The sequence below is a fragment of the Poromitra crassiceps genome (genome assembly GCF_964638095.1).
Source record: "Poromitra crassiceps genome assembly, chromosome: 2".
NCBI classification, from domain to species: Eukaryota; Metazoa; Chordata; class Actinopteri; order Beryciformes; family Melamphaidae; genus Poromitra; species Poromitra crassiceps.
Window position 1 is genome coordinate 50,658,851 of NC_139624.1, and position 60,948 is coordinate 50,719,798.

The 60,948-nt window shown below is 43.6% G+C and overlaps 2 protein-coding genes across 5 annotated transcripts in view; both read left to right on the plus strand.

Annotated features, from left to right (window-relative positions):
- The window catches only part of slc25a3a (solute carrier family 25 member 3a), a 36,483-nt gene extending 35,869 nt beyond the window's left edge, over positions 1-614 (plus strand). For all 4 annotated transcript variants that reach the window (XM_083632269.1, XM_083632267.1, XM_083632268.1 and 1 more), the window contains exon 8: positions 111-614. In XM_083632269.1, the coding sequence (XP_083488395.1) occupies positions 111-271 (161 nt within the window). In that variant the 3' untranslated portion in view covers positions 272-614. The remainder of the gene's footprint in view (positions 1-110) is intronic.
- Positions 615-18,980: 18,366 nt separating this feature from the next.
- ldhba (lactate dehydrogenase Ba) lies at positions 18,981-58,195 on the plus strand. The gene is made up of 8 exons (XM_083654537.1): positions 18,981-19,137; positions 30,947-31,083; positions 33,025-33,142; positions 34,106-34,279; positions 36,261-36,434; positions 41,935-42,052; positions 53,672-53,795; positions 57,114-58,195. Exons 2-8 carry the CDS (start codon positions 30,955-30,957, stop codon positions 57,279-57,281), a joined length of 1,005 nt encoding a protein of 334 aa, XP_083510663.1. The 5' UTR covers positions 18,981-19,137; positions 30,947-30,954; the 3' UTR covers positions 57,282-58,195.
- The last annotated feature ends 2,753 nt before the right edge of the window (positions 58,196-60,948 follow it).

A 60,948-nucleotide genomic window follows, 5' to 3' on the forward strand; every position in this document is an offset into this window, starting at 1 on the left:
AATGCTACAAAGCAGGTTGAAAATTGGCGGAGTGTCCCTTAAGTGTGGATTGTATGATTTGGGTCAGTGAAAAGACGTGAGTGGCTAAGATGCATCTCTTTCCTCCTCAGGTGTGTGGAAAGGCCTGGTCGCCCGTATCATCATGATCGGTACCCTGACCGCCCTGCAGTGGTTCATCTACGACTCCGTCAAGGTCTACTTCCGTCTGCCCCGGCCCCCTCCCCCCGAGATGCCCGAGTCCCTCAAGAAGAAGCTGGGCCTGACGGAGTAACCCCGCCGCTCTGCCCCTGTACTCATCCACCTAGGGACCCCCCCACCCCTCACTGAGCAGCTTTAGTCTCCAATCAACACACCTGAACCCCCCTGACTTCTGCAGCACACACAGCTGCTTTCTATATTTATGTTCCAAATCCTGTGCTCTGTACAGAGCACAGGGCTGCTGCTCCATGTATATTTAAAAGAAACTAAAAAGCAAAGGAGAGAAGAGGGGCTGTCACTCTTGGCTTGCCAAGGGTCGGGCAGAAAATATTCCTATGTAGAAACGCAAGTCTGGTTTTATCAAATCCTGTCATTAGTTATGTGGAAATTCTAAATAAATAAACTATTCCGTGGAAAAACTCTTGGTTTGTGGATTGAATTTTCTTTGCCAATGCTGTAGTTATTTTGCTGTTTGGCAAAAGATAAATAGATTAACTGGCTTCTTTAGGATTATTCATCTGATGTAATCTGTTTTCCTCATAATTTACCGTAATTTCCGCACTATAAGCCGCACCGGAGTATAAGCCGCAGCAGCAAAATTGCCTGTTTGTTACATATATAAGCCACACCGGACTATAAGCCGCAGGTGTTTTAATGTTTTTTTTTGTTTTTTTTATTGTGTTTTAATGTTTAATTACCATATGTAAGGGTTCATGCACAGAGGGGATTGTCGGGAAAGAGATGGCTGTTTGAGGAAGCTCCCATTTATTAACATTTCAACAAAACAACATAACACAACACCACCTTTGTTTTTTTTACAGTGCACACAGTGTCCGCGGTGTGGTGAAAAGAGGGCAAGAGAGGAAATTAAAACAGAAGTGGATTTATAGTTAGAAAGAGTGCTAAAGAAGAGAGATTTTTTTTTTTTTTTTTTTTTTTTCTGAAAAAATCCATAGATAAGCCGCACCGTTATATAAGCCGCAGGGCCAAAAAACGGGGGAAAAGCCGCGGCTTATAGTCCGAAATTTACGGTAATCTTATGTTGTGATTGTGTATTTCAATAAAGACGAAAACTAATTTAGCAGCCACACTTCAGTTATTGCTTTCAATTTTGGTGTCTTCCTGTTTTCTGACACTAGAGAGCGCTCGGACTGTTTTACTGTTGAACATGAGTTGTGGTTGGTTTGGCTTGTCCGCACTGATGACCACAGGCTAAACAACCCTTGTGTAGGATGTTCGTTTTAGGTGGGTCCTTTAAGCTTTTATTTTGGTTTTAATATGGGCTAATATTTTTTTATTTGCATGCATCCACTGTGCCTTGCTATTGTCTAAACCAATTTCTCCCAATAACTTGTATACCCAAACTTGCTTTTGATGCTGGCAGCAACTGTGTATAGGGGCACCCTCACAAAATGACTGATGTGTGATGTATCCGATCCGTGACCTGAGATCTGCATCATCTAATGCACCCGAGCCTGGCACGGGTCACAGCAATCCCACAACCCCCGGTGAAATGTGTATGGTGGCGCTGTCATAATCCATTTGGTTGCTCATGAAAATGGGTAGTTTGCACCATGTGGAGGCTCTGCAGCTGTCTTGTTAGAAAGGATGCATTTCTGTGTGTCTAACGGCCCGGCTGACGGGTGGAAGGGTTGAAAGGGGTCATGGGAAATGGGGTCCATTTATCTGTGAACTTTTTGTGACCTTTCTAGACGGTGTGCATTTTGAAACAGTAATGGATCACAATGTCACTGCTATTTCATTGAATAAAACATACATGAATGATGAATACCTTCTAGGTATGCCAATACTCTGATATGGCTATTGTATGAGTAATAACTACATTCATTGCTAACAGAGGCTGGCGTACTGAAATCCCTCCTCTAAATAAAAGTAGCAATACCATGATGGGCATCCTGGATTCAAAATTTTATTTAATTAAAAGTATTGGCAGTAAAAATGACTTGTATCAAAGTAAAAGTACTAATTAAGGACGGCCCCCTCCAGAGTGTTAAATTATGGATGCATTAACCAGAAGTTGAAACAAACAATGCATTATTGGAGCATATCATATACTTTAATTGCATGCAAATCCTTTGTAACTGCAGCCATCAGATTAATGTAATCTAAAAAACATGGTAACGCTTTATATTAAGGTTATATTAATAAGCGTTAATAGGTAATAAGGTACTTATTAACACTATTATGTTAATACTATATAAGTGTTAATAATCACATTATAAACATATTTATTGGTAGCTTATAAGACATTTATAAGCACTTTATAACCACCTTTACTAGCTGGTTTTGTTACTTCATTAAGCCTAACTTATTAACGGTTAAATATGCTTTTTGCAGGTACCTCATGAGCCCATGCTCACTTCCTGGATAAGCGATGAAAATTTCAGAAAGATCCAAGCGTCGGTTCCAGTTATTCAAGAAAAACCTCTTATTGGCTGTTTAGAAGGCTCTGGGAGGCTTAATTTGCATTTTTGTCCCATCATGCAATTCTGCCCCTCTTAGAGACACAAAACCCTGAGTGAAACACACATCTCATCAGTGCATAATAAAGGATTTATTAACCTTAATAAGGGACTGTTCTCGCTTTAGATCTGGTACCTACAAAAAGCATAATAAGTGCATAATAAATGATTTATTAACCTTAATAAGGCACTGTTCTCGCTTTAGATCCGGTACCTGCAAAAAGCATAGTTAACTGTTAATAAGTGCATAGTTAACTGCTAATAAGGTAATGACTATTTATTAAGCTTAATTAAGTAACAAAACCAGCTAGTAAAGGTGGTTATAAAGTGCTTATAAATGTCTTATAAGCTACCAATAAATATGTTTATAATGCGATTATTAACACTTATATAGTATTAACATAATAGTGTTAATGAGCACCTTATAAGAGCCTTATTACTTATTAATTAACGCTTATTAATATAACCTTAATATAAAGCGTTACCGAAAACATTTCCCTGTAAAATTTACAGGGAAATGTTTTCGGTAACGCAGTGTAAATGTAATGGAGTAGACTAGTCTAAAAGTAGAATGTCTCACAAAATGGATTTTTTTTTTTTTTTTTTTTTTAAGTATACCAGTAGGCCTACATAATAATTAGTTGGCACTTTTCAAAACTGAGTTACAAAGTGCTTAGGCTACAACAAGAACAATTCTTAGATTTTTTTTGGCGCAAGGAAAAAAGTTCAAAACTGTTAAAAAGCGGGGGGGGGGGGGGGGGACTCAGACTTCTGAAATATAAAGTCAGAATTCAGAGAAATAAATTCAGAATTGCGAGACTTAAATGCAACTGTAGCCTAGGGCCTACCCCTCGCCTCTGTGACACTGTGTATCTGCACTGCCCTGTTTGGCTTGTTTGCTTAATGTGTTGCAGTGTGAAACCTATCAAGTCAGACATGATAGCCTATTTGTGGCCCACGTTAGCATTGTCCTTGTGCCTCAGTGCCTGACTTCCACAAGGCTGATAATGGCACAGTGTCTGCTTTCTATTTTCAGACCTGTCTCTACTGCGGCCAGCCTCTGGTGCAAGCAGCTGTGTGGCCTGCATCAGGGACAGTCAAGCTTCACAATCCGTGTTCAGCCCACTATTAACCATGTTTCCATCACGTGGTGCCAGCTGCCACAGCAGACAGGCAGACTGTCAGCTGATGGAAACATGTACCTATGTATACATATCATATGGCCCTGTTCACACCTGACAGCAGGTGTGCGTTTCTGTGTGTGTGGGTGTGCATGGGGGGGGGGGGGGGGGGGGGGTACATCCCTAGAACTTGCTTTACTTGCTACAGTTTTGCTTGCTGGTAGGGCTGAACAATGTATTTCTAAACTGATCATCTGTATTATTTATCAAGGTATTGTGATCATGATTTATTAGTCTTGATGATTTGGGTGATAAAAAATATTTGACTGCACTTTTGCGTCTTAACATCCTGGTTATTTCCAACTATAAACTGTTGAAAGTTTGCCAGTGATATACTTTGTGTTATTTAATTGTGGAAACAAAAATGTATATTTGTTGTATATTGGATCAAATAAAAGCCGACAAAAATATAGCAGCTAAATTCATCAAGCAGTGATTTCACCCAGATGTATTGGCTTGACATGATCATAGTTGACTGTTTTTATTATATTCAAGTGCTGCATTTATACGATGTCCAACTTTCATGTGTATTTAACAATGAATTAATGAACCAGTACACAATTATTTACTTATATAGGCCCGTACACAGGAGAATAGACCTATCTAACATTCATTCACAGCCATTAATTCATAGCAATACATTAGGCCTCTAAGATGTCTAATTTTACCCAATATCATGTCTTAGGCCAAAACAGAACAATGCTGTATTTATGCCATGAAGTCATTCATAATTAAAGTACTTTAACTTCTTGAGAAAGCACTATAAATAAAATTTATTTTTAATTTTATTCAAAAGTGCTTGAATTCAATGTCCAAGTGAGTGTGGGAGCCCTGCATGTTTCTCTCTGGTTAGATATCGCCTGTGGTAGGAAATAGTCTATGGTTTCCTCTGTTAGAGAGAGAGAGAGAGAATAAAGTCAAAGGAAGTTCCTGTGGCGCATGCGCGAATGCAAATTGCATTCATCCATGTGCTTGTGCGTTGGCCCATTGTTTTTTCCAGCCCTGTGCTGAGTTTTGGAGGTCACTCTGAAATAGTAGCCGCTGTTCCTGTTAGCTAGCTGGTCACATGAACATGAAGGGGGCATGGCTTAGCTCGGCCTGGGGGATTTGGGAGGAATCTTCTGGGAAGAGTTAGGAGTGGCTTTGCTGCTCTGTACAAGCTGTACTAGACTGAACAGGGTCATTGGGTACAAGTTTTCAATGTATTTTTCACACAAAAATAAAATAGAAATGCGATGTGATTTTTACTGGGGTATGTAACATACCCCAGTAAAAATCACATTGCAAAACAAGCATGTTCCCTAGTTACGTCTGGAGAATATAATGTGTTGAAGTGAGTGTGCCATGTTGTGACACATTTCTCCTTTATCAAATAATTGCAGGCTCCTGCAATTATTATTATATTATATTGCACTTAGCCATATTGAGATTTTGATTGCGATTGCGATTGGAGTAATTGTGCAGCCCTAACAACAAGCTAAGTACAGTATAGGCCTACAGCAGGGAAATGAGTGAAGTAACTGCTGAGTCAGTGTACTAAGAGTCAAGTCAAGGCAAGTTTAGTTGAACAGTTCAACAGCCACATTATGAGACAATAGATCAAATGGAAACTCCCCAACCATTGGAAGGAACTAGGACATGGCAGAGACTTGCGGGACAGCCAAAATGCAAATAAAGATGTTAGAACAAAATGTGACAGAAGAAAAAGAGACAGAAGGATCCGCCATAGGGATTTGGGAACAAGTCTCAGCATTTCACTCAGGGGCATAGCCAGAAAGGAAATTGCAGGTGGGCCTGAATAAAAGTGGGCGGGCCACACAATTTTTTCCATAATTGATATAATTGACAATACTAAAGTCAAATGCACGTGTTCACATGATGACATTTTACATCCCTCCCTACCAGACACAGGGGATATTAGGGTGAGACAGCAGGTCAACAGTATATGCCACATAGAAGTGGTGAACAGCATCTGAAAGCTGGGAACCTGAAGATTAATTTGAGATGCAACTCAGCACTGTTATGTTTTTCTAGTCATAGTTTTATTTCTAGTGTATTTTATATAGTCATGTAATAAACGTGTTTTGGTTTTTCCCTCGCCAACTTTAGCCTAAATTTGAGGTGTTATTTAGCTTGACAAGCTAGCATGATGGCATGGTTGGTGCCAATGGATGCCTAGGTCTTCTAGTTTCATATGATACTAGAACCTTGACTCTAGCTGAGCCTGCTACAGCTCTGAAAGCCGTTTAAGAGCTTTTACAGTCTCCTGATTGGATGGGCCTAGGCAAGAAGTGAGTGGGCCTAGGCCCAGCCAGGCCCACCCATAGCTATGCCCCTGATTTCTCTATAAAATGGCTATAGTTGAGAACTATCAGTCTGATTCTCTTTTCACCCTTAAATGAACTTGAAAACAAACAGAAATCACATTTTCTGTTTCACCTGTTGAGCCAGTCGTTTCTTTCTCTGTGATAGCATGAACTGATACAGCCTACTGCTTTACTTTATATCCCGAGCGTGAGTTACGCAAAGTCAATTTCGTTATCTATTGATGGAATTTCACTGGACACGGCCTGTCGAGCTTTAGAAACAATAGGTGCTTTTGTCTGGATGCTTTCGTATGATTGGTGGATCCCACTGTCCAGGAGTTCCATTGGCCCGAGGCTCTGACAGCAGCCTGTGACGTCAGGAGGTTGCCCTTGCACAATGTCAGCCAAGTGTAAAGTGTAAACACTGTCTGGCAGGTCACACAGACCATGTTACTTCCTTATTGACAGTCAAAACTGCACTGACAGCACTTTGTCTTATTCCATAAGGAGAAGCATGCATGCGGTTCTTTGCCTCACCACAAATGATTATGTAATCTTGCCCTTTATGTGGTTATTTTCCTACTTTTTTAAGGCGCAGCATTCAAGCTCTCCTTCCCCTGCTTGTAACCATTTCTTGGTCTTGCAGGTAAAAGTCAAAATGAGTTTAATGTGTGCATTGCAGTTTACATGAAAAAACAATATTATAAGTGCGGAAAAGAAAATAGAAATAAAGCTCCATCATAGAAGAAACTCGTCAAAGTATCTGAAACATTTGCTAACAGTTGAAGGGTGTTTTCTGTCATAAGCTTTTGGAAGATAAACCCTAACCCATTTTAAGTATTAAAATGCCTATAAAATCAGATGAATGCAAATAAAATATCATTATAAATTGAGATGGATTCACAGATGAAGCTCCTTATGGAAAAGCTATCACAGAAACTTGATCCTCTTGCTACAATGATTTCCAAAGCTTTCTTGGTTGGATACCAAAAAATACAGGCAGATTGAAGCGTTCAATCTCTTTCAGAGGGATGAAGCCACTGTTTACTTTGGTTTTGGACAGTCATATGGTAAAACTATTCTTATCATGGAATACAGATATTGATACATACGCCATATTTGATCAATTGATGCAGTAGCTAGAAAAAAATCTCAGTCATAGTAGGCTATGTGCCTAAATATGTGCCCTATAGAAGTAGTAATTTCCAGAAAACCTTTTAACCATTTCTTTTCCATCATCAGGGCAATGAGATTGAATGTATCAGAATGGCAATTTAGATACAAATACATAAGCCACTGTTATCTGCCTATATTTGTATACTGAGTCATATCTGAAAACAGATCATTGAATGTGTCCCTACAGCAGGGAAAAGTCGAAAGGGAGTCCTTGACCTTGTCCTAATGTGAATCTATTAGAGTTTGATGGAGAGTGTGTCAGCACGCACGCCTCATTACTGATGGAGATGGTCCTGGTGTGTAAACAGTGTGAAGAGGAGAGGGAGGTCTTTCTCTCACATGAGTGACCAGTGACCGAACGCCAAGCTCTGTCAGCTCACCTTCCTTAGGGCTTTTCACACTACACTTAGCTGGGGTTAAGTCAGTATCTAACCTGCGGCTAAGAGAGCTGTTAGCCCAGGGCTAAGAAAGCTTTCACAGTTGCACAATCCTGGCCCACTCCAAAGTGGGCTAACTCCGACTTCAGCCCCAGCTAGCTGGCCCTGCTCTGGAGTAGGGTTAGCCCCGACTTTCAATCTAAACACAGGGCTAAAAGTTGGCAGTGTGAAACCGGGCCAGAGACGGGGCCAAGGAAACAACCTGTGTTAACAATGCGTGTGTGAAACGGGGCTAAGTTAGGCTGGGGCTATCTTAGCCCTACTCTTAGCCCGGGGCTTAGATAGCCCCAGGCTAAGAGCATAGTGTGAAAAGCCCTCTTCTGATGCAGGAAGCACCCAACCCAGACAACCTCTTATCTATACCAACCAAAGGCTGCAGTTAAACTGACATGTTTTGTCAGATGAACTGAAGCATAATCCTACAATATCATCTCAAGAGGCTGTCGAACCATGTGGTGCCATATGCTTTCCACAAACATGTTTTAGCGGCATAAGCCTTTTGTGTGTGAAACAGAGTCACATGTGCCTTCTCAGTGTGTGTGTGTGTGTGTGTGTGTGTGTGATAGGGCCTCGTGTTTAAATATGGTTTAAACAGATTTTGGACTGGGACTGCAAAATTTAAAACCCCAAACTGTTAGTGAACATGCCCAAGGCTGCAAACATCAGGACACTCAGTTTATGAACACACTAATGTTCGATCGATATCTCCACCACCACAGCTACATAAAAAACTGTTAGTTGTTTGTAAAAAGTCTGCAATTTATAATGAAATTTGATTTGCCAATTTTATTTATTCATTTAATTGTTCAAATATCCCATTTTAAGCTTCTCTCTCTTTTTTGTTTAGCTCTTTAAACATGTCTCATGGTTCTTTAAAACAGGGTTATGAATTATGTTGCAAAAAACGAACAAATGAAATCCAGCCTCTGTGGGAATTCTCTATCTGTCTTTCCACTCATTACCTATGTGCTGCTTTGAGGGGGCGCAACCTCTTATAAGATATTCTGATCTGATAGATCCATCTTTGGTGCAGTTGATAGTTTTTTAGACATTTTTCCATGCTATGCAGCTATGCTACAGACAAGGTTTGGTCTTATGCATTCAGTTGGCAGGGGCCAACTGCGGGCAAATGAAATTAGTGTTTGCGATGTCACAAAGTTACGGAAGTCAAAACAGCTTGTTTGGAGCCATTTCCCCCTTACATGTCTGTGGGGACCATCATGTGTTTTGAGACTGCCATGATGTTTATGAGTTCTTTATAATCAAAGAGCAATAATAATCATGTTTTAGTCTAAATAGGACCTTTCCTTAATGCCTTTTGTAACACAATTATTAGCAGTAATCTATGTGAGAAGTGATCTATCCCATGGGATTTCCATACTATTGAATAGGTATGGTGGGTCTGCCTATGTTAAAGAGCTGCTCACACTACGGTAAACTAATTTCCTCAGTTTGGGTTTCAGTGAAGGATTTCCCACCCTGACAAGAATGGCATTCTGGGAGAAACACTGGATGCTTTGCCATAATGATGCCATCAAGTTTGGTACGAAAATATACAAAAACTTCCATAGAAAATATCAATACAGTATATAATATTGGCCTTGACAAACCCATATCGGTAAAACATAGCCAAAACCTCAGGTGAGTGTTAGCTAAGGCCTGAAACTTGTGCAGTTTTGTCTGAGACGGCTTGTTCCATCCATGTCAAAGTCAAAGTGCAGCCTCAAGCTGCAGCTTGGTCTTTGCTGACAGAAACAACCATCAGATGTGTTGAGAATATTGTGTGTCTGATTGTAAACCATGCTGGATGTTGGTACTTGGGGAGATAGAGAGAGGGGGAAAGAATGAGCGAGGGGGGGGGGGGGGGGCAGACAGACAAAGGCAGAGCTAGGCAGCATGCTAGGGGTCTTTGTGTTATGTAGTCTCACGTCAGACCCACCGTCGACGTCATCAAGCTTCAAGCGACGGAGGCTGGCACTGCAGACATGTGTTATGTAACAGCCTAATAGCCACGCCCCTCTTCCAGCAGGCCAATCCAAGGCCTTCGTCACACACACACACAGACACTGACACACACACACACACACACACACACACACACACACACACACACACAGCTATTTCCCTGCACAAAGGCCCTTCTCACAGCTGACCGGGCACCTTTAAGGGATCCTTTAACGCAATTGGACAGAGAAGGAGGTGCAGCTGCAGCTTCCTACCAGCCAGCCTCCTCCTCAGCTTCCTATTGGCTACCAGCCTGCCTCCTCCGTCTCCTCCTCAGCTTCCTATTGGCTACCAGCCTGCCTCCTCAGCTTCCTATTGGGTACCAGCCTGCCTCCCCTTCCTCCTCCTCAGCTTCCTATTGGCTACCAGCCTGCCTCCTCCCCCTCAGCTTCATATTGGTTACCAGTGCTTCCTCCCCCTCCTCCTCCTCCTCAAGGTCGTGGTGTGTGTCATGCATGCAGCATCAGCGGAGGGATGCAGAGATCAGCATGTGCACATGCATGGTGGGCCGCCATTGGCTGTTCTTCCTTTTGGTGGAGGAACAATCCTGGAGAAATACTGGAGAATGCATCGATGATGTGGCATAACATGAATAGAAATGTCCATTACTGAATATTAAAATAGGTCATTCTCAACCTTGTTCATATCGACCCCTTATTTACCCCACATTTGATGATCTCTCGGATCCAAATCTGAGAATATTTTTTATTGTTAGATATGATTTTGTCAGAATCCCAATGATTATCTGTATTGTAGAGAGAAATCAGTGAAACTATGATCAAAATAATAATTATTCTACATTCGCTAACTGTGTATGAAATAATGGTGACGTTTAACAATTCATCAATTTGCTGGGGACCCCCTGGAACCCCCCTCAAGGACCCCTGGTGGTCCACGGGCCCCACATTGAGAGCCACTGCATTAAACAAATAGTTTTGAAAATAAATGAATGAAATCAAAGATGGGAAGTGTTTTGGGGACATTTTGTTCTCTCACCTATAAAATCACAGCACATCTCCTGCAGAGGATGATTTCTGAGTAAACAAAGGCAAACGATTTAGATTTAAATCTTCAACCTGTCTTTGTGGCTGCAGTGGTGTCTGAAACCTGGGAAGGAAGGAATAGGCTCATTGAAGGTGTAGTCTTTGAGCTCAAGTCCAAGTCAAGTCCCAAGTCTTTCGTCACGAGTCCAAGTCAAGTCTCTTATGGATGACAGTTCTATCATCTGCTGCATGCCATCCAGTCTGCTTAGAACACTGCATAGCTAAAACTAAGGAATTCAAACCATGTATTGTATTATCCTCACTCCTTTATCTATTAGCATACAGTATCAGCATTGATTAGATGACATTAATAAACATTTCCTTAAAGTTTATGCACCTAAAAAAATAAAAGATAAAGATTCAAAAGTCCAAAACCTCAAGTCTCAAGTCACTGTGTGTGAAGTGAGTGATGGATAGTGTTGTCATGGAGCAATTCATTAACCTGCCTGATAATGACAATACCCAACACGGTCTGGAGTCTGGACGCATAATTACAACACAAACAAGAAGTTGACCTGACATTCCCTTGTTGACCTGAAGGCCCCCTTTAGGGAAGCTGTGGCTTAGGATGATGATGCAGCATTCTTTCACTGTAATGTGTGTGTAGGGTGAACATGTATGTATACAGGTATATGAGGCTATTGCACTCACGTGCATCAGCTTGCATATCCATTCTTTTCTTATTCACAGCAAATTTTCCAGTGTGAATTATTGTTGACTTTTCAGTGACAATTAATTGGAGTTGACTGGACAGTGTGTCCACACACACACATCTGATGTGAACACATCTGTTCACATCTTACACATGTTACCGATCCCCCCAATCATATACTCAATATCCAATTCTGGCTTGTCTATTATTGTGTCTAGGGGTTGACTGGCATTATGATCAGATAACATCAGTAAAGAAACAATGATTAGCAAACAAGGCCGGTGTGTATTGAATTAGCCTCTCACCTGATAGCTTCTTTGGTGCAGCGTCAGGCAGGCGCATGACGCACATACCGACCCTGGGACCCTGGAACTGTTCCAGGGTCGGGACGCGCGTCATTCGTTCCAGTGGAACAGCACTGTCGGGTGGGTGTGTGAGGGTTCTGGCAGAAAACCCTCCACAGACGGGACAAAAAGAAAAAGACATAGATCCACCAAATAATACCTAAACTAACATAAGCTGCCCACAAGCTATGTTATCATCTTGGCGGCCATGTTCCCCGTGAATAGCCGCGGGCCGCGCTACCATATAAGGGCATGTAGCCTATACGTCACCTGTATGACTGCCCCGCAGGGGCGGTTCTAGGCCGTTTTTGGGTGGGCTTTAGCCCACCCAAAAATAGTCTCAGCCCACCCAAAAAAATAGAGGCAAAAAAAAAAAAAAAAATTCCCTCTCCAAATCCATGGTGGTCATTAGTAGCAGTTTCTGACTACACTCAATGCGCTGTGTGCGTGTTTCCCCCCCCCCCTCTATGTTCTTAGGGTGGGCTGAGACAAAAATTTAGGGGGGTTCAGCCCACCCGAAAAGTTTCTAGAACCGCGGCTGTGCAGGCGCTCCCTCCTCCATCTATCTGCCTAATCCCACATCACTTCACACAGGTCACACACACAGTACAGCAGCGAAGTGGTCCTCCACAGTCCACACAATCGTTCTCCCCACTCATGATCAATGAAACTGTGAGGTGAGCATTGAGCAGTCAGAGTCGTTAGTAGTTACTTAATTAGCGCATATTGATATGCAAATTAGCGCGTAACGTTGTTTCGTAGGCTAAACAAAAGAACTTGTCGCTGTGCCTGCCAGACAAACAGGTGGACTGGAGGAAGGTAGGTAGGCTACCATGGCACCAGCCAGCCATGTCATGCTAGCTCGCAGTAAAGTGGGTGTAAATGGATGCGATGTTTTTTGAGAAAATGTGACAAACATATAAGTGACAAACATATTTTCAAACGGGTCCCTTGTTATCTGAATGAAATTAAGCCCTTCAGAATCGCAAGTGGCTGCTTTACACAGCCTGTCTGATGTGATGATGATGATAGCTTAACATGCGTGCATGGCATGCTATTCCCTTTTCTTTCTTTCTTTCCCTATTTTTGCACGCTGTGGTGGTGGTAGCCTACCAACTTCCAACCAGTCAGATCTTGTTTTTTCCCACAATAATTTCATAATACCATTTGTAATGCCACCGTTGTAGTGCTGTTGTTCAAAATTAAAGTACATTTTCTCAGATTTATTGGTGTCTTTCTAGTCACACAATTTAATAGTCAGTGTTTCCCATACACTGATCTATTTGTGGTGGTACACCCTACATAGATTTTGACCCCCACAAATACTGCCACATATTAATTTCAACTAGTTGACTGCAAACTCCTGCTTTAGTGCTTACAGTATATTATTATCTTGTCGGAATATTATTCCAGCCAATAAGTTAGGAAGTTCCCTTTTGATTTAATTTTACTTTTGTTTTGCCTACAAAGCAAAATGTTACTTTACTTGAAACTCCCCTGAAGTGATTTTGGTATTATTTATGCAAGCATAATTCTACCATATAGAACCTGTATGCAGAATATATATAGTATATATAGGGAAACAATTATTTTTTCATCGCTGTAAAACCACAGAACGGTAAAGAAGATATTGATGTGTGTAGTTCTTCATAGATCTAGTCTCTTCATTTTGATCTCAAAGTGTGCCAGTTTGATCCATTTTTACTTGAAACTGTACAAAATTTTCTTCCGGGGGGGGCATGCCCCCGGACCCCCCTAGGGGTTCAGTGGTCCATGACCTTTGGGTGGGCTGAGCCCACCTTTGGGTGGGCTGAGCCCACCCAAAGCTCTGATGCTAAAACCGCCCCTGCTGCCCCGTCTCTGGACAAAATAGCTTTATAAATATGCGAGCCACATGGCTTCCTCAATATGAGAAGGCAAACTCAAATACACATGGCCAAAGAAAATAGACACAAATATGTATCATATCTAAGCTGGTGGGGAGATATGTGACACATACACATTAATGAGCAATGTATCTCATATCTCTGTTTACGTTTTCTTGGCCACCGTCGGCCTGACAGCATTCATAATTGGCACAGGTACCAGCAGAGGTCTCAAGCAGACGGTGACAGGGCCAGACTTTTTAATTAGGTAATTAGGGCCAACTAAATGCCCCAAAATGGCTAATTAGTGGCAAAAATGAGTGAACATTGGTTCAGCACCATGGAGACCTCCATACGTTAGCTACTAATGGAGCACACTTGAGCGGAGTTGGAACATTTAGAAGAAGAAGAAGAACTAGACAGACAAATCCATCTTTATTTGTCACACAACCACAACACATGCATGTAGCCAGCGAGCCACACACACACACACACACACACACACACACACACAGTGGCCAGTGAAATTAAATCCAATCCTGGCTCGTCCTTCCCTGAGCAGCCTCCGTCCAAATGAATGGGTGGGCGTGTCCCATTCACTATCCAGTTCTTTTAATACAGTACATCCATGGTCCTTCCTCCATGGGGCAGGCGAGGAGTGATGGGCAGCTGTAGTGAAGCGCTCGGGGACCAACTTCTTCACAGCCTTCACTGGTCAGGCAATGTCTTATTGCATGTTTTTAGTGGGGGCTCATATTGATGTTATGGAGGAACCCCCAGGTGAGCATGCAGAACATGCAAACTCCACACAGAAAGGGCTTTTTTCATGAGCTAACCGACCTGTGCACTAGGCACCTAAGGCATGTGGAGAAATACCTCCAGTGACCCATCAGGCAGGAATTGAACCCAGCTGGACCTTAGTTGTGAGGCGACAGTGCTACCACTGCCCCACCTATATCCTATTCCTGAGACCAGTGGTTCTCAAATCTTTTCACATGAAGGACCCCCATTTGATAGGATTTTGTCCCACGGCCCTCCATATAATAAGATTTATGCTTTTAGATGTTTTATTACAGAAAGTGTATAAAACCCATGAACAAAATAGTCATTGTGTTACTTATGAATGGAATTAGGAAGCAGCACTCCACCGAAACCGCACTTCTGAAGGTCTCTAATGATATTTTAATGTCCTCTGACGCATGTGACTGTTCTGTGCTGGTACTGCTCGACCTCAGTTCGGCATTTGATACTGTAGACCACCAGACCCTATTGAAGAGACTACATGACTGGGTGGGCTTATCTGGCACAGTACTAGAGTGGTTTGCTTTATATCTCGCCGACAGAAGTTTCACCGTCTCGTCTGGTGATTTTGTGTCGGCGTCCTCTCCACTGTTTTGCGGGGTTCCTCAAGGCTCGGTCCTGGGGCCCTTGCTGTTCGGTCTTTACTTGCTCCCACTGGGTCTGCTCATTAGTAGTTTTAATATTACTTACCATCTATACGCGGATGACATCCAGCTCCACTTCTCATTTAAACCCAAAGAGGCGAATCAATTATCCCGCCTCCTAGATTGCATAAGCGCATTAGTGCTTGGTTGGCAGATAACTTCTTACAGCTAAATGCTGACAAAACCAAGGTCCTGATCATTGCCCCAGATAACGCTGTCCCCATGATCCTTCAGAGTATTGGCACTCTCTCATCTTCAGTCCGCTCAAATCTGCATAATTTAGGTGTCATTTTTGATCAGTCTATTAGTCATTCGACCATCATATTAAACAACTCTCCAAATCATGTTTCTTCCATCTACGTATCATTGGTAAACTCAGATCTGTAGTCTCCACTACTGAACTGGAGATGTTTATTATTTCATCACGTTTAGACTATTGTAATGCACTGTTCCCCTCACTTAGTAAATCTGTCCTCGGCCGCCTGCAAGCAATTCAGAATGCTTCAGCAAGACTTCTCACAAGATCTAATAGATACATTCACATCACAACCCTTCTGAAATCACTCCACTGGCTCCCCTGTTCCATTTAGGTATCAGTTCAAAATTCTTACACTTACCTACAGAGCACTACATGGTCAGGCCCCGGCTTACCTTGCTGATCTACTCATCCCTCACTCATCAGTTCGCTCCCTCAGGTCAAATAATCTTCACCTCTTATCCGTCCCACGCACCCGCCTCAAAACCTACCTGTTTAAACAGGCCTTCCCCCGCCTCGTGACCTGTGGTGACAGAGCTTTTATGGCTGTTGCCCATAAATTGAGGAACTCTCTGCTCCCTGCTATTAGGTCTGCCGACTCTGTTGGCTCTTTTAAGACCCAGATCAAAACCTACCTGTTTAAACAGGCCTTCACCTGACTCCCTTGTGCACATTGTATTTGCATTTGTTTTGTCTTGCACGTACAGTATGGGTATTTCTGCCCCCTGCACTAAGCATTCATTGAATCTTGAATCTTACTGTCATTGCTTATTGTGTTTTTATTCTTTCAATATCTTGTTTGCATTATGCCTTGCTGTGTTTTGCTTTTCCATCTGTGTGGCTTAGTGCCTTTTCTATTGTCTTTTTTAATGTTTCTATCTATGCACATGTAAAGCACTTTGTGACTTCTGTCTGTGAAAAGCGCTGTATAAATAAAATGTACTTACTTACTTACTGACTTAATTATAGCGAAAATAAATTACCCTCCTTCTGGCTGGGGACCCTGGGGAAACCTCCTCAAGGACCCCTGAGGGTCCCCGGACCCCCATTTGAGAATCACTCCCTTAGACCCTCAATCAGCCAGGGAAGTAGACTATGAAAGGCCTCTGGGGAGAGAGAGGAGAGGCTGCATGCCAACTCTGTGAGTGCGGTCTGACAGTTTATCTAAAAGTGGAAAATTAACTCTGAGGGTGTGGACTTACATAAACACATGGCAAAGTGTTGACTTTTCTCTCAGAGTTCATATAACAGTGACGATTGAGCTGTTTTGTGTTGTTTTGATCTAACAACAATAGCATTATTGACCTAAAACAACTGCATGTAACATGATATTACAGCTAAATCACATCATGCGGATTGTTCAAAGTGCAGCTGAGTGTACAGTAGAAGCAACGATTTTATTGACTGGCAATAAAGCGCTATGAATGTTTAATCAACAGGTCAAAGTCAGTGGTGTGGTCTATGTGATATGCAGGTATTCACAGTATACCCACTAGGAAAGCTTCAGGATTTGAGTATACCCACTTACAATTGGGAAAAGATTTGTAAAAGTATAGTTTTGTGACAGTTTTAGGCCTATAGGCTACAGAGTATACCCACTCCAATAAACTAGACTACACCACTGCTCAAAGTCCATTCACATCTGGGTTGAGCCAGATAACATGTAAATACACCTCAAACCTGCTCCAGCAAGAAAACTGCATTCAAGAGCGTTACTGGCCATCAGAACCTGCTGCAGCTTAGCTCAAAGTGCTAAAAACAATGCATTAATGCTGCCAGCTGGATGTGACCAGTGGGAAAAGCATTGATTTGTGTTTTCAAAACCGATGAGAATTCATGGGTTTTAGTAAATGGGAGTTAATCTCACCCCATGCAGGGGTGGTGAAGAACATTTTCTGTCTTTGTTATAATTTCATCTTCATCTTTGCACATCTTCATAGTAGGCTACATCAGTATAGCCTATGATACAGTAGCCTATTTAAGCCTATGGATATAGGCTACTCAATGAATATTTTATCACCCTAAAAAAAGTTGGTCACACTCTATCCTGCAAATAGGCTAAACTAAATGTAGGTTAGTTTGTGCTTGTGACTGACTGAAAACTCTCTTGATGATGATGAAAGGTTTTATTGAACTAGGAATCTCGCGCGCTATGTGCACTCAATTCCTAGGCTCGCCCGCTATGCGGGCTCGCCCGTCCTGCAGCTCGGCGAGCAGGGCCAAGCTGGCCCTGCAGATATTAATAATTCTTACCAGTGTGTCATGATTGGGAATCAAATGAATGCTCCCTGATGACGTCACAGTGGGATTTATGACATCAGTGCGACTACTGTACGTTTACATGCAGACAATATTCCGGTTTTTGCCCATATTCTGAAAAATTACAATATTCCGACTAAATGAATAATGCACTAATATTCCCGTTTACATGCAACCGTAGCTCGCCCTCCCCGACACTTGAGGGAGGGGGACGGGGGGAGAGAGAGATGCACGTAGGCGGAGTTTTTCTGTTGAGAATAAACAGAGGATCACTTGGTCCATTTCAGGAGCTTGCTGCTGGAAAGTTTGGTGTTGCGATTATTTGCACATCAAAGTCTTTCATAAAAAGTAGGCTAGTAGCCTAAGCCTACGTTATTACATGTACCTCACAGGCTCGCAAGCACTGGACTTCCGTGGGCACCACTCGATGTTTCTCATCTCCTCCCGATCAGAAATGTGGGCTTTTCTTTTCGCATGCCAGAGATGACGGATATATATCGCCTCTTCTAGGCTAGCGCTTTCTAGCACACATCAGTTGACCACAAACAGGCAACATGCGTTGCAAACTGCGGTAAAAACCCTGATTGAGACGCATATTCCGAATGCGCTGTATACATGATCAAAGAATCCTCCTAAAACCCGAATAATAGTGGAATAATCCAGATGTCTTTAATATCGGAAAATGCTAAATTCTGAAAAAGGCCAAATTCGGAAAATGTAACTGGAATATGCTGTTTACATGACCCTTATCAAATTCAGAATATTGTCATTTTCCGAATAATAGTGGAATATTGTGTGCATGTAAACGTAGTCGTTGATGTCACAGTGGGATTTCATCAGTGGGATTTATGACATCACTGATGATGTCACAGTGGGATTTATGACATCACTGATGATGTCACAGTGGGATTTATGACTTATGACATCACTGATGATGTCACAGTGGGATTTATGACATCACAGTGGGACAATCACAGTGGGACAGAGAAACAAACAGACAGACAGACAGACAGACATATCTCCCATTTATATAGGTAACAGTCAGTGCGCTTTTAGCCTCTCTGGTCTCAACACTCTGGCAAATACCTGGTAGTACCAAAAAAGGACCTGAAAACCGGGTTTCTGAATTCGGGCAGCCGGGCAGGCACTACTTTGCAATTCCCCCCGGCACCGTGTTACACCAGAGAGGCTAAAAACGCTAGTAGCTATGATGATGCTGATGTAATCAGCAGCCAGTCTGCAGCTATCAATCAACATTTCCCAATCGGACAGTCACGGCTATATAACGGCCTGCAGACGGTCCCCGGGCCTCCTGTAGCTTACCCCTCCTCACATGTGAGCCTAGCGTGGTCACATAAACCCATCCTCCTCCTCCTCTTCCTCCCGTCTGCAGCCCGTTCAACAGTCTGCATACCCTGCCTGCCAGCACCCGCACGCTGCCGTCTCCTGCCTCCTGTGGACCAAAATAAGGAAAATACCTGCCAAAATGTATGTACTGTACCTATTTCACCGAGTTATTTTGCGTTTTCCCTGGCGGCTAGCCGCGCTCTCTCACGGCGATCCGTGCCGAGCGCCTCGGCAGCAATGGATGCTCTCATACAGTTGGAAATGCGCGCAGTGCAGGAAACCATTTTATATTTCTATGCACACACATTTTTGATGTAATTAAAAACTGACGCAATATTTCTGCTGTTGTAGGCTACGTGGTTCGGCGAATTGGCGGAAGAGAGGAGATAGGAAACGTTAGAAAACGGTATGAATAAAAAGAAAATAAAGTGACACGTAGGATTTCCGTCTCAGAATGCCGACTGCACAAAAGTAGCTCATCAGCGGGGAGATCAAATGTGTCTGGCTATTTTATCGTTATTTGAGAAACTTTGCTGATTAAATCGTAGATGATGGGCTGTTTCTTTTAGTTGCACTTGGCTTGAACGCCGGTTCGTCAAAATTGTAATATAATTTTCTCAGCTTCCGTAATGTCGCCCAGACAGGAAACAGCGAACATCCCGACTGTAATACCGAACTCAAAGTGACCTTGAACTTGTCATGTTAATCACGCAATAGGCTATATTTGCGCTTTTTATTCGCAGAGCTCTATTTGTGCGGTTTTAGGTTTTAGCCTACAACACTTGGTGCTGTTTCATTTGCTCTCTCGCTCTCTCTCTCTCTCTCTCTCTCTCTCTCTCTCTCTCTCTCTCTCTCTCTCTCTCTCTCTGTCTCTAAGCATCACCAACAAGGGCGATGGGAGGATCTAGTCTACATAATTTCATGATTTCAAGGAGGCATTTTGTTGTTCCGCACTCCCACACTGTCTGGCTGTTGTGAAAAAAGCCTCGTCCTCTCCTGTTATTTTAACTGTTAACTTGACCTCATATCATATCTTCAAACTGTAACTTGTTGACAGCCAATCACAGTTGGAGGACAAAATGAGCCCACTCTACTTTTGACAGTGCCAATTGGCAACTAATAGGTCAGTGCTGTTCCCAAAGTGAGGTCCAGGGCCCTCTATGGGTCCTTTGAGCAGTGCTTCTCAAATGTTTTCCATGTGAAGGACCCCTAAACTGACACAAATTAGACCACAGACCCCCATATCATGAGATTTTTGCTTTTAGTTTTATTATAGAAAGTGTATGAAACCCATGACCAAAATAGTCATACATTCTGTCATTGTGTAACCTATGCATGGAATTATAGTGAAAATAAATCATTACCCTTTTTGCTGGGGACCACCTGCCCCTCAAGAACCCCTGGGGGTCCCCGGACCCCCGCTTTGAGAACCATTGTTCCTGAGCAAAATTAGGATTTTCCTATTATATAGTTTAATTTCGGATTTATTTAACTTGATCACGCATGCAAAGAGAATGCATGTTTCACTGTATGTGGCATGCATATCTCCCCACCTAGAAAAGTTAATTTAGGCTATATGTAGCCTATAGGATATAGGCTAGGCCTATATGAATTTGTTTGTCCAATTTGTTGTGAACACAGCCTCCCCTTGCTCTGTTATTTTAAGCGTTCATTTGACCTTGATATGAAATCATATCTGTGTATCGCACAACGTGTTTACTGACAACTGAGCAGTGCAGAACAAAAGTAACTAACTTTTGTAGCCCAGGTCAGTGTGGTTCCTACTGTGGACACCGGGGGAGGGGGGTGGGGGGCTGGATGGGTTAGTACTTTCAGTTCGTTCTTTAATTTCGTAATTTTATAATTTTCATAATTTTGTCACGTCTAATAGCAAAAATCCTCTATTTTGGGGGTTCATGACATAGTTGAGAGAGGAAAAATCCCGCACACTGACTTCACTTCAGACTTTTATTGGCAACGTTTCGGTCACAAGACCTTCATCTGGCAAAAGGGGTTCATGACATAAAGAAAAGTTGGAGATGCCATGTGCTGTGTTATATAGCCAGTCTGTCCCATTGGTTGTGAACAAAGCCTCTCCCCTTAAAATGCCCGCTTGACCTTGATTATGAAACGATACCTGCTTATTGCTATTGCGACGTGTTGACAGAAAACTACATGATAAGTTCTGTGTGGAGAACATGAACTCAAGTTGCTTTGACCGGGTTCTTCATACCAGCTAACCTGTGTGGCCGTTTCTGTTATTACATTGGAAACATTGAGTTATGTGTTACAGATTATGCAATTCATATCAAACTATTTTGCCCACTAGAAATCATTTATTGGCCTATGTTGTATAGAACTATGGCTCTGTAAATTCAGAATTTAGCCCTGTGGCAGATTTGTTTTGTGGATATGAAAGTAAGGGAGAGAGAAAGAGAAAAACAGAGAGAGAGCACCAGTGAGAGAGAGAGAGAGAGAGAGAGAGAGAGAGAGAGAGAGAGAGAGAGAGAGAGAGAGAGAGAGAGAGAGAGAGAGAGAGAGAGAGAGAGAGAGAGAGAGAGAGAGAGAGAGAGAGAGAGAGAGAGAGAGAGAGAGAGAGAGAGAGAGAGAGAGAGAAGGGCGTTGGGTTCAGATAGGGGAGGCCCAAAGAAGCCTGGAAGTTCTAGTAGCACCACTCTGTGTGTGTGTGTGCGTGCGTGCGTGCGAGAGAGAGAAAGAGAGTTTTTTTGCTTTTTGTATTTTTTGTAGTCAGTGATTTTACTTTTATAATTATATGTTCTGACTTAAGTATTATACTCTGCTAAATCTCATCCATTAGAGCAGTGGTTCTCAACAAGGGGTCAGCGGGCCCCTGGGGTCTGTGATGGTACTGCAAAGTCCATGTCCACAAAGTCAGCAGCTCATCCATTGTCTATGGATCAGCCTTTGACTTTACAATGACATATTGAGGGCAATTTGTAACTTTAGGACAGAGCCATGCAAGTTCACATATAGGCTACATTGACTGAACTGTCCTGGGGCACAGAAATAATATATGTGATTTCTTCAAATGGGTTTCATCACTATGTGAAGACCTGGGATGCGAGCATTCCATAACTTTCTCCAGCAGCGAGGCCATAATGGATGGCACGGTGGCTCAGTGGTTAGCACTGTTGCTTCACAGCAAGAAGGTCCCAGGTTCGAACCCACGGTCCGTCCCAGGTCCTTTCTGTGTGGAGTTTGCATGTTCTCCCCATGTTCGTGTGGGTTTTCTCCGGGAGCTCCGGTTTCCTCCCACCACCAAAAGACATGTACAGTATGTGTCAGTGCCCATGACCAAGGCACTGGCAAAAGAACTGGAGTTGGTCCCCGGGCTGCACTGTGGCTGCCCATCACTGCTCCTAGTTCTAGGAAGGTTCCTAGTAGAGGATGCGTCAAATGCAGAGGATGCATTTCCCCATGGGGATAAATAAAGGATAACTTAACTCAAAGCAGGACTAAACCCCAAAACACTTTTTTCCCGCTTTTAACCAATATATATGACTTTGGGGGTGGTGTGTGAAGAATTCTGGTCAGAATTTCCACATTTGAGACTAAACTGTTACCATTGTACCATTTGTATCATTTCAGCCGCATAAGTGCGCTCTATGGGTTCAATCCTGCTTTTTTTGCCCTCAAAACTGCACAAAATGTGGTCCAACCTGATGTCACGATGAACCAAAGACTATGGGATTTCAAGATAGTAACTCCCCTACTCCCCCTGTACCCTTTCCCGGCTCCTCACAACTCCAAGCCTATTCCCATGATGTCACAAGCATTTTCCTACCAATATGGTGCTACAATACACACAGCTCATTGGCTGTTTGTGTCACTTGACCTGTTAATCACCTGTTAATTGATTACAATCGCCTGTTATTTTCCTACCAAGATGGCCATGTAGTGATGTAACATAATACTATCAATAAAAGCCACTATAATCATAAATAGAAATAAAAGGAAGGAAATGGCATTGTGTTACTGTAAATCATTCCCAACCTTGTTCATACTAAGGAGCCCTAATTTAGTTCACATTGGGGCCATGGACACCCAATATGATGAGATTTGGTTTCTCAGATGCAAATCTGATTATTATTTTTTATGTAGCCTAGATATGATTTTGTCCAGAATTCCATATATATTAGGTTGAGAGACAACAGAGAATCTTGGAATCCTCTCAATGACCACTGGTGGTCCCCTGACCCCACATTGAGAACCACTCAACCAGGAGGAGGGAGGGGGAGAATGTTGTGTTTGTTCTGCGGCCAGCTGCAGGCTACTCGCTAAACGGGTCTCGCGCTAAATGAGAGGAAAAAGCAGAGGGTGATTCTTTCATGGCGCACTGCACCTTTTGACATGAGTCACGAAAACCCCCCAAACGAAAATTAAAAACGGACTTCATGGAGGTCTACAGGAGAAGTTGGACAAGTTAATAACGTGCAGAAATCTCCCATTGTGATTACATTAGAGCGTGTTCAGAGCGGGGGGTTTGTGCTCTGCTGTGGCCGGAACGATAACCTTGCGTTAACGTTACTTACATGGGAGTCAATGGCAATAAAGTAGTTCGCCACTGAATGACCAAATTGAACTTTCAACCATTTTGAGCAACGCTGTTTCCATACAGGCCACCAGCGTTGGCTAGTCGTTGATATTTATAAAGATTTTGTAGCTCTCATATAACTTTTTTTTAGGCGGTGGGCAAACTGTCATGCCGTCGATTTCCGGTAAAAAATTCCTGACCTGAGCACAGCCAAAGAGTATAGTGAGACAAGAGAAGACGTTCATTTCTTGGTTTTTCCCATAGGTTTTTTTAAATCAAGCAGCATGCCGTTCTGCCAGAAATCTGGGGGTTTAGTCCTGCTTTAACTTAACTTAATGATGTGGCTGATTAACTTAGTTGGTCTGCCTCACATATTTTGACATCGCCTGGTAAACCATGCTGATCACGTGAGCTCACATTCTGTTTGAATGCTAGCAAAAGAGTATGACGGCTTTGGATTTGGCGATGCTGATTGGCTGTCAAGGCATGTACTCCCGTCCACTGAAATAGATGTTGATGTTCATGTGATATGGTTTATGTGTGTGTGGCATGGAGTGAAAAACAAAGAGACAGTATAAAGGCTTCATTCTAGACGGATCTGGCTGTCCTCAGCAGCAGGTCATGTGTCATTAGCAGCAGGTCATGTGACAGCAGGTCATGTGACATCAGCAGCAGTCCACCCTGGAAGGTTTTCAAGACCAATACTGGTTCCCGATTTCAAGTTCAATATTGCTTTTAAAACAATGTTCTCTTCATCCTTCCTCAGTTGAATGAGATTATGTAATAGCTCTGATGATGCTAATAACATGAGCTGTTTGCTTGTCCAGAGACATTATTTTATTTCTGTTTCGGTTCTTCTTCTTCTCTTTAATGTTTGGACCTTCACCTCCAAGGGGCATTACGTTAATTAAGGCACTAATCTAAGGCATTCATCTCTGACTTTTGTTCTACCCAAGAGATGCCAACATCCATCTCTTCCATCCATCATCCAGATCGACAGGCACAATACTGTGGCCTTTAATGGACAGAAATGCCAAAGTCACTGTCAACAACAACCCTATTAAACCTCTGCAGATAGTAATTTTTCTATAGAACAATAACAATCTCTCTTAAGTTTGTCACTGTGCCCTTTTGAAGATAAATGTGATCATTTCGGCTAGACTTTTGTCTAAATAACTTTTGGCATCAGGGTTGATCAATGCTGATGAAAGCTTTGCTGCCGAAACGTTGGTTCTGTTAGTGTCTCATTAAAGTTTAGCATCAGAGCTATGAGGGTGCGGCTACTTTTATTATTTAGAAATAGACTCAATAACAACAATTAAACAAGAACAAGACGATGCACAAGTGGACTTTCTCTGCGGAAAATATGTTTTCGCTGTTTTTCCGAGTGAATTTGGGATGGGATTTGGTGATGTTGATTGGCTGAAGGAGTGGTCTGTCAAGGCGAATCCTCCCACACACTGAAATCACAGAGGGCGGGCTGGAGGTCAGACTGTCGGCAGGCTCCGTCAAAAGGTGTGTAACAGCGCTCGCAGGGTGCAGGCTCGCATGCTACGCGTTACCCGATCAAAATGAAGTGAACATACTACTAGCAATGAGCTAGAGTTGTTATTGTTGTTTCATAGCGATGGACGGACACGCAGGCAGCAGAAAATAAATCCATTAAAGGGCAGGGCCAGTCGGCCAATGGCAGAGCTCGCAGGGAGCGGAAAGGCATTTTCTTGACTATCTCCTATATTGTAGGTAGAGAGACAACAGTGAAACTATGGCCAAAACAGTCATTCTTCGACATCCTCTAATATTGTTTTAACTTACTGTCAATGAAATAATGGTGAAGTTTAACAATTCATCAGTTTGCTGGGGACTCCCTCAAGCACCCCTGGTGGTCACCGGACCCCACGTTGAGAACCGCTGAACTGAAGTAGGCTACCGCACAGGCTGTGTGTGTGTGTGTGTGTGTGTGTGTGTGTGTGAGAGAGAGAGAGAGAGAGAGAGAGAGTGAGTGTGTGTGTGTGTGTGTGTGTGTGTGACTGTGTGTGTGTGTGTGTCTGTGTCTGTGTCTGTGTGTATGTGTGTGTGTGTGTGTGTGTGTGTGTGAGAGAGAGAGAGAGAGAGAGACTAGCCACTTTCAGACATGAACTCCGGGTCAGATCAGGGTTGCTTGCCCTGAGCCTGACCCGGGCGATACATGAAGTGTACCCTTTCAGACATGAGGCTTGTTGCTTTCATACATGTGGAGCACCTCCGGGTGTAAAGTAGAGAGGGGGCGGGGGTGGGGGGAATTTGGGCATGACCACACAATGGGGAGTTGTGAAAACTGACCACACTGCACTTCACTGTCTGAGCATAGCCTTAAGTGAATCGCATTGACATTCAATAAACTATCACGATATGCAGTCTGAAAACAAGTTGGAAAAATACATAATGGGCGATAACTGCCTAACGTTCGCGGCATATAATCATTTGCGCATAACGTTAGTAATTAATTAAACAACCCTACAACTCACGCCCAGATGCATCAATTTCCTCGAGTCTCAAGTGCTACAAAGAAAACAGGTCTTTCCTAGTGTTCAGTCCTAAAATGCATCAACCCTACTAGAATTACGGTATACAGAATACAGGAAGCTAGACGTTTTTACCTTCAAAATAAAATCAATGTTGTATTACTTAGTAACAAAAAATCAGAACGGTCGACTCACTACGGGTTAAAATTGACTTTTCGAAGGGAGCAGATATTCTTCCAGTTTATCTCTGTTCTGTATCTTTCGGATCACACACACAAAAAAACATTACACGTGCATTTACTTTATTTAATTGCCATTATTGCGAAGGTTGTACCCGGAAGTTTCCGTTTTATACGGCCTGACTTGACGCTACTTGGAATTTGCGGTTCTGCACGTGAATCTTCACAAATGCTGTGTAAACGTTAAATCAAAGGCATGAACGCAACCAGATCCAGATACCTTACCTAGCGATGTCCAATACTGGGAAGCAGGACAACCCTCGTGTCCAAAAATGTTCTATTTTAAAGGTGTGTGCTGTGCGAAGCTATGCCAAAGTGAAATAAGATCAAAGCCATGAGAGTTTCAATCCAGCAACACGTAGCCTGTTGGCTGACACACGGAGCAGGTTCAAGCTTTATTTGGACAAACTGAAACTGCATGATGTTATTTTTCGCTCGCTCATTCACATCGACTATTTATATAATAATAATCTGTCACGCTGGCTTTCTGTCTCTCTCCCCTGCCTCATCCCACTCACTGAGCTGGCTACTTCACGGAGCTCTGGAGCGGAGGGGGACCAACCCGCCCATGCGACTAGGGTAGGAACTTGTCTCAGGGCCGGATCGTAGGTAGGGATGGGAATTGATAAGATTTTAGCGATTCCGATTCCATTTTCGATTCTGCTTATCGATCCGATTCCTTATCGATTCTCTTATCGATTCTCATTGGGCAAGGAAAAAAAAGAGTACAAACGGGTTTATTAACATTCATTTTCTTTTAGATTATTATTATTATAATTATGTATTATTATTCAGCTCTGATATCAGATTGCTCTTTTCAATCCCATACCAAGCAGGGATCAGTGTGTCTGTTAAACTGGCTTTGTTTGGGGGTTTGTATTTTGGGTTGAGCATCTTTGTCATCTCCCTATAGAAAATATATAGTGGGAATGAATGAAACAGAACTAGTGGTTAAAATGACAACATGCAACTTTGGACATTTTACTTTAGCTGGCATGTCAGACAAACTTGGTCACTGCTCGGGGACATTCGTTTACCCTCGCCTCGATCATTTTACTCTTCCCTGCCTGGGTCTGGGTGAATGGAGGGGCTAGAGCTGCACAAGAAGTACTCGCTGCAGCCTCTGTCAGAGTCTGACCCAAAGCGACTACCAGCCCCTGAACCAGTCTGACTCTGAACGTCATCATCCTCTAAATTAAATGGATGGAAATGGAGTATTGGTGAAATCTGGTTTACACAATACAGGGTCTGGAGGAGTTTACTCTCCATATTAACAGATGACGCGCTAACGTTAGCCGCGCTGCTGTTAGCTGTTATTATCGTCACTCCGTAGCACATCAAAAACGTGACATTCCTCCAAAATTATTGCATGCTGTGTGGACAAATGTTTCTGCATATTGCTAGTATTTCCCCCCTTTGACGAAATAGAGGTTTTGCAAGCATTGCAAGTGGCACTGTGGTCATCGTTTTGCTTCTGCCTAGACGCCATGGTGGCTGGAAACAAAACAAGGCTGCGTTGCGTGCGTGTCGCAGCGTGTGACGTCATCGCGCATGGAATCGATAGTGGAATCGTTCAGGACGTTGGCTAACGATTCCAAGGAATCGATCCACTGGGACCCGGTTCTCAACAAGAACCGGTTCTCGATTCCCATCCCTAATCGTAGGAGGGTCGCGGGAGCGCGCATAGCTCACCAAAATGTGTTCATACATACACCGCCACCCGGGTCCCCTCTAGATAACTCCCGAGTTCCAAGGCATGTCTGAAAGCGGCTTCTGAGAGTGTGTGTGTGTGTGTGTGTGCGCGCGCGCGCGTGCGTGCGTGCGTGCGTGTTTGAGTGAGAGATAGCTATAGAAAGAGCAAGACTAATGTTTACCCATCACTGAGACAGTGTTTTGACTGGCCCATGTCCTGGTAATGACTGCCTTATTGACTAAACTCCCTCAGTGAAAAGCTCTGTGTGTCTCTCTGACTGTTTGACCCGCGTGCTGCAACACAAACGAGTTACCGGTACTTATAATTCTGTTGTACAATGCTACAGGGTGATGCACTGTGTGTATAGATCAGTGAGTGTGTCTTTCAGTTTACTTTCTGCTTTGTCACTGGTTATGAGGTTTCTGGAATATCGTGGAGTTTGGACAGGGGAAGTCAGGAGATTTGTTAAATCAGCTGGTGAAGTCAGGGAATTACAACTGGGTCACTTCATAGAAATATACCAGAATGCAAGCAATTAGTTTCACACATGTATTGCATTAGATGGCGTAGTGGAAACCAGACTGTTTACCCTTATTTGCTGTTTTTAATGCCATCAACTTGTCCTCAGTAGTACTGTAAATCTTTCATCTTAAAGGGTTAAATTCATATTGTCCACTTCAAAAAGTTCTCAACTGCACCTTGTGTCCTAAATTATTTCTTATTGAAAGTAAAAAAGTAAATACAAAAATAATTATATATATGCCGTGCATCACCCAGGTGGGTGCTACACATCGGTGGTGGATGAGATGAGTTCCCTCCCCCTCCCTCCCCTGATATATGTGAAGCGCTTTGAGTGTCTTGAAAGGCGCTATATAACTCCAATCAATTATACAGTATATATATATACTCTTTAATTAAAATTGGCTAAGTGGGTCTGTCTTCTTCGCGGCCTCGCCCACCCTGCAGCTTGCCCACTGCGCATCGCATAGGCAGCTCGCCTGTTCTATGATATCACTAATGACATCATCACAGATGACATCACTGATGACATCATCACTGTTTACATCATCACTGATGACATCATTACTGATGACATCATCACTGACCTCAGCCAGGAAGGACATCACTGATGACATCACTGATGTGGTTCTGAAGTAGAAGTAAAATGCCATGACTGCTGCACGACTTTCAATAAGTCGGACCACTTGATTGAAGTCTGTCATGTCAAAGAAAATGTAATCAATCAAGTGGTCCAACTTATTGAAAGTGGTGCAGCAGTCATGGCATTTTACCTCTACTTCAGAACCATGGTGGGAATCCTTTAGTTCAAAGTTCATTTTCAAAGTGATCTCAGACGAAGCGATAAAATTGATCTTAAAATACAATGATAAGGAAAACAGGGGCGGCAGAAACAAGCCACACAGGTCTGATTAAAATACCTCACACCAAACCAAAGCATTGAGCAGCAGGGGCTGCAACCAACCATTATTTTCACTGTATGTATGTATAATTAATTAATTAATATGTGGATTATTTTCTCGATTAATCGATTAGTTGTTTGGTCTATAAAATATTAGAAAATTGTGAAAAATGTTGATCAGTGTTTCCCAAAGCTCAAGATGACATCATCAAATGTCTTGTTTTGTCACCAACCCAAAGATAGTGGGCCCTATCGTCGTACAGGCGATATCCCCTATCTACGCTTGCACACCTGTTTGCGCGTGCCGGCAGGGAAGATACCGGCCTTGCGCATTTGTCCAGGTGTTATGCCGAGTTTTGCACCCCCGCCCGGCAGCATCCCCACCTCACAGGAGCATATTGTAATGATTTATACAGAAATCTAACTGTTTAAAAGTGATATAATGGTCTGGGTAGACGTGACCTCCCTGATTTCTAAGTTAAAACAGCCCCGAAATATGTTGGGGATGCAATTCTCGGCAGGGATGCGGAAACGTTCACGGCACGTGTCGCAGGCGCAAATTAGAGCCGTGCCAAAATCATCTGCACCCTCAAAATGCCTGCGCAAACGTGATTTGGGCGGTCTTAACTACCAGAATGGTGTGGCCAGGCAATGCTGGGCATTACGTCAATCAAAACCAATCAGATTCCCTGTTTGCGCGTGGCCGTGGACAAAGAGAGATGGAGAAAGCTTGTGACAGATTGGCTGTAGTGCCAATGACCCTCCGGGTTATGGGATAGCAGTAGGTGAATAGCCTATTGCAAGTAGGCTACAATGTACACGTTTTCTCAATTCATTTACCATAACCCCTCCTTGCGATGTGATGAAAGTTTCTCAGTGAATTATAGTTGATTGCCTCACCGAATAATCTCTGCTGGTTACCCAATTTTAGCAGCAGAATTGATGTCCTGGGGTGGCACGTCCGTGCGTAATGAAGTTTCTGCGCTGCACAGCGCGGAGATTATGGTGCGATCAAGCGCAGCAAGTGTTTTAGCGCCTGGAGCGCAGCTAAGAGGTGCTTTTCAAAGCTCTTAGCGCAAAGTAATTGCGCGCTGCTGACGATGGGATAATGCCATCTATCCCCACATTTTAGCGCTGAAACGCCTGCTTTGGCATGTGGCACGCCTATGCCCAGTACAATTATAACAGGCATGCGCTTGTACCCGCCCCCAATTTGCATTGCGCACAGCGTTAAACGAGTGCAACCGCTAAATTACCGCTAGGGCCCCATCAGTTTTACTGTCATAGAGGAGTAAAGAAACCAGAAAATATTCACATTCTCAGATAATTTTGACTTTATTTCTTAAAACATTAAACAAAACCAATCAATCAATCATCCAAATATTTGGCGATTCATTTAATAGATGACAACTACCGGTAATCAATTAATCATTGCAGCTCCTCTCCTCAGCCTGCCATGCTGTGATCCACATAAAAAATGGCCTGACCCAGATCCTCTCTCTCTTCCTCTCTCTCTCCCTCTCTCTCTCCTTCCCTCAGCTTTGACCATGTCGTCGGTGATGCAGAAGCTTATCACGCCTCTGGCCAGCGGCCCCGCTGAGCCACCCAGGAACAAGGTGACAGTGGTGGGGGTGGGCCAGGTGGGCATGGCCTGTGCCGTCAGCATCCTGCTCCGGGTAAGAACCACCACGCAGGGCCTATAGCCTGTCTCAGGGCCTGTAGCCTGAGTCAGGGCCTTTAGCCTGTCAGGGCCTGTAGCCTGTCAGGGCCTGTAGCCTGTCTCAGGGCCTGTAGCCTGTCAGGGCCTGTAGCCTGTCTCAGGGCCTGTAGCCTGTCAGGGCCTGTAGCCTGTCAGGGCCTGTAGTCTGTGTCAGGGCCTGTAGCCTGACAGGGCCTATAGCCTGTCTCTTCTTACAAAAACAAGAAAGAGAGACGGAAGAGAAAAGGCTTTATTCAAGCTAAGGTGAAAATGCATGCATAGGCCGAGGGGCAGAAAATATGGCTATAGAAAACCTTCCTCTCTCCTTATTTTTCGTAGTATTTGGGTCAATGTGTGTTAATGTGAGTGAGTGGCTGTGTGGCCTTACTGTATTTGTACATTTTCCATAACGGTTAAGTGCTTATATAGACAAAAAATAAAATAAGCCTAAGAGTAAAATAATTAATAAAAAACACTAAACGTTAATTAAAAACAGGGTTAAAAGAGAACAAAACAAAGAAAATACAAGTACAATTAAATACTGTACTAATTAATACCTATAGACCCCTTATACGCCTACGTCACAATGACAACAAGTAGCGTCAGATGCGCAAGACGGAGGCAGAAAGACAGACTCCGCGCAGCCCTGTCAAGTAGTTTTCCAGTTGCCCGAAAACTATTCGAGCTAGATATGTCTTCGTGTTGTACAGTGGGATGCCAGAATCGGAAAGCTATTGTAGGAGAGTATTCGGGTCCGCCTATTCACACTTGGTTAATAAAATAATAAACGATAGAGCCAGGCTGTAACGTTATAATTCACCTAATTCTCCCCACATATCCTGTTCTACGCAACTCGAGGGAACATACACAGCCTCGCACACACGCAATAGAACACAACACAACACTGAACAGTCTGTTACACTATCTACAGTACAAAGCAAGGACTAAAGTTTTACCGAATCCCGTCAACTCATACTGCTTTTAATGCTAACTGTAAGTGTCTTTGGTTGCAAGCCGAAAGAGGAAATCGTTAAAAATGCCCGACTTTGCAGTGCTCGCTCATTTCATATCAGGTAAACTGTAGTAGGCTGCAGCCACATCGCTCGGTTAGTTAACAACCAAGTAACGTTAAATAATGTCATTATTGAGTTGAACTGATTGGAACGAGGACATCATTAAAAATGCCCGAGTTTGTAGTGCTCTTCATAATCAGGTAAGCTGCCTGAAACTGTAGGCTGCTCAACATCGCTCGGTTAGTTAACGGACCAAGTAACGTTACATAATGTCATTATTGAGTTGTGTGCATTATCAACATAACAATATATCTTTGCAAGTTACAGAATAATTATCTACGTTATCCCCAGTTATAAAGGAATGCACGATATGTATTGCTGGCCATAGGCTTGGCCAATTGACAGCGCCAGTGCGTATGGGTCTGTAAGACATATCCCATTAAACAACGTTAATTTCGATGCATAACATTGCTTATCACTAGGCGATAAGCTGTGGTAGTAAGCCGAGAACTGCATTTTAAAACTAAAATATAACTGTGTGTTGCAGATGGGCACAGAGCAGTCCTGACAGCGGGGCTTTCACACAGTTCCCACTGTCTGTCAATGCTGGACTGACGGCTTTTTGCCTACACGATGCGCGCGCAGCTCAATGTTGACAAGCTGTATAAGGGGTCTATTGTAAAGCCGGTTTGTCATAATGTCCTCTCCTCTCTTTTCCCCTCCTCTCCTCTCCTCTCCTCTCCTCTCCTCTCCTCTCCTCTCCTCTCCTCTCCTCTCCTCTCCTCTCCTCTCCTCTCCTCTCCTCTCCTCTCCTCTCCTCTCCTCTCCTCTCCTCTCCCATCCCCTCCTCTCTTCTCCTCTCCTCTCCCATCCCCTCCTCTCCTCTGTCCTCCTCTCCTCCGCAGGACCTGGCTGATGAGCTGGCTCTGGTGGATGTGATGGAGGATCGTCTGAAGGGAGAGTGTATGGACCTGCAGCACGGCAGCCTCTTTCTCAAGACCTCCAAGATAGTTGCAGACAAAGGTTTGGACTCTCCCCACTCACATAAAAGACCATTGGACCTGATTTGTTTAATCGTTTTCTCAAAATATCATTCTACAAATTTGAGTCAGCTAACCTAGCTGTTTTTTGGCAGCGGTGGAAGTAGAACTAGAATGTCCTACTCAATTAGTATTGTTACTTGGCTGATATTTTACCTAAGTAGAGGTAAAAGTACTGGTGTAGAAATCTAAGGAAAAGTAAAAAGTAGTGCATTTAAAATGCACTCTGAATAAAAGTTACTGAGTTACTTTGTTGGCTGTGATCTTTCCCATGCAACTCCAAAAGGATGAGAGTACAGAGTTCAGACTAGATACTTTTACTTTGAAAAATGGAAAATAACAAAATAACATGCAAAAACAAAGTACCGTAACTCACTTAGCATTCCCTATGAATGGATCCACAACTTTGCCAATTCATGACTGTCCAGTTTCTGATGCTTAACGGATGTGATTTAAAATTAAAATCAAAATTTTGGAAACAACTCTACATTATTAGACCATTCCCTTTTAATTACAATATACTGAACATCCACACCACAACAATCTTTCCCCAGCATCTCACTTCTTATGGGCTGATTGTTATATTCAGCTGTTATTTGTGCACAGACAATGTGATGTGCTTGCTGGTAGATTTGTGTTGCGAAGAAATTGGGACTTGTTCCTCTGTCACCGGCCCCCTACCTCTCTCTCTCCCTCTGTTTCCATCTTTCTCTCCATCTCTCTCTGTTCACTGTCTCTCTCTCCCTCTGTTTCCATCTTTCTCTGTTCACTGTTTCTCTCTCTCTCCCTCCCTCCCTCTCTTTCTCTTTCTCTCTCCCCTCCCTCACTCTCTCTCCCCCTCCCTCCCTCTCTCCCTCCCTTTCCCCATTTCTCTCCCTCCCTATCTCTCCCCATCTCTCTCTACCCCTCCCCCCTCTCTCTCCCAATCTCTCTCTCCCTCCTCCAGACTATGCGGTGACGGCCAACTCTCGCCTGGTGGTGGTGACAGCGGGCGTTCGGCAGCAGGAGGGCGAGAGCCGCCTCAACCTGGTGCAGAGGAACGTCAACGTCTTCAAGATGATCATCCCCCAGATCATCAAGTACAGTCCCAACTGCACAATCATTGTGGTCTCCAACCCTGGTACATACACAAAATAGACTAATTAAAATAAAATATACTGGTCGCTGCACTAGTGCCTCCTCTGGTCGGCCGAGGGCGCCTGTTAGGGGGAGTGGGAACTGGGGGGAATAGCGTGATCCTTCCACGCGCTACGTCCTGCTGGTCATACCCCTCACTGTCAGGTGAAAAGAAGAGGCTGGCGACTGCTCCTGTATCGGAGGAAGCATGTGCTAGTCTCGGGCTTTCAAGATTCAAGATTGAAGATCCTTTATTGTCATTGGCTGGGTTTCCCAAAAGCTTCTTTGCGCTAAGAAGCTAATTTAACCCTTCTTAAGGCCCCCTTAAGAAGTAAACGCGTTTCCCAATTGCTTCTTTACGAAGGCATGCGTTTCCCAAAAGCTTCTTAGCGCTAAGAAGCTTCTTTGACCCTTCTTAAGGCTCCCGTAAGAAGCCAACGAAGCCAACGTGTTTCCCGATTGCTTCTTAGCCTAAAATTATCTTCCAATTATCTTCCGTTAAGAAGGCTGCGTTTCCCAAAAGCTTCTTAGCGCTAAGATGATCTTTCGTTAAGAAGGTTTTGTAAGAAGGGTCTGGGGCATTCTTAACACCTTCTTAATGACAAAACACTGGCAGATCCAGCCGCGTCAGGCAAAAGGAGATACTTGTGTCCACTGTTCCTCTTGTGTTTTTCCCTTTTTCCTTTCTTCCATGCACCCTTTAGTGTTTAAAATTGGGGAACACTTGAAAATCTCCCCTCTATGTATGGTTACTTGTGTTTTAAATGTTTTACCGTAGGCTTTGCTCTAATCAGAATGGATTCCTTTTGTAATGTTGTGGATTTATATAGCACCTTTCACAGAACCCAAGGTCGCTTAAATTCTGTAGTGTTTCTCGCAATTTTGTTGTATGCTGTGTATATAAAGCAATTTGAACTGCAGTCCATGTCTGAAATAAATAATGTTTAATAGAAGAAGTTCTTGTTTAACATGACCACGATTAGGTTATTCTACAACAGTGTTTCTCAACCACTGGGTCGTGGCCCACTGGTGGGCTCAGAGTGCCATCAAGTGGGCCGCAGAGGACCTCTCACATCGAGATGGTGGACAGCTCCAGTTAAGATGCTTCTTAAGAGCCTTCTATTTTTTTTATTTTTCCCTTCTGTTAAGAAGGCGTTTGGGAAACACTTCTTTGGAGCCTTCTTAACTCCTTAAGAAGCTTCTTAACTCTTAAGAAGCTTCTTTGTTGGGAAACTCAGCCATTGTCATTTACACAACAATGAAATTGGAAGTGCTATAGTAACAGACAGACAATACGCAAAGACAGTCAATGGGTAAAAGGTAATAAAAAAGGGGGTCATGGTAAAAAGAATTAGAGGGGTAAAACATCCATGCATCTAAAACATTTCTGGCCCTGGCCACATATTGCACATCTCCCGAATTGCACTAAGGATTAGCAGCAAAAACAAAAGTGCATTTAAGAAGTAGCAGCGTTCAGTGCAATTATTGCTCTCGGATAAAAACTGTTTTTTAGCCGGTTTGTCCTGGCTTTGATTGTCCTGTGTCTCCTGCCTGAGGGCAGCAGCTCGAACAGGCAGTGTCCAGGGTGTGATGGGTCTCTGAGGATTTTTTTTGCTTTTGTGAGACAGCGAGAGGTGTACAGTTCTTCCAAGGTGGGGAGAGGACAACCCACCGTTTTCTGAGCGGTTTTGATGACTCTCTGGAGCGCTTTCTTTTCAGCTGCTGTGCAGCTGGCGTACCACACACACACACCGTGATCCCCAGATCGGTAGAGGGGGTGGAGCAATGACTGGGACAGTGGGGGTGGGGGGGTGCGGGGATGGGGGGATGGGGGGTGGCTTGTAAAAAAAAACTACAAAATACACATCAACAGTGTTGGGTGGTAATAATGTGTTAACAGTATATTGTCTTATATTAACGTTAACTTAAAATACCATTTTATTATGTTACTGTAATGACGTGTGGTTTTGCTGATCCCTCCTCAGTTGACGTGCTGACCTATGTGACTTGGAAGCTGAGTGGTCTGCCCAAGCACCGTGTCATTGGCAGCGGTACCAACCTGGACTCCGCCCGCTTCCGCTACCTGATGGCCGAACGCCTTGGCATCCACGCCACCTCCTTCAACGGCTGGGTGTTGGGGGAGCACGGGGACACCAGCGGTGAGTGAGCAGAGGAGATGGTGTGGGGGGGGGGGGGCAAGGCTTATTATTTGTTAGATATTGTTGTCGAGGCAGTGCGACGCCAAGCCTCCGAATTTGGTAATCTGGGAAATTAAGATTATTCTCTTCTTGAACTCATTGCAAAAGCATTTTCGTTCCGAAATCCACAAAGTAGAAACATTTTGGAGTGGAATCAGCAGTGTTTTTTTATATAGAGCAAGGACAATTTGGTACCATTACTAACTACAGCGGACTTTGTGGAAACCAGTTGACTGCCAGCGTTTAACTGCCAGGAAAAGACGCTAAGGCCAGTGGAGCAGCTTAATCCTATTAGGCTGCTGTGGATGTGAGCATGTGCCTATCTGTCCCAATCTCATGCTAAGGTTCAGTTGTCTGCAGCGTATATGATTGGACATAAGTCCATGCAATTAATTTCTTTTAACCCAAAAGAATGAAAAGAAATGACACAGATGTGTTTTTTTATAGAGTGCTGAGTTGGTTTTACAGATTTAGTAGTTTCTAGTGTTAATGGCTAACTCAGGGCTTCAGACATTCTTCTTCTTCTTCTGGCAGTTGGCATCCTTTGTTACATTACAGCCTCCTTCTGGATTTAAGTTAAGTTAAGTTACAGTAAGTTAAGTTATCCTCTATTTATCCCCATGGGGAAATTCATCCTCTGCATTTGACCCATCCTCTACTAGGAACTAGAGGTGCTCCGATCGATCGGCACTTGATCGGAATCGGCCGATTTGGCCTATTTCGGCTTTGATCGGCGTTCTCAAAATAGCCGATCAAAGCAGGCCGATCTGATGCATTCCAGACAATTAACTATGCATTCCAGACTGTGCGCGCAGTGAGCACCTAAAATGACTTCACTCCTCTGTCTCTCCCTCCCTCACTCAAGGTATCAGATTACACACACACACACACACACACACACACACACGCTCTTTCCAACTATTCATTCCAAACGCACCGCTTCCTTCAGTCTCTATCTCTCTCTTCATGCCATGGACATCCGTGCAGCAGCTCATTGCGCGCTCATTGCAGCTCATTGCGCTGCGGCAATGAGCGAGAGAGAGAGAGCACTGAGTAAACACAGCTGTGGCTTGACAAAGCAGTCCGGCTTCTACACTCCCCAGGGTCCTATAAGCATCCCTGTTAGGTTGTGTACTTTCCCTCTGTCTGAATGCTTGTTTAATTCAGATTAATTCAGATCAATTCAGATTAATATTGAAATGGTCTTTAAGAGAGAGTGTAATAAATATAATAATACAAAATATAAAATATAAATATATATATACAGATCCTTTCCAAAAAATTAGAATATCATGGAAAATTAGTTTTTTTCCATAATTCCTTTCAAAAAGTGAAACTTTCATAGATTATAGATTCATTACACACAAAGTGAAATATTTCTAGCCTTTATTGGTTTCATTTTTCATAATTTTGGCCTACAGCTCCAGAAAACCCTCAATACAGTATTTCAATAAATTATTATAGTGTGAAGAAAATCAGTGATCGGTGATCGGCGATATCGGGATCGGCAGATACTGCTTCCAGTGATCGGTGATCGGTGATCGGCCTAAAAAAAGATGATCGGAGCATCTCTACTAGGAACCTTCCTAGAACTAGGAGCAGTGGGCAGCCGCAGTGGGCAGCCGCAGTGCAGCGCCCGGGGACCAACTCCAGTTCTTTTGCCAGTGCCTTGGCCAGGGGAAACCGGAGCACCCGGAGAAAACCCACATAAACACGGGGAGAACATGCAAACTCCACACAGAAGGGACCTGGGATGAACCCGAAACCTTCTTGCTGTGAGGCAACAGTGCTAACCACTGAGCCACCGTGTACACCTTATCCATCCACTGTTTCCCTATATTCTGTCCCTCATCCCCTTCTTCTTCTTCTTGGATGCCTTGCGGCACATGGCTGCCTCTCACAGAATATTACACAAATTCCAGACTCAGGGGTCCGCCCCCTCCTCAATGTACCTCCGGCCGCCTCGCTCTCCTCTTCACCCTCAGTGTTCCCAGACCTCTCGGCCCTCGTGCCAGCCGACCTCCCTCGCTGCTCAACGGCTCCCGCTTTGAATCCTGCTCGATGGCCTTCAGTGAGGAATCCCAAGTTCCTCTCCCTACTTATCTTATTCTCCCTGTGACATTCATCTTCTTCTTCTGTGGTGTTTTACGGCAGTTTTTATGTTGCATTACTGCCTCCTTCTGGATCCATCCTGTACTGTTTCTCTAGATCCTGTCCGCGCTTTAATCTGAGAATTCCGTCTTTAATCTCAGAATTCTGACATTAAAATCAGAATGCTGACTTTTCTCTCAGAATTCTGACTTTTCTTTCCTCAAAATTCTGATATTAAACTCAGAATTCTGACTTTTTCCCTCAGAATTCTGACAAACTCAGAATTCTAACTTTATTTTCTGAATTCTGACTTTATTCTTTCGATTTAAACTCAGAACTCAAATAAATCTTTCGCATGTGGCCCTAATCCTCGTTGGTAGTTTTAAAAAGTGTGTGGTGTAAAAATAATAATACATTTCAGGTGACCCCATTTGAATTCCAGGCAACCCCACTTGGGGTCGCGACCTCAAGGTTGGGAACCACTGGGCTAAATTAACCCTAACCCTAACCTTAGGTAATTTTGCACATTGGCGACTCCAAATGGCAGTGAGAGGTAACGGTTTAAATTCGAGTGTGTTTTTGTGTGTGTATTTCTTCTTGCAGTGACTGTGTGGAGCGCTGTAAACGTGGCGGGAGGTAACTGTTTACATTCGAGCACTTGTGTCACGGTGGTGGTGGTGTGAGACAGGAGCTTAGAACTTAAAGGAGTGTATGTCACAGACAAGGGAAATCAAAGACAAGAGCTGTTCACAGAGAACAGACACATGGACCAGGAACAGGGTCGGTAGGGGTACTTTAAAAATCTGATACAATTACTAATTACATGTTGTTTTTTCCAGTAAAGTAATCCAAGTATCACAATATTAAAGTAATACTACTAAAAGTAATAGTAGTTACTTTTTGATTACTTTTGAAATTTCCTGCATTTGACTGCTGGAGTCTGGGGGCATGCTCCTCAGGAGGAAAAAACAGCCAGACCTTATGTGTTGGTTACAGCAGGCTTTCAGCCAATCTATCTTGTGTCTCCTGTTCCATTAATAATAATACAAAGTGAAAATAACACAAGGTCAGCTGGTACGTACGGGCTGGAGAGTGTTATTTCACAAACTGCCCGGAGACTGGGTTGGACCAGAGTGGTGTTATTTGGGGCAAGTGTTGTAATATGTGTGCATCATTCTTTATTTTAAAATGTATTTTAAAACTGTTATCTTGATAAAAAAAAAATTTTTTTGTAACTGTAAGGGATTAGAGTTACTCCTCAAGTAATCCGTTACTCCTCAAGCCTGAGCAGGAACAATGAACCCACAAAACTGACTGGGGAACAGGACTAATACAGACGGGGAGGTGTTTACAAATCCGAGACAGCCAGGGCAAACAGAGAACACAGCACATGGCCTGGATTTACAGTATATAGTGCTTTACAATGCCTAAATTCACACACAGATGGCAGCAAACTACAATGCAGGGTGCTGGCACAGCCATTGGGAGCAATTTGGGGTTCAGTATCTTGCCCAAGGAGACATTGACATGCGGACTGGAGTAGCCGGGGATCGAACCACTGACTTCCAAAGCGATTAGTGGACAACCTGCTCTACCTCCTGAGCCACAAACGCCCTAGCTAGAACTACAAGAACTAGACAAGGAATCACAATATACAAAGAAATACAAAATCTAAACAAAGAAACAGGCAATAGGCTCAACCCTGACAACTTCAATCCCCAGAAATCATACAAGGTGGTGTTGCTGAACTGCACACAGTACACTCTAGCCCAATAATGTTCCGCTGTTCTCCATATACACTCTCTGTTGGAGAAAATATAAGTTCCTTATATTTTCTCCAACACTCTCGGACTAGCGTCACACAGACGATAAGTCATAGTAGAGGGAGTCCCACTGCGCTTCAGCTATTGCAGGCAGGTCCGGTGCATCACAGAGGAGGACGCAGCAATGAAGTAAAAGGAAGAAAACTGGAGTAGCTCGGACCATTCAATGCCTTTTATTTAGATGCAGAGTAAAAGGACTAACGTTTCGATGCCATATGCGTCTTCATCAGAGTCATGACAGACAGAGGCTGGGGAGGCATTTTAAAGGACTACCAACAGCTGAGTAACAGGGGCAGTGCATTCAATCAGCCAATGACTGTATTCCACCAATAATGAGCTGTGATGTGCAGCAATTTCACATGGGACAGCCCCACACAGATACATACTAGAAGTACAAGGAATAAGAAGGCCAAAATAAAAGGCCTAAGTGTTAAACATTAAAATGTACAGTGTGTTACAGACTATATAAACAAAGTACAAAACAAGCCCATAATAATAAGCAGCCAAATAAATTTATTAGAGACCGTCTAGAGGAAGGGGGAAAGGCTCATCTCTTCATTGAGGCCTGAAGGCTCCAAGGTCTCCAATGTGTGGATCCAAAAGGCTTCTCTACATAGACGAAGCAGAATCTTAGGGTTGCTGGGGAGCCATGGTTAGCTTGACTATAATGTCTGGCCATAGCATAATCAAGGCTTTTGGTACGTATAGCAGTTTTATGTTCAGATATTCTAGTTTTAAGTGGTCTTTTAGTCTGGCCTACATAGGCCAATCTTCAAGGACACTTTAGAAGGTATATGACATGAGTACTATTGCAATTGATAAAAGAACGTATATTAAATTTCCTACCAGTATGGGGGTGGGTAAAGAATTTAGAGTTAGTAGAGTTGGAGCATTGGGCACAATTGCCACATTTATAAAAACCCTGTGGTGGTTTTGAGGGGAGCCATGTAGAGGGAGAAGGAGGGATCAAGTCAGAATGGACTAGACAGTCTCTGAGGCTGTGGTCATGTCATGAAATACTCAAACTCCCAAGGTTCCTGTCAGCACTATAGGAAGCTTCTCCTCTCCTAAATTCGGCACAGGCTGTGGAAAGACTGCTTTTAAACGGTTGTTTCATGCAGCAGTATCATTGTAACCTTCCCCCCCTAAACTACTGGCTTCCGTAGGAGGATTATTATATCTTCGAATCTGCAATCGGACGTCGGAAACGGGTAGGAGAGCGTTTTGAACAGCAGAGCCCCCCAATTGACTTATGGAAGTCTGTGTGACGCTAGTTCGAGAGTGTATATGGAGAGCAGCGGAACATTATGGGGCTAAGCACACTCATGTTTACTAACCAGTCGACCATACTTTAGAAGAGTTTATAGAGTTTAGTGAAAATCTAGCAAATCAACGGCGTCTGGCATGCTCTTCACTCTCTTCCGCTTTGTGATATAGGCTGACACGACGGGTGCACTCATTCATTAATGTGTGTGTTTGTATTTCTTCCATTGCCCGTGTGGAGCGGTGCATTCATTCATTAATGTGTGTGTTTGTATGTATTCCAGTGCCCGTATGGAGCGGTGCAAATGTGGCGGGAGTGAACCTGCAGAAGCTCAACCCTGAGATCGGAACTGACGGTGATAAGGAACAGTGGAAGGCAACACACAAGGCCGTGGTCGACAGGTATTGTGTGTGTGTGTGTGTGTGTGTCTGTGTAAGAGAGAGAGAGAGAGAGAGAGAGGTATCAATGGATGATCATGTGAAAAAGCTATAGTATCATTTACCAAAACTCAGTTAAAGCCATCCAAAAAGGAAGCAATGTCTGCCTAAATATCAATTTCTTATCTAATATCCTTCATTTGCAGACTTTTCATTTCTACTGCACACATTTGTAGTCTCATGTGTTTTGAGTAACTGCTAGACAGAGATAACGACATCAAGTCTTTCACTTGCTGTGTGATACATTCAATCCTCCATCAGTCCCACAAAAACCTCCAAAAACGTGTCAAAAAGTTGCAACACTGATGGTTTTAGAGACTGTTTTGAGGCCTCCCAGAGTTCAGTTCTGCATTATGGCAGTGACAGACTGAGACCATAATTCAGGCCGGGAATTTGACTCTATCCAGGCCAGGTCAAGAGGCACGGGTGGGTCACGGGCAAAGAATTGTGTCCGTTTGAAGCCAGATTTAATGGATATTGCTAATGTGTTGTTAAAGGAGAATTTCGTTTTTTATTTACCTGGACCCCTCTCCTCACATTAATTATGATCTGACGACTCACCCAGTGATCTCCGCAGCGTTTCTGGCCGTCCTACGCGTTGTTTTGAGATCAATACTCTCCAATCCAGTCGTAAAATAGAGCTCTGTGGGGGCCAAGTGGCAGCCTGTCTTTCCTGCATCTAAATAGCCAGTTTTATTCCCGTTTTCGCCACATATCATCCTAATCTCATCCCTCAACAACCACCAGACTGATATTTCCCCCCAGGCTGTTCCCTGGAGTGTCCCAGGGATCAAATTACCTCATTCGTGATCTCGGTCGCCAAGTCTCGTCAAGTCCCGCGATACTTTCCTGCCAGCTGGCCAACTACCTGTAGTTGGCCAGCCGGCTTAGTCAGCCACTAACAAATCAACACAAGGTAGCAGCTTAGCGTTCCATATCAATAAGGATAGAACAAGAAATAGCCATCAAGAAAAGCACAGCAGCTCACAGTATGAATGAATGAACAACTAACTGCCCCTAGTCAGACACACACAGACTGGTGCGCATTTTCCAACGTGACATAGGCTACACTGCTCTAGATGTAAATCACTGATCAGACTCTATAACAAAGAGAACCCCAACAGTTAAAGCTACAGTACTTACTCACCCATTAGAAGTCGATGCGCCTTGGAAAAGTGACGCTGCTCCCAATGAACGTCCATTCGCACGTCAACATTGCTACATTAGCATTCGAGCTAACGAGCTATAAAAGTCAATCAAAACCTAATCCAATTTTGTCAGTTTAGCAGTAGGCTCATCCTGTCCTCTTTTTCCCTTCCTCTTTGAGCACCGCAATCTGGGCTTGCTAAACCTGATGTCTGCTGTTAACTTATCACTTACTTTTGCTACTAAACCAATGTCAGGACATCCACGCAAGTTCTGACAGAGAGCAATGCCATTGGACCAGATTGGACAAACAAATATTGCATATTTCCCAGCATGCCTTGTTCCTTCCTAACTTTTGACAAGAAAGTAACCAAATGAAATGAGTGGTGGGTGGAAATAATCATTAGCATATTCTTAGTTAAACATGCAGTTTTGGAACATTCAATAAAGACAAATAAAAAATAGACTATGACTCAAATCCCTGTGTTACACACATGGTGGGAAGGTGGTATATATACCTATCACATCAGTGGCAGTTTCAGCATAGAATGGTTAGTTTGAAGACCATGTCATGCCGGCAGTGCGGAGTATAGTGGCCTGGCCTGCTTCTAAGTTCAGTGGCCTGACTGCGGGCAATTTTTGCCAGGCTAAACCAAGCCAGGCATACCAGGAAACAGCCCGCCGCTCTCGATTAGCCAGACCGCGCCTGCATTCTGGGACTACACTCTACTTTCAGGGAACTATGATAATTATATGGAAACATTCAGGCTTTTTTTCTCACTCTATGACATCTCATCATTGATAGTTAATAAGATCTGGATAAAGCGAGCTGATTGGGATTTGATAGCAGAAAGTAAGGCTTGAATCTCCTGCTTCCTGCTCATCGTTTCCAAATTTGCTTTTTTGTCTTTCTTATCGCCGTAATGCATTATGGGTAGTCAGCTACTTTGGCTAATGCTAGCGGCAAGCGTTGGTTACTTTACATTGCAGTAAAATGCCACTGAATGACCAAATTGATATAACTTTTAACCATTTTGAGTAACACTGTTTCCATACGGACCCCCAGCGTTGGTTAGTTGTTTATAACGTGACTATATTTATAACGTTTATAACGTACTCCGGTTTCTGGGCTGAATCCAAAGGTCTGAATACAGAGAAGGCTTAAGGCTTTATCTAACGGTATAGATAACGTTAAATGGTCCGCCATGTTATGAACGTTAGATGTATGGTATCTATATAGTTACGTGTGTCTACTAACATTATTAAAATATAAAGTAACGCTATTTTCTGATCATTTGCTTAACTATTACTTGCTACCTGATGCCTTGCGGCACATTGCTGCCTCTACCGGTCGGAAGTATTACTGTTCTTATTATCCAATGTTTGTCGTCAATTTTCCTCAAAATGGGGCTATAATTTAGAAAACGGAGCGTGTGAGAGCATGAAAAAGATTTAAATTGTTTTTTCAGACCATAAACTCATTTGGAAAGTGTTTATTTAAGACATAGACCGAGAGAGAAGTTGGCTTGTTTCCCATAGAGTTGAATGGATGTTCCTGGGGAGTGCTACACAAACTGCGCCGCCCACTGTCCATTTGAAAGAATGCAATTTCCACATTGGCTTCAAAAAGAGGGAGGCTGAATTAGGCACTGCATCTCATCAGCTCACTTTGCTTTGAGTGATGAGATTCAGAAGGACAAATGCTGCTGTCATCTGGCCCGCTTAGAAAGAACCAAACCCGGTTCCTTTTGAAGTGAACCTATTGAGCTGTTAATGCATTTGTTCAGACAGGGAAACACGGTCAGTCTTTTGGAGCTTAGTTTATACAAGAACAGAAAATATCTCTTAAATAATAATAATAATGACAATGATAATAATAATAATAATAATAATAATAATAGTTTTAGCTCTTGGAATCACAAATCTGATCTGATCTCAAATCTGATCTGATCTAGCTGTGTAATGGAGATGAATCGTCCTCATCACACAATCAAAATATCTATATGGCACAAAGTCTAAACATCCCCAACCTTAAATCACCAGACAAGTCATACACACATTAATTATACATAACAATAATTAAGATTATCTATGTCATTAATTAACTTGCTTTCTCATACCAGGCTATAAATAATTTGGAGGATGCTCTTATGTACAATGTGTGATTACATTTTTAGTGAAAGTGGCCCCCTGTGGGAATGTAACCTCTAACCCAGTCAGTCTTAATGCAAGCTCTACGCATTAGCTACTCATCGCAGAGGCTATTGCACGTCAAAGGATTTTCAGCGGCTAGTACAGGGGTGGGCAACTATTTTTCATGGGGGGCCACATGAGAAACCCAGATTGTTGCCGGGGGCCGAACAAATATTGTCATGCCGTAACCCATGGATGGGCAACTTTGATGATGTCCTTGCTACCAGATTTAGCTGAGGGCTGAACGGCGCCAGCGCGAAAAATTTGGGGCATTTGAAGCCAGGTTTAGACGAATAACTAATTTTAAATTAACAGTTGTGATGTCATTATTCAGTCTTAACTACCAATATTTGATCCTTTTCTCACTCACTCCTATGTCACCACCTGCTCTCCCTGCAGGGCTTGAAATTAACTTTTTTCACCACCTGCCAATATGGCTGCTAGATTTAGCGGGCTGTATGTTGCCCATGTATGGGCTAGTAGGTGCTTGCTGAGCTGAGCAGAGTGCTTTGAAGTCTTGGTTCTATCCACTTACAATTCAAAAAATATGAACAAGACATCTATCTGTTGAAACGTTGTCCTTGAGTACTCACCCATTATAGAGTCAGGCCCTGTTCCGGGTTCCTCATCGGGCCTAAGGGAATGAATTCCCCATTCATTTTTCCATGAATGGGGGGGGGGGGGGGGGGGGGGCGGTAGCATGTATCGAACACAAGAAATGTTATAGGAAACAGCTTTAGCTATGAGGCAGTCAAAATAGTGGTCGCACCGTCGTCAATCACTGTGGGTGATTTATTTTACAAGTGGCAACTAGTCATATCTGACTAGTTTTAAATGTATTTCTCCCCACAAAAGTTTGATAGCCTATGTTTCCTAAATAAACGTTTTGAATCCATTTATTTCTCTATAGTCCATTCTTTATAGCCTCTATAGTCGTAGTCGATCTTATTTATTCCAGTGTTGTCATTAAGAGGCCGATTTCGCAGCAAGAATATTTAATTGGTCGGCACGTCGTTCTCGGTAAGGAGGCTTTCATTATTGAAACAGACAACATGCATGCATGCTCCTACTGTAGCCAATCTATCTGCATTTGCTGAAACTCATGAACTCTCATGAACCCATATCTTCTGGACATTGCCTTGATGAAAAAACTTGAATCTCCCACAAACGTTAGGCTTTTTCTGACATGGGAGCAAGCAGCAGCGTCCCTCCTGATGCACTGGACCTGGCTGCCTGCAACTGCAGTCAAGCCAGCCCTCACCTCGGAAAGCACGGTCATTCTAGCCCCCACTTAACAATTCAAGCCGTTTTTGCAGCACTTGAGGAAACCGTGAGTTTGCTCGTTGATATAAGCGATTGCCCGAACGATTCATTAATGAATAAACTAGCGAACGTGAAGTGAGTCACGAAGAGCCACACCCGCCCACTACGGACATATTATGCGGATCATATCGTTCCACTGTTTAACATGACCAGCGCTTGCGTGGAAGCGGATCTTATACCGGTGGTCGAGGTAGATAAGATACGGACTCGCGGGAGTGCGCGTAGGCCGGCTAATTGTTGTTTAACACATTGACTGCCAGCCGTTTTTTTCTTGCTGTAGGTAGCTTCTGCCAAGCCGTTTTTTGAGGATTGTGGCTCATTTTACAAGAGCCGAGGATTATTTTCTGCTTGGAGTTTGTGAACATACAATATTTCAAAAGTACTAATAGAATGTGTACTTTCTCTGTCTAAAAGAGTTAGTTTGTAGAGTTAGTAGTTATGTAAGCATTAGCAGTTGAATACAGCATGGTTTTAGCATCAGAAAAAATATTCAGAGATAAACGGCTTTTTGTGAAATTCGATAGAACTGTCACTTTAACCATTCATTTTTGGCTCTCTCTCTCTCTCTCTCTCCCTCCCCCTCTCGCTCTCTCTCTCTCTCTCTCTCTCTCCCTTCCCCTCGCTCTCCCTCCCTCTCTCTCTCTCTCTCTCTCCCTCCCTCTCGCTCTCCCTCCCTCTCTCTCTCTCTCCCTCCCTCTCGGGAGGGAGACGCACTAGGTTTAATCCTAGTGAGAGGGGGAGAGGGAGAGAGAGAGAGAGAGAGAGAGAGGGAGGGAGGGAGAGAGAGAGAGCGAGAGAGAGAGAGAGAGAGAGGGAGAGAGCGAGATGGAGAGTTGCTTCAACTCCTCCCTCTTCTTGGCTGCAGCGGCCGTCACAGTCTAAGTGCTTTGCTGCTGCCTGTGCCTGTCTGCACGGCCGCTGTTTGAGGAAGTCGGCATGGACTTGCTCGCTTCTTGGAGTTTTGGTTGAGAGAAGCTTTTGCGATTCTGGTCATATTTATGCTGCGTGTTTCAAAGTGTGTTCCAACTGTAATCTATTATGTAAATTTGCAATCCCGCATCGCCAGCAATCAGCGCGAAAAAGAAAGCGTTTTCCCCCATCAATTTTCATGAGAATGGCTGGGGTGAGAATGGCGTGACAAGTTAAAAAAAATGCTTTCCTTCCTCTAGCCAGGAGAGCACTGTTGCCACTTAGTGGGTCGGTGGAATGGGTTGTAAACGTTCGGTGGCTCCAATAATTATATAAGAGATGTAAAAGGGTTAGATGCACAACCCACCGTCAAAAAAAAAAAATCGATGCCAAAAACGTGTAAACACGTTGTTGGCAGTCAACAGCTGGATTCTGAAAACGTGTTTACACGTTGTTGGCAGTGAATGTGTTAACATGCAGGCCAACCGGCTAGGTGCAGGTTATAATACGGATTCCACTGCATGTTAAGAAGTGGCTTCACATTCTCCAGTCATGTGTAAACATCTACCATTCCACTGACAGATATGCTAAAATTCACCAGTCCTTAATGCTAAATAGTAGCGTTAAATCATTATATTGTATCAAAGCATTTGGTTGTTATTGCCATGATCATAAAGGCTAGAGAGCGTTGCGTCTCCATGACGTTAGCCGTCCAGGGTGCGTGCCACTCGGTGTCATATCGTGTCATCAGTTCCCTGAAGAAACGAACAACGATATGTGTTAGTAATGAATCGCTGTTAACGTTAACATTAATCATCAATCATCAGACGTAGCACCCCAACCTCCAAATGTTGCTAACGTTAGCGTAACATCAGTTAATCCAATCAGTTACATTTAACGTGCAAAATGGCCTACCTGCACTTCATCCTCAGTCAGACATCTGCAGTAATTCTTCTTTCTTTTGGCAAATTGAATAGTCAATGGTTGCACCTAATATTCACCTTACAAAAACAGCAAAAAATCTGCGACCTCCATGCTAACTATTTAGCAATTGTAGTCCTAGCTGTTCGTGTTTAGCAGGCGCTGCTACGTCATGAAGGGAAGTCGATCTGATTGGTTGGCGTTGGCAAGCCCAGACGGTGACAGACAGACGGTCCATCCAATCACCTGCCTAGTAGCTTGAAAAAAGTGACCGCCCTCTTCAGCAATGTAGCTTGGCCGAACCCAGATGGATGTCGTTTGTGAAACAGAATGTGAAGCAAACTCATCCATCTGGCAGCGTCAGGTTACAAAAGCACAAAACCATTCCCTAATCCTTACTGCATTTTATATCACAGGTCCACATGTTTAGTTGTCTTTCTGAGAAGAGAGGGGGAGAGAAAGACAAAGAGATATGTGCGTATGCTTTATAAGACAGTAGCACCTTAACTTGATCAGATGGAAATCATTAATGTTTTGTTTATGAAATTACAGTTTCAGTTATAAAACGGTAGCATCCATTTACCCCGCACATTTTTAACCAAGCGGCTTTCAGATCCCAGGGCACTCAGGGCGCCAAATGTGCATCGCGGGCACTGCATTCAAACTGGATCATTTACTTCTGATATTATTGTAGCCTACCTCAGACCTGGAAGCTTGCTGACTAGCTTGTGAAAGACACCTCACCGGCCTCGCTCTCCCGCTGTGTAGGGGGCACCAGTAGGCTTGACAAGGCGATGCGGAGGCGAGTAGTTTCCTGAGTAGGTGCGAATGTGTGATAGATACGATTGCCTAATTCTTTTCTTTTTTTTTTCCTTTTCTTAATTGGTGTGTGAAGTCCTTGGTGTGCTCTGTCAATAACAGAGTTGACTCAAACTTGTAAAACTCGACCAATAATAAGTGCACAAACGATCATATTAACACGTTCACTGCCAAGGACGTGTTAACACGTTTTCAGAATCCAGCTGTTGACTGCCAACGACGTGTTAACACGTTTTCAGAATCGATTTTTTTTTTTTGACGGTGGGACGTTGATCTAACCCTTTTACGTCTCCTACACCAGAATTGGAGGTATTGAATGTGTATAATCTATTTTACCGACCCACTGAGTGTCGACATGTCTCTCCACAGTAGAAAGAGGCGACCCAAAACTGGAGGGAAAAGCGCGAGGAAGCCGTTCTCATACTGTAAAATTGATGGCGAAAACGCTTTCACTTTCGCGCTGATGCACAGCGGTGGCAACGGTGGGGGGTTCCAAGAATAGATTGGATGCACACTTTGAAACACGCAGCATAAATATGACCAGAATCGCATCAAAGCTCTCAACCAAAACTCCACGAAACGAGCGAGTCCACCCAGACTTCCTCAAACAGCGGCCGCGCAAACAGGCAGCAGCCAGGCAGCAGCAACTTCGTTGTGACACGCCCGCTGGAGAGCCAGGGAGGCAGGAGGAGAACACACACGGAGGGAGGAGTTGGAAGCAGAGGGGGGTTTCCTGCTCTTATGGAGGAAATTACTGTTCAAAACTATTGTTTAGATGTCTGACTCTTACTGATGCCAAAAATGAATGGTTAAAGTGACTGTTCTATCGAATTTCACAAAAAGCCGTTTATCTCTGAATAATTTTTCTGACGCTGAAACCATGCTGTATTCAACTGCTAATGCTTACATAACTACTAACTCTACAAACTAACTCTTTTAGACAGAGAAAGCACACATTCTATTAGTTCTTTTGAGATATTGTGTGTTCACAAAATCTTAGCAGAAAAGAATCCTCGGGTCTTGAAAGATGAGCCAGAATCCTCTGGCAGAAGCTAACTACAGTAAAAAAAAAACGTCTGGCAGTGAATGTGTTAAGTAAACGCTACGTCGTTTTGGAAAAAGGTGCCTAAACGACATTTACGTGCCGTTAGCCTCCACTACAGCCCTGATCTTAAATGACAACATCCTCTCTGAGCAAATCTAGTCTAATCTAATCTAATCTAATCATTGTGATTGACAGGAGAGATGATCAGAGGGGCGGAGTTTTTACCACCATCATAAATTAAATTAAACGAAACGTGGACGGACAAGTCCGTCTTTATTGTCACAAATCACCACACCGCATGCACACACGTGTCGGTTGCGGCACATACACACACATGCTGAGTGGCGCAGTGAAATTTAGTTTCTGCATTTATTTCATCGAGGCATGTCCTTCCTCCAGGGGGCAGGCCAGGAGAAGTGGGCAGCTTTCAGTGTACAGCGCCCGGGGACCATCTTCAGTTCTTTGTCGTATGTGCCCCTTCATTAAGACAGGGATGCTTGCGGCTTGCATAAAAAAATCGACCAGACACTGAAAGTGACGCTGGAGGGCGCGAGCCGGCGTGGGGCGCCGCTGCCGGTCTGTAGGGTCTAATCTGGGTGCCGAAAGGAAACTGGCTGTGCTTCCAGGCGTTTCCTGGCACTTCAGCGTCTGGTGTGTTTGCACCATAAACTGTGTGATCGACAGGAGAGATGATCAGAGGGGCGGAGTTTTTACCACCATCATTAAGACAGGGACTGAAGTGTGGGTAGAGTTTCTCAGTGAAGGTGCAGCCAGTAAAGGAGTAGATAAGAGCTGCAGCATCTACGTCATGAAAGGAGACCAGACCCTCCTCATAATCCACAAACACCCCCACCTTCTGAGGCTTCCTTTTCAGAGAGAGCCGGACAGCAGGGCCAGCAGCAGCTTTGTACGTACTCATTTCCATTCCTCAACCCTATAGTCCAGAAGCCATTCTGTGGCATCAGTGTGACGTCTCCCTTCCTGTTGATCGACCCTCTGGCCACTCCTAAATCCCACTCAGTCTTCCCTTTAACCTGAACCTTGTAGTAAAACCTTCCTGAAGAGAAGCTCTGCTTTCCTGACATCGATACAAGGAGAAAATCTCTCTGGGTTGTCTGGGAGATTCTTCTTTACATCACCATGATGTACTTGTTTCCCATCATCACACAGCATGAGCTTGACATGTGCTGTATCAGGATCCAGAGTCATATCCACTGCATACTGCTGGACCCTCTTCAGTTCAGCCTCGGCAAGCAGCTTGTCCATCTCGCTTTGGAGGAAGTGGAGGTGGTCTTCAGTGTCTGAGAGCTGCTCCACCTCAGCGATTCTCTTCATCAGCTCAGATATTTCCTGTTCCAACTCTTTGATGAAGCCTCCAGCCTGTTTCTCTGTTGTTTTCTGCTTCGCTTGGATCATATCAATGAGCTCAGCCTGGCCTCTCTCCACTGACTGTATCAGAGCAGTGTAGACCCGCACACTGTCTGCCTTGCTGAGCTGCACTGACTGTTTGATCGCCTGAATCTTCAGTTGTCTCTCCTGGATCATTTGCCGGATTTCTTTCAGAATTTCAGCCTCTGTCTTAGGCCTACTACTCACTGACTTTCTGAAATGAGCAGCCGTCTCAGATATGAAAGTATTGACCCGCAGCTTACGTCTTCTCTTGAACACCTCTTTACAGATGGGACACTGGCATGGGGCATTGACATCCCAGTGCTGAGTGATACAGTTTTTGCAGAAGTTGTGTCCACATGGTATGGTGACTGGATCAGTGAACACATCCAGACAGATGCAACACAGAAACTGCTCTTCAGATAGGAGACAGCTGACAGCAGACATATCAGTGAAAGGGTGAAATAACAACTAGCTAAGCAAGTCGCCCCTTTTACAACCTCCGTAGGGTAACATCACTGATGACATCATCACTGATGACATCAACATTTTTGGAGTGACGTCCTTGATGACATCATTCACTGATGACTGACGACATCACAGACACATCAGGGATGATCGAGAATGTAGAGAAACAGTGGATGGATGGATCCAGAAGAAGGCAGTAATGCAACACTTGCCATAAAACACCAAAAAGAAGAAGAAGACGACATCACAATTGCTCCAGTGACATCACTGGTGACATCATTTGCTTGAGTGTGGTAGTGACCTGACCACTAGGCTGAAGAATCCTTTCAATCGAAAGTAATTGCATAAAAACTTGCCATTCTTTAACCTTGCAAGGCAACTGGATTCACGCGAGATCATGAGATCAGATCATGCCACAAGCGTCAGGTTATAAAATCCCTATAAAAAGAGTTTCATTTGGACAAACCCAGCGATTCAGCTACATTCAGAATCATGAGAGACCACCGAACATTTCACTTGGACCAAAACTAAAAAACAAAACAAAAAACAAAACGGGAACTATTATTATTTGTATTATTATTATTATTATTATTATTATTATTATTATTATTATTATTATTATTATTATTATTATTATTATTATTATTATTAGGGGTCCAAGCATGTACAGTAGTGCGTGGAACCCTGTTGTAATTGTTCTGTTTATTATTAATATTCTCTGCTAAAACGCTATGCACCTCAGAAACCACAGCAGCCAAACTTTGCACATAGGTTAGAAATGTCACCCACTACTCAGAAACTCTACAACAGCCAATTTTACATTTTGGCCCATATGTGGCCCAATGTGTGTCATACTTCTCCTTCTAATGGCTTTCCGGCAGACTGGATGCCTTGCGGCACATTGCTGCCTGTCACAGAATATTACACAAATTCAAGACTCGGGGGTCCGCCCCCTCCTCAATGTTCCTGGACCTCTCGGGCCTCGTGCCAGCGCACCGACCTCCCTCGCTGCTTGACGGCTCCCACTTCGAATCCTGCTCGACTTCCCTCCCCCTGTGTTTTGTTATGGGTCTTGATGGCGGGCTTTGTTGTGATATGGGTCTTGATGGTGTGCTGTGTTGTGTTATGGGTCTTGATGACGGGCTTTGTTGTGATATGGGTCTTGATGGTGTGCTGTGTTGTGATATGGGTCTTGATAGTGTGCTGTGTTGTGTCATGGGGCTGTGTTGTGTTATGGGTCTTGATGGTGTGCTGTGTTGTGTCATGGGTCTTGATAGTGGGCTGTGTTGTGTCATGGGGCTGTGTTGTGTTATGGGTCTTGATGGTGTGCTGTGTTGTGTTGTGTTGTGTTGTGTTGTGTTGTGTTCCAGTGCCTACGAGGTGATCAAGCTGAAGGGCTACACCAACTGGGCCATCGGCCTGAGCGTGGCCGACCTGACTGAGAGCATCATCAAGAACATGAGCCGTGTGCACCCCGTCTCCACCATGGTCAAGGTCAGACACACACACACACACACACACACACAGGCCTAATATATGAGTTACTCACATGCATACACACAACCCTAAATCCAGATAAACGGACTGAATAGTTTCACTATTATTAGAAAATGGGTCATTAGCTCATAACTCAATCAAATGGTAATGGGAGTGTATGTTTCTGTATGGGAGTGTATGTTTCTGTATGTGCGTGTGTCTGTGCGTGTGCGCGTGTGTGTGTGTGTGTGTGTGTGTGTGTGTGTGTGTGTGCACACGGGTGTGCATGCATGTGCATGCGTGTGTACCCGTCAAAACACGGGCCACACTGCCCAATCTTTTTCTTTTATTTAGTTCAAATTGGCTAAAGGTGCGTTCACACCGAGATATTTATTTTTCGCTCTGTCGCTCAAGTCAACCCTTTGGAATCGCTCTGTCGCTCTGTTTAAATCGCTCATCAACAGGCACATGAAATGACGGACATGTGGGGGATATAACGTTACGCAATGTCATGCTGTTTGTCCACTACGAGCCACCGTCATTGTTTACAAGCTAAGCCTATCAGCGTGCTCCTAATGCGAGCTGCATACCGGTAGTACAGACTTCACTTCATGTCAGCTGTCAGCCTGTCAATGCGGTTTGTTGCCACACAATAAACCAGCGGTTTGTTCCAAGCCAGAGTGATCCTTGACTCGCTCTCACACGGCAGCCAATCAGCATTGAACAGCGAGCGACTGATGCCAGCGTAATTTCGCTCGAGTTGGAATATTTCATCTCGAGCGACGAGCGTATTTTCTCCCTATCGCTCTGTCTCTGCCGCTCGGACGCCCAGCGATTATTCTCCCAGGCGAATATACGCTCAATCGCTCGTTTGCATTGACTTTGTATGTAAACTCGACGCCAGCTACAAACTTTAATAGGTCGGTGTGAACGCAGCTTAAGTGGTGTCAGTCATGATTTGTGACGGAAGTGATGTCACTTGACCAATTGTGATGTCATCAGTGATGTCAATCGAGCAACTGTGATGTCATCAGTGATGTCACTCAAGCAACTGTGATTGCTCAACTGATGTAGTATGAGCCGATGTAGTATGAGCACACTTGCCCGATGGCGCCTAGGTGGGTGTGCGCTGTGCTGTGCGGTGTCTGTCAGTCACGATTTTGGGAGGCCGCGGAGCGGGCGATTTCCATAGCTGCAGCCATGGGCATGTCGCATCATCTCCAGAGTCTCCACCCTAGGAACCGAGCATGTGTAGCACGCAAGATTCCTAGTGTTCTAAATGGCTGCAGCTACAAAGGACTCTACATACAGTAGGCAAGCATGACCGTGGACCTAGTTTCAAACTGTATCAGAGAAGTACAGGAAAATATAACAAATATAACACTGTAAACTGGTTTAACCAATTGCATCAATAACAACAGCAAGCAAGATAAGAAAGATATCCCAAATACCCCAGATATTGTTTTCATGAACAAAACCATAAAATCAGTGATCATCATTGAAATAGGCTGCTCATTTGACCTGTACATCGACACTTTCTCCGCATCCAAACACTCATGGAATATCAGCCGTTGGTAGAAAATATATCTCAGGAACGCCTCGAGGGAATCTCTTAAAATTTGGCTCAACGATGAACTGATTAGACCCTGATGAAGACCTTGTCGGTCGAAACCGGTCGGGATAGGAACGTCGTAGAGGGTCGGGGTTCGAGGGGTGGCTAGAGAGTGGATAGGGGGATGTGGGTGGTGGGAGTGGGTGTGGGGGTCAAGTAAGGGGGGCATGGCTGGGGAAAAGGGGCTGTAGCTATTGATATGAAGGTCGTAGAGACTAGAGAGTCGGGGTTCGAGGGGTGGGTTAGGGGAATGTCTAGCGGGATGTGGGTGGTGGGAGGGGGCGTGATCAGTAAGGGGTGGGGCTAAGGGAAATGGGCCGTAGCTAAGGATAGGAAGGTCGTAGAGAGTCAGGGTTCAACGGGAGGGTAGAGGGAGTGGATAGGGGGCCCTGGTGGTGGGAAGGACCGTGGTGAGGGAAAGGGGTAGGGGAAAGGGGCCGTAGCAACACCACAATGGAAAAAAGCCCTTGGCCTTTCTTGTGGGTGAATCCTCTGCAATTTCTTTATCCTATATGGGGACTGATATGGTGTTCAGCCATTCATGTATGTTTTTTAATTTTGTCAAATAAAAATTAACTAGCTAGGGATAGGAAGGTCTCCCAAACATTGCCTAAAGTGCCTTATGGCTGAATGGCGACAGCACTGCGCTGTGGGCTTAGATGTGTTTGTATGTGTCTGGACAGACATGGATGTAGACTGCTGACTTGTTGGCGGAGGCATACTCCAAAATATGTGGATCTTTCACTAGCTGTGTTTCCATTACAGTTTTTCGCAAAAGAATTGCGATATTTCTACAACTTCGACAATGTACAATTGCGACTTGTAGGCGTTTCCATTGAAGTTGCGTTTGAGTGATTCCCCGTTGCAGCAGCTGCCACAGTGATTACGCACGGGGATCTGCCCCATATCCCGTCCCCTGCATGCTCAAATCCAACCAATGGTCAATGGAAATCCCAACATGAAGTTACAATGCATATAAACGAGCCTGATTATCAATTCAAAAGAAAATGAGTCGCAAAATGTTGCTGGCTGCGTGAATGCAGTCAGCGCGACAGGCAGAGGAAAAAAGGTAGCCTAATAGCCTACAACTGGTCCGATTTAGAGATGGAGGGGGGAAAAGGCTGATTTGGTTCTATAATTGCACCTGAAACGTGTGCAATGTATTAGCCTACTCACAGTCACTGTATTCACTTCAGACAGCACCACCGCACCAGTGTGTGCTTTTCATCCTCTCATCTCGCCGCTGTGCCAAATGCGCGCACACAGGCAGCCTGCTGTCACCATGGACCGATTTCTGCCATTAAACATTATCTAATTTGCCCGGCTACGCTTTTGCACAACACTCGTCTTTCTGCTAGGTAGCGTTGCTTCAAAGTTTTCCACTTGCTGCGGAGGTTTTGACACGGCTATCGAACCTTACTTACCAAACTTATTTTCCGCTCCTTTTCCAAGGGATAATATGGGTCACATGACGTGCAAATGCGAAAAATGTGTTTCCATTACACTTTTGCGATAAACTGCTATATCGACACGTCTGAAAAACCACCTCATGAGAGCGAAAAAACTTTTTGCGATATTTGGGAGGTTTTTCGAAATTCACGTGTTTCCATTACCCAATTTCTATTGCGATATTTAGATTTTGCGCATTTCTGAGGGTAATGGAAACACAACTAGTGTTGACCTACTTTACATCCAAATAAAACTATTTCAATGTGTTTTCCCAGAACATGTATGGCATCGGTGAGGAGGTGTTCTTGTCCTTGCCGTGCGTGCTGAACAGCGGGGGCGTGGCCAGCGTGGTGAACATGACGCTGAATGACGAAGAGGTGGGCCAGCTGAGGAAGAGCGCCGACACACTGTGGGGTATCCAGAAGGACCTGAAGGACATCTGATGGGCCGGGCGGCGCAGCCACACACACACAGCGTCAAACAGCCTACATATGTGTCGACAAACATACAAGACGAGTGCGTGCGCCAACTGGCACTCCGTGTCGTTCTCATTTTAAAGGGTAATACCGGTGTTTTTAAATTGGTGTCAAATGATCTAGTTTTCTCCTGGATTTTCTTCCTGGTTTGTCTGCACATAGTCAGCGTAGTTGCAGATGTGCTCTGCTTTCTGTCAATCTTCTGACATGTGACATGGTCACATTCGTGTCTTTTTATTATCTTATCAGGGGCAGCAGTTACTTTCAAGTTTAATTTGTTTTATTTTATTAAATGCAAAATGATAGCGGCAAATGTAAACTAGACATTGACTGACATAAATGGACCATAATTCGGAATGACACTGGTGCTCTCCTTTACAGTGAAGCACACCCACTCCGCTCCCCCACAAGAAGTAGGCTGAAGTTGCTGTGTTATTGTAAGACACCCGGTGTTAGAAGATCTTAGGCCGACTTGTGTTACCTCCATGAATTGTTGTGTTGCCGGTATTTTGAGCCAGGATCAAACAAACCCAAAAACACTTATTTGTATGCACTGGAGTCGTTCCTTCCGTTCCCTGATGGGATTCACAGAGAGAAGACCCAAAAAGAAAAGAAAGACACTGTATTCCTCCTAGCTTTGTCTAACAATGGTAACCTTGTAGCACAAAGAGGTCTGCACACAGACATCAATGCACATTCAATATGACATCTTGTGTGTGAAGAGGGATCCCCCCTTGTTTCTTTGGTGTGGGAAGGAGATGGAGGGGAACAACAGAAACGTCCAGCTTGAGTCGTTTTTTCCCCAACAAGTTGTGATTGTCAGACCTGTTCTAAATTGTGTTGGAAACAGTGATGTGTAACTTAATAAATATGAACTGAAATATGAAGTGTGTGTTATGTGTTCAGAAATGGCTCAATTAGTGGCCCAGTGTGAATTACAGAGGCACTGCACTGCCCTCTATTGGTTGGAAACCACTGGAGAAGCTTATGATTAGCATTTTTAGCTGCAACCAGCAGCTCTAGGCCTATAGGTCGCTCTGTTGATTGGTCGGTCCACAAAATGTTCACCACCCTTTGGCGGCCACCATTTTCGCACTAGGAGGCTCAGGCTGAGATTTGGCACGGAGGTTAAGTGTGTGTGTGTGTGTGTGTGTGAAAGCGTGTTCATGCCAACTGGCTAAGAGGCAGAGTAGGGTGGGCTGCCCCTGCCATCCTGCATTTGATTGAGGAAATTCACATATGCGGTTGTAGCTATTACGAATTTGCTTGCAATTTATTTGCATTATTATTTTGGGTAAAAACGGCACAAGTCAGTATGAGAAAACTCATTGTATCAGATTTCATAAGGATTCATGGCAACGATTGGCTAAGTATAAAAGTTTTATTCAGGGAAATATTTGTTATATTTAGTAAAAGGACTTTTTGACATATGGAAGATCACACCTGGACTTGACAAAGCGACCAAAAACACTGACAACATATGGAACTATATCCTCACTGGACGGGAAGTGGACTTCTGCATCAGGTGGGCACCTCCAGTTCTCACGGGAAGAGAAACACAGGCAGTATATGTGTCCTTGGTCTTTTGAAGGCTCTTTTGTGGAGATAGCCGGCATAACGCTTTCCGAAGCGCAGCCCAAATGGGTTGAAGTTGAACTTACTCCGCCGATCGTTGCACAGGAGCTGCCTCTGGTCCTCATTCTCTCTTAGGGAGAAACACAGGCTGGGATCCTCCACTCCCAAATCACTCGATGCTCTCCTCACCTCGGAGAGCTGAGGGAAACCTGCTGGGGAGAGGAGAGAGGGAGGTTATACTCAAAGTTTACTCCTTTAGTATCATGCATTTCCAAAACACGGTACTATATTTAACATCAGCAAGTCTGATTTAGATAGGCACCAGGTGGTGCCCAAGCACCTTTGGCCTTTTGGCCTCTGCCCTTTTTCACCCACCCACCAAAATGCACGGCACTAATAGATAGATTGATAGATAGATAGATAGATAGATAGATAGATTGATAGAGTATTAACTAATTTAACCACTCCGCAGATTTCACAAACTAGTTTGGTGAGTCAGTTAGGGCATAGGCTATTTTGTGCATGACACAAGTAATTTTTCCAACAAATGTTTACACATTATTTCACTTATATAATTAATCACAATTAGTGGCTCAGATCACATACACTTGACTGTCCCTTAAACAACTTGGAAAATGCTGCTATCTTTTATAAAAATACATTTATAATTTTGTATTTGATTTTTTTGTCTAAAAAGTTATCTAGCCCTTGAATATGTGGAATTAGAATTTCTATAATAATAATAATAATAATAATAATAATTTAACACTATCTTTCAATGAAACCGAGCTTCATGTGCTTGGCAATTTAAAAGAAACATCACAAATTCACAAATGGTTCAATCTGCTCTTTTGTGGGATTTGAAACTGATACAAAGCCTTCGGGATTACAGAAATAAGTCGTTTTCCCCTCAAAAGCAATAACCTTTACAGACTTTAAGGACTCTTTACCTATTGTGTGTGTCCACTGTGAAGACTCAAAGCCCCGCAGAGAAGCTGCCAAACTTCCTCCATCCTGATGAAGAATCAGACCATAGACAAGGATGAGAGCCAGGATTCTCATTTTTAGGTAATCCAAATGATCCCTGTTTGTATCCAACCAATGCAGCTTGAGGTATTAGTTCATCTATTCACTATGTAGTAAAGTGCATACTCAGGGCTTTTTATATTGCCATCACCAGGCGGCAGCCAATCAGAGCCATGTGCGTCTCTTGGAGCAAATTGCAGTGCTGTCCATGACTTGTGGTGCTGAAATGTATCATTCATATTCAGCTCTTCTCGGAAATGTTGACAGCCCGCTCACTTTGCTGCTGAAAACATTCACACATCAGAAAATAAGCTGAGTGAAAAACAAAATTGTCTCAATGGATCATACCAGGAATTCATTTCCCGAAAAGAAAAAAAAGGTGCTATAATTGCTCCATCTGTGTATTTGGATTCAGTAGCATCGCAACAGCATCACTGTAGAGAAACTAGTCCATAAAAGTGTTAGAATGGATGGATGACGTGCATGACATTGCCACTGGGTCGACTGGGACATGAAGGGGGCCGCCCGCATAAGCCAAAAGTGTCATTGTAAAAAGTGTCATTGTATCATTGCAAAAGGCAATTACAATCTGGACAGTGTGGCCATACAGAATCAACATAATAGCTGAGACTGACTACACTACAGCATTTTCAGAATTTGGCCTAGATTGCTGTCCCCCCCCATGTTATGGTTTGTTTGTATACAGGCGATGCTTTTGAAAGAAAAGTAATATATACTGTAAATAAAGACTAATAGCCTACTAGCCTAGGCTACTACTACTACTACTACCACTACTACTACTAATAATAATACTATTTATACAACTGAAAATTATGCTACTATTTATGGTGTTTAATGGACTTTGCTGGAAAATGCAAACAATTGATGAAGATGACCAATTCTAATCTTATCTATTTTAGAAGAATACACACATCAGAACAAAACTTTCCCTATAGGGTTGATAGTGAAGTATGATAGAATCACTATAAAGTTAGCATTTGGGACCACAGACACACCATAATTCCCGGTGGGA

What these genes read in the sequence shown, in the direction of transcription:
- ldhba (XM_083654537.1), top strand. Translation starts at nt 30,955, where the DNA reads ATGTCGTCGGTGATGCAGAAGCTTATCACGCCTCTGGCCAGCGGCCCC. An exon ending in GGAGCACGGGGACACCAGCG is followed by an intron (nt 36,435 to 41,934) that starts GTGAGTGAGCAG and finishes TATGTATTCCAG; the next exon opens with TGCCCGTATGGAGCGGTGCA. An exon ending in CACAAGGCCGTGGTCGACAG is followed by an intron (nt 42,053 to 53,671) that starts GTATTGTGTGTG and finishes GTTGTGTTCCAG; the next exon opens with TGCCTACGAGGTGATCAAGC.